We start from the raw sequence: 72089 nt of genomic DNA on the forward strand, positions 1-72089 counted from the left end.
GACATTTTCCAACAGATCTCGGCCATTTATGGACCGATCCTGAAATTCTTGGGTGGGTTCGACAGGGCTCCAGACACTCAGCTGCCCCGCACCGAAAATTCAGAAAAAAGTTGGTATTTGCCAAGAAACCCTCGATTCTTGTCGGTTCCGACCGTTCTGACCAAGTTGCGGATAAGACGTCAAATTGCAATGCGCGTTTGTCGGAATCGCAGACATTCAGGTCAGAACAGCAGAAGAATTGAGGAATCTTGATTTAGAGACAAGATAGCCAGAAATTCGACATTTTCCAACAGATCTCGGCCATTAATGGACCGATCCTGAAATTCTTGGGTGGGTTCGACAGGGCTCCAGACACTCAGCTGCCCCGCACCGAAAATTCAGAAAAAAGTTGGTATTTGGCCGAGAAACCCTTGATTCTTGTCGGTTCCGACCGTTCTGACCAAGTTGCGGATCAGACCTCAACTTGCAATGCGCGTTTGTCGAAATCGCAGACATTCAGGTCAGACCAGCAGAAAAATTGAGAAATCTTGATTTAGAGACAAGATAGCCAGAAATTTGACATTTTTCAACGGATCTCGGCTATTCATAAACCGATCCTGAAATTCTTGGGTGGGTTCGACAGGGCTCCAGACACTCAGCTGCCCCGCACCGAAAATCCAGAAAAAAGTAGGTATTTGGCCGAGACACCCTCGATTCTCGTCGGTTCTGACCGTTCTGACCAAGTTACGGATGAGATGTCGAATTGCAATGCGCGTTTGTCGGAATCGCAGACATTCAGGTCAGGTCAGCAGCAAAATTGAGGAATCTTGATTCAGAGACAAGATGACCGGAAATTCGACATTTTTCAACGAATCTCGGCTATTTATGAACTGATCCTGAAATTCATGGGTGGGTTCGACAGGGCTCCAGACACTCAGCCGCCCCGCACCGAAAATTCAGAAAAAAGTTGGTATTCGGCTGAGAAACCCTAGATTCCCGTCGGTTCTGACTGTTCTGACCAAGTGACGGATGAGACCTCAAATTGCACTGCGCGTTTAGCAGAATCGCAGACATTCAGGTCAGATTAGCAGCAAACTTGAAGACATCTCGATCTAGAGACAAGATAGCCAGGAATTCTACATTTTTTAACGGATCTTCGCTATTTCCGAACCGATCCTGAAATTCTAGGGTGGGTTTGACAGAGCTCTACACACCCAGCTGCCCCGCATCAGAAATCCAAAAAAAAGTTGGTCCTTGGCTGAGAAACCCTAGATTCTCGTCGGATCTGACCGTTCTGACCAAGTTACGGATGAGATCACGAATTGCAATGCGCGCTTGTCAGAATCGCAGAGATTCAGGTCAGACCAGCAGAAAAATTGAGGAATCTTGACTTAGAGACAAGATAGCCAGAAATTCGACATTTTTCAACAAATCTCGGCTGTTTATGAACCGATCCTGAAATTCTCGGGTGGGTTCGACAGAGCTCCAGACACTCAGCTTCCCCGCTTCGAAAATTCAGAAAAAAGTTGGTATTTGGCTGAGAAACCCTCGATTCTCGTCGGTTCTGACCGTTCTGACCAAGTTACGGATGAGACGTCGAATTGCAATGCGCGTTTGTCGGAATCGCAGACATTCAGGTCAGACCAGCAGAAAAATTGAAGATATCTTGATTCGGAGACGAGGTAGCCAGAAATTCTTCATTTTTCACCGGATTTCGGCTATTTAAAACCCGATCCCGAAATTCTTGGGTGGGTTCGACCGAGCTTCAGACACTCAGCTGCCCCGCACCGGAAATTCAGAAGAAATTTGGTATTTGGCTGAGAAACCCTAGATTCTCGTCGGTTCTGACCGTTCTGACGGAGTAACGGATAAGACGTTGAATCGTCATGCGCGTCTGTCAGAATCGCAGACATTCAGGTCGGACCAGCGGAAAAATTGAAGATATCCTGATTCGGAGACGAGGTAGCCAGAAATTCTAGGGTGGGTTCGACAGAGTTCCAGACACTCAGCCGCCCCGCACCACAAATTCAGAAAAAAGTTGGTATTTGGCTGAGAAACCCTAGATTCTCGCCGGTTCTGACCGTTCCGACGAAGTAACGGATAAGACGTCAAATTGTCATACGCGTTTGTCAGAATCGCAGACATTCAGGTCAGACCAGCAGAAAAATTAAGGATATCTCGATTCGGAGACGAGGTAGCCAGGAATTCCACATTTTTCAACGGATTCTGGCTATTTATCAACTGATTCTGAAGATCTCGGTCGGGTTCGACAGAGTCCCAGACACTCAGCTGCCCCGCACCGAAAATTCAGAAAAAAGTTGGTATTTGGCCGAGAAACCCTTGATTCTTGTCGGTTCCGACCGTTCTGACCAAGTTGCGGATGAGCCGTCAAATTGCAATGCGCGTTTGTCGGAATCGCAGACATTCAGGTCAGAACAGCAGAAGAATTGAGAAATCTTGATTCAGAGACAAGTTAGCCAGAAATTCGACATTTTCCAACGGATCTCGGCCATTTATGGACCGATCCTGAAATTCTTGGGTGGGTTCGACAGGGCTCCAGACACTCAGCTGCCCCGCACCGAAAATCCAGAAAAAAGTTGGTATTTGGCCGGGAAACCCTCGATTCTTGTCGGTTCTGACCGTTCTGACCAAGTTGCGGATGAGACCTCAAATTGCAATGCGCGTTTGTCGGAATCGCGTACATTCAGGTCAGAACAGCAGAAAAATTGAGGAATCTTGACTTGGAGACAAGATAGCCAGAAATTCGACATTTTTCAACGGATCTCGGCTATTTATGAACCGATCCTGAAATTCTTGGGTGGGTTCGACAGGGCTCCAGACACTCAGCTGCCCCGCACCGAAAATTCAGAAAAAAGTTGGTATTTGCCAAGAAACCCTCGATTCTTGTCGGTTCTGACCGTTCTGACCAAGTTGCAGATGAGACGTCAAATTGCAATGCGCGTCTGTCGGAATCGCAGACATTCAGGTCAGAACAGCAGAAAAATTGAGGAATCTTGATTTAGAGACAAGATAGCCAGAAATTCGACATTTTCCAACGGATCTCGGCCATTTATGGACCGATCCTGAAATTCTTGGGTGGGTTCGACAGGGCTCCAGACACTCAGCTGCCCCGCACCGAAAATTCAGAAAAAAGTTGGTATTCGGCCGAAAAACCCTCGATTCTTGTCGGTTCTGACCGTTCTGACCAAGTTGCGAATGAGACCTCAAATCGCAATGCGCGTTTGTCGTAATCGCGTACATTCAGGTCAGAACAGCAGAAAAATTGAGGAATCTTGACTTAGAGACAAGATAGCCAGAAATTCGACATTTTTCAACGGATCTCGGCCATTCATGAACCGATCCCGAAATTCTTGGGTGGGTTCGACAGGGCTCCAGACACTCAGCTGCCCCGCACCGAAAATTCAGAAAAAAGTTGGTATTTGCCAAGAAACCCTCGATTCTTGTCGGTTCCGACCGTTCTGACCAAGTTGCGGATGAGACCTCAAATTTCAATGCGCGTTTGTCGAAATCGCAGACATTCAGGTCAGACCAGCAGAAAAATTGAGAAATCTTGATTTAGAGACAAGATAGCCAGAAATTTGACATTTTTCAACGGATCTCGGCTATTTATAAACCGATCCCGAAATTCTTGGGTGGGTTCGACAGGGCTCCAGACACTCAGCCGCTCCGCACCGAAAATTCAGAAAAAAGTTGGTATTTGGCCGAGAAACCCTCGATTCTTGTCGGTTCTGACCGTTCTGACCAAGTTGCGGATGAGACGTCAAATTGCAATGCGCGTCTGTCGGAATCGCAGACATTCAGGTCAGAACAGCAGAAAAATTGAGGAATCTTGATTCAGAGACAAGATAGCCGGAAATTCGACATTTTCCAACGGATCTCGGCCATTTATGGACCGATCCTGAAATTCTTCGGTGGGTTTGACAGGGTTCCAGACACTCAGCTGCCCTGCACCGAAAATTCAGAAAAAAGTTGGTATTTGGCCGGGAAACCCTCGATTCTTGTCGGTTCCGACCGTTCTGACCAAGTTGCGGATGAGACGTCAAATTGCAATGCGCGTTTGTCGGAATCGCAGACATTCAGGTCAGAACAGCAGAAGAATTGAGGAATCTTGATTTAGAGACAAGATAGCCAGAAATTCGACATTTTCCAACAGATCTCGGCCATTTATGGACCGATCCTGAAATTCTTGGGTGGGTTCGACAGGGCTCCAGACACTCAGCTGCCCCGCACCGAAAATTCAGAAAAAAGTTGGTATTTGGCCGAGAAACCCTTGATTCTTGTCGGTTCCGACCGTTCTGACCAAGTTGCGGATCAGACCTCAACTTGCAATGCGCGTTTGTCGAAATCGCAGACATTCAGGTCAGACCAGAAGAAAAATTGAGAAATCTTGATTTAGAGACAAGATAGCCAGAAATTTGACATTTTTCAACGGATCTCGGCTATTCATAAACCGATCCTGAAATTCTTGGGTGGGTTCGACAGGGCTCCAGACACTCAGCTGCCCCGCACCGAAAATCCAGAAAAAAGTTGGTATTTGGCCGAGACACCCTCGATTCTCGTCGGTTCTGACCGTTCTGACCAAGTTACGGATGAGATGTCGAATTGCAATGCGCGTTTGTCGGAATCGCAGACATTCAGGTCAGGTCAGCAGCAAAATTGAGGAATCTTGATTCAGAGACAAGATGACCGAAAATTCGACATTTTTCAACGAATCTCGGCTATTTATGAACTGATCCTGAAATTCATGGGTGGGTTCGACAGGGCTCCAGACACTCAGCCGCCCCGCACCGAAAATTCAGAAAAAAGTTGGTATTCGGCTGAGAAACCCTAGATTCTCGTCGGTTCTGACTGTTCTGACCAAGTGACGGATGAGACCTCAAATTGCACTGCGCGTTTAGCAGAATCGCAGACATTCAGGTCAGATTAGCAGCAAACTTGAAGACATCTCGATCTAGAGACAAGATAGCCAGGAATTCTACATTTTTCAACGGATCTTCGCTATTTCCGAACCGATCCTGAAATTCTAGGGTGGGTTTGACAGAGCTCTACACACCCAGCTGCCCCGCATCAGAAATCCAAAAGAAAGTTGGTCCTTGGCTGAGAAACCCTAGATTCTCGTCGGATCTGACCGTTCTGACCAAGTTACGGATGAGACCACGAATTGCAATGCGCGCTTGTCAGAATCGCAGACATTCAGGTCAGACCAGCAGAAAAATTGAGGAATCTTGACTTAGAGACAAGATAGCCAGAAATTCGACATTTTTCAACGGATCTCGGCCATTTATGAACCGATCCTGAAATTCTTGGGTGGGTTCGACAGGGCTCCAGACACTCAGCTGCCCCGCACCGAAAATTCAGAAAAAAGTTGGTATTTGCCAAGAAACCCTCGATTCTTGTCGGTTCCGACCGTTCTGACCAAGTTGCGGATGAGACGTCAAATTGCAATGCGCGTTTGTCGGAATCGCAGACATTCAGGTCAGAACAGCAGAAGAATTGAGGAATCTTGATTTAGAGACAAGATAGCCAGAAATTCGACATTTTTCAACAAATCTCGGCTGTTTATGAACCGATCCTGAAATTCTCGGGTGGGTTCGACAGAGCTCCAGACACTCAGCTTCCCCGCTTCGAAAATTCAGAAAAAAGTTGGTATTTGGCTGAGAAACCCTCGATTCTCGTCGGTTCTGACCGTTCTGACCAAGTTACGGATGAGACGTCGAATTGCAATGCGCGTTTGTCGGAATCGCAGACATTCAGGTCAGACCAGCAGAAAAATTGAAGATATCTTGATTCGGAGACGAGGTAGCCAGAAATTCTTCATTTTTCACCGGATTTCGGCTATTTAAAACCCGATCCCGAAATTCTTGGGTGGGTTCGACCGAGCTTCAGACACTCAGCTGCCCCGCACCGAAAATTCAGAAGAAATTTGGTATTTGGCTGAGAAACCCTAGATTCTCGTCGGTTCTGACCGTTCTGACGGAGTAACGGATAAGACGTTGAATCGTCATGCGCGTCTGTCAGAATCGCAGACATTCAGGTCGGACCAGCGGAAAAATTGAAGATATCCTGATTCGGAGACGAGGTAGCCAGAAATTCTAGGGTGGGTTCGACAGAGTTCCAGACACTCAGCCGCCCCGCACCACAAATTCAGAAAAAAGTTGGTATTTGGCTGAGAAACCCTAGATTCTCGCCGGTTCTGACCGTTCCGACGAAGTAACGGATAAGACGTCAAATTGTCATACGCGTTTGTCAGAATCGCAGACATTCAGGTCAGACCAGCAGAAAAATTAAGGATATCTCGATTCGGAGACGAGGTAGCCAGGAATTCCACATTTTTCAACGGATTCTGGCTATTTATCAACTGATTCTGAAGATCTCGGTCGGGTTCGACAGAGTCCCAGACACTCAGCTGCCCCGCACCGAAAATTCAGAAAAAAGTTGGTATTTGGCCGAGAAACCCTTGATTCTTGTCGGTTCCGACCGTTCTGACCAAGTTGCGGATGAGCCGTCAAATTGCAATGCGCGTTTGTCGGAATCGCAGACATTCAGGTCAGAACAGCAGAAGAATTGAGAAATCTTGATTCAGAGACAAGTTAGCCAGAAATTCGACATTTTCCAACGGATCTCGGCCATTTATGGACCGATCCTGAAATTCTTGGGTGGGTTCGACAGGGCTCCAGACACTCAGCTGCCCCGCACCGAAAATCCAGAAAAAAGTTGGTATTTGGCCGGGAAACCCTCGATTCTTGTCGGTTCTGACCGTTCTGACCAAGTTGCGGATGAGACCTCAAATTGCAATGCGCGTTTGTCGGAATCGCGTACATTCAGGTCAGAACAGCAGAAAAATTGAGGAATCTTGACTTGGAGACAAGATAGCCAGAAATTCGACATTTTTCAACGGATCTCGGCTATTTATGAACCGATCCTGAAATTCTTGGGTGGGTTCGACAGGGCTCCAGACACTCAGCTGCCCCGCACCGAAAATTCAGAAAAAAGTTGGTATTTGCCAAGAAACCCTCGATTCTTGTCGGTTCTGACCGTTCTGACCAAGTTGCAGATGAGACGTCAAATTGCAATGCGCGTCTGTCGGAATCGCAGACATTCAGGTCAGAACAGCAGAAAAATTGAGGAATCTTGATTTAGAGACAAGATAGCCAGAAATTCGACATTTTCCAACGGATCTCGGCCATTTATGGACCGATCCTGAAATTCTTGGGTGGGTTCGACAGGGCTCCAGACACTCAGCTGCCCCGCACCGAAAATTCAGAAAAAAGTTGGTATTCGGCCGAAAAACCCTCGATTCTTGTCGGTTCTGACCGTTCTGACCAAGTTGCGAATGAGACCTCAAATCGCAATGCGCGTTTGTCGTAATCGCGTACATTCAGGTCAGAACAGCAGAAAAATTGAGGAATCTTGACTTAGAGACAAGATAGCCAGAAATTCGACATTTTTCAACGGATCTCGGCCATTCATGAACCGATCCCGAAATTCTTGGGTGGGTTCGACAGGGCTCCAGACACTCAGCTGCCCCGCACCGAAAATTCAGAAAAAAGTTGGTATTTGCCAAGAAACCCTCGATTCTTGTCGGTTCCGACCGTTCTGACCAAGTTGCGGATGAGACCTCAAATTTCAATGCGCGTTTGTCGAAATCGCAGACATTCAGGTCAGACCAGCAGAAAAATTGAGAAATCTTGATTTAGAGACAAGATAGCCAGAAATTTGACATTTTTCAACGGATCTCGGCTATTTATAAACCGATCCCGAAATTCTTGGGTGGGTTCGACAGGGCTCCAGACACTCAGCCGCTCCGCACCGAAAATTCAGAAAAAAGTTGGTATTTGGCCGAGAAACCCTCGATTCTTGTCGGTTCTGACCGTTCTGACCAAGTTGCGGATGAGACGTCAAATTGCAATGCGCGTCTGTCGGAATCGCAGACATTCAGGTCAGAACAGCAGAAAAATTGAGGAATCTTGATTCAGAGACAAGATAGCCGGAAATTCGACATTTTCCAACGGATCTCGGCCATTTATGGACCGATCCTGAAATTCTTCGGTGGGTTTGACAGGGTTCCAGACACTCAGCTGCCCTGCACCGAAAATTCAGAAAAAAGTTGGTATTTGGCCGGGAAACCCTCGATTCTTGTCGGTTCCGACCGTTCTGACCAAGTTGCGGATGAGACGTCAAATTGCAATGCGCGTTTGTCGGAATCGCAGACATTCAGGTCAGAACAGCAGAAGAATTGAGGAATCTTGATTTAGAGACAAGATAGCCAGAAATTCGACATTTTCCAACAGATCTCGGCCATTTATGGACCGATCCTGAAATTCTTGGGTGGGTTCGACAGGGCTCCAGACACTCAGCTGCCCCGCACCGAAAATTCAGAAAAAAGTTGGTATTTGGCCGAGAAACCCTTGATTCTTGTCGGTTCCGACCGTTCTGACCAAGTTGCGGATCAGACCTCAACTTGCAATGCGCGTTTGTCGAAATCGCAGACATTCAGGTCAGACCAGCAGAAAAATTGAGAAATCTTGATTTAGAGACAAGATAGCCAGAAATTTGACATTTTTCAACGGATCTCGGCTATTCATAAACCGATCCTGAAATTCTTGGGTGGGTTCGACAGGGCTCCAGACACTCAGCTGCCCCGCACCGAAAATCCAGAAAAAAGTTGGTATTTGGCCGAGACACCCTCGATTCTCGTCGGTTCTGACCGTTCTGACCAAGTTACGGATGAGATGTCGAATTGCAATGCGCGTTTGTCGGAATCGCAGACATTCAGGTCAGGTCAGCAGCAAAATTGAGGAATCTTGATTCAGAGACAAGATGACCGAAAATTCGACATTTTTCAACGAATCTCGGCTATTTATGAACTGATCCTGAAATTCATGGGTGGGTTCGACAGGGCTCCAGACACTCAGCCGCCCCGCACCGAAAATTCAGAAAAAAGTTGGTATTCGGCTGAGAAACCCTAGATTCTCGTCGGTTCTGACTGTTCTGACCAAGTGACGGATGAGACCTCAAATTGCACTGCGCGTTTAGCAGAATCGCAGACATTCAGGTCAGATTAGCAGCAAACTTGAAGACATCTCGATCTAGAGACAAGATAGCCAGGAATTCTACATTTTTCAACGGATCTTCGCTATTTCCGAACCGATCCTGAAATTCTAGGGTGGGTTTGACAGAGCTCTACACACCCAGCTGCCCCGCATCAGAAATCCAAAAAAAAGTTGGTCCTTGGCTGAGAAACCCTAGATTCTCGTCGGATCTGACCGTTCTGACCAAGTTACGGATGAGACCACGAATTGCAATGCGCGCTTGTCAGAATCGCAGACATTCAGGTCAGACCAGCAGAAAAATTGAGGAATCTTGACTTAGAGACAAGATAGCCAGAAATTCGACATTTTTCAACGGATCTCGGCCATTTATGAACCGATCCTGAAATTCTTGGGTGGGTTCGACAGGGCTCCAGACACTCAGCTGCCCCGCACCGAAAATTCAGAAAAAAGTTGGTATTTGCCAAGAAACCCTCGATTCTTGTCGGTTCCGACCGTTCTGACCAAGTTGCGGATGAGACGTCAAATTGCAATGCGCGTTTGTCGGAATCGCAGACATTCAGGTCAGAACAGCAGAAGAATTGAGGAATCTTGATTTAGAGACAAGATAGCCAGAAATTCGACATTTTTCAACAAATCTCGGCTGTTTATGAACCGATCCTGAAATTCTCGGGTGGGTTCGACAGAGCTCCAGACACTCAGCTTCCCCGCTTCGAAAATTCAGAAAAAAGTTGGTATTTGGCTGAGAAACCCTCGATTCTCGTCGGTTCTGACCGTTCTGACCAAGTTACGGATGAGACGTCGAATTGCAATGCGCGTTTGTCGGAATCGCAGACATTCAGGTCAGACCAGCAGAAAAATTGAAGATATCTTGATTCGGAGACGAGGTAGCCAGAAATTCTTCATTTTTCACCGGATTTCGGCTATTTAAAACCCGATCCCGAAATTCTTGGGTGGGTTCGACCGAGCTTCAGACACTCAGCTGCCCCGCACCGAAAATTCAGAAGAAATTTGGTATTTGGCTGAGAAACCCTAGATTCTCGTCGGTTCTGACCGTTCTGACGGAGTAACGGATAAGACGTTGAATCGTCATGCGCGTCTGTCAGAATCGCAGACATTCAGGTCGGACCAGCGGAAAAATTGAAGATATCCTGATTCGGAGACGAGGTAGCCAGAAATTCTAGGGTGGGTTCGACAGAGTTCCAGACACTCAGCCGCCCCGCACCACAAATTCAGAAAAAAGTTGGTATTTGGCTGAGAAACCCTAGATTCTCGCCGGTTCTGACCGTTCCGACGAAGTAACGGATAAGACGTCAAATTGTCATACGCGTTTGTCAGAATCGCAGACATTCAGGTCAGACCAGCAGAAAAATTAAGGATATCTCGATTCGGAGACGAGGTAGCCAGGAATTCCACATTTTTCAACGGATTCTGGCTATTTATCAACTGATTCTGAAGATCTCGGTCGGGTTCGACAGAGTCCCAGACACTCAGCTGCCCCGCACCGAAAATTCAGAAAAAAGTTGGTATTTGGCCGAGAAACCCTTGATTCTTGTCGGTTCCGACCGTTCTGACCAAGTTGCGGATGAGCCGTCAAATTGCAATGCGCGTTTGTCGGAATCGCAGACATTCAGGTCAGAACAGCAGAAGAATTGAGAAATCTTGATTCAGAGACAAGTTAGCCAGAAATTCGACATTTTCCAACGGATCTCGGCCATTTATGGACCGATCCTGAAATTCTTGGGTGGGTTCGACAGGGCTCCAGACACTCAGCTGCCCCGCACCGAAAATCCAGAAAAAAGTTGGTATTTGGCCGGGAAACCCTCGATTCTTGTCGGTTCTGACCGTTCTGACCAAGTTGCGGATGAGACCTCAAATTGCAATGCGCGTTTGTCGGAATCGCGTACATTCAGGTCAGAACAGCAGAAAAATTGAGGAATCTTGACTTGGAGACAAGATAGCCAGAAATTCGACATTTTTCAACGGATCTCGGCTATTTATGAACCGATCCTGAAATTCTTGGGTGGGTTCGACAGGGCTCCAGACACTCAGCTGCCCCGCACCGAAAATTCAGAAAAAAGTTGGTATTTGCCAAGAAACCCTCGATTCTTGTCGGTTCTGACCGTTCTGACCAAGTTGCAGATGAGACGTCAAATTGCAATGCGCGTCTGTCGGAATCGCAGACATTCAGGTCAGAACAGCAGAAAAATTGAGGAATCTTGATTTAGAGACAAGATAGCCAGAAATTCGACATTTTCCAACGGATCTCGGCCATTTATGGACCGATCCTGAAATTCTTGGGTGGGTTCGACAGGGCTCCAGACACTCAGCTGCCCCGCACCGAAAATTCAGAAAAAAGTTGGTATTCGGCCGAAAAACCCTCGATTCTTGTCGGTTCTGACCGTTCTGACCAAGTTGCGAATGAGACCTCAAATCGCAATGCGCGTTTGTCGTAATCGCGTACATTCAGGTCAGAACAGCAGAAAAATTGAGGAATCTTGACTTAGAGACAAGATAGCCAGAAATTCGACATTTTTCAACGGATCTCGGCCATTCATGAACCGATCCCGAAATTCTTGGGTGGGTTCGACAGGGCTCCAGACACTCAGCTGCCCCGCACCGAAAATTCAGAAAAAAGTTGGTATTTGCCAAGAAACCCTCGATTCTTGTCGGTTCCGACCGTTCTGACCAAGTTGCGGATGAGACCTCAAATTTCAATGCGCGTTTGTCGAAATCGCAGACATTCAGGTCAGACCAGCAGAAAAATTGAGAAATCTTGATTTAGAGACAAGATAGCCAGAAATTTGACATTTTTCAACGGATCTCGGCTATTTATAAACCGATCCCGAAATTCTTGGGTGGGTTCGACAGGGCTCCAGACACTCAGCCGCTCCGCACCGAAAATTCAGAAAAAAGTTGGTATTTGGCCGAGAAACCCTCGATTCTTGTCGGTTCTGACCGTTCTGACCAAGTTGCGGATGAGACGTCAAATTGCAATGCGCGTCTGTCGGAATCGCAGACATTCAGGTCAGAACAGCAGAAAAATTGAGGAATCTTGATTCAGAGACAAGATAGCCGGAAATTCGACATTTTCCAACGGATCTCGGCCATTTATGGACCGATCCTGAAATTCTTCGGTGGGTTTGACAGGGTTCCAGACACTCAGCTGCCCTGCACCGAAAATTCAGAAAAAAGTTGGTATTTGGCCGGGAAACCCTCGATTCTTGTCGGTTCCGACCGTTCTGACCAAGTTGCGGATGAGACGTCAAATTGCAATGCGCGTTTGTCGGAATCGCAGACATTCAGGTCAGAACAGCAGAAGAATTGAGGAATCTTGATTTAGAGACAAGATAGCCAGAAATTCGACATTTTCCAACAGATCTCGGCCATTTATGGACCGATCCTGAAATTCTTGGGTGGGTTCGACAGGGCTCCAGACACTCAGCTGCCCCGCACCGAAAATTCAGAAAAAAGTTGGTATTTGGCCGAGAAACCCTTGATTCTTGTCGGTTCCGACCGTTCTGACCAAGTTGCGGATCAGACCTCAACTTGCAATGCGCGTTTGTCGAAATCGCAGACATTCAGGTCAGACCAGAAGAAAAATTGAGAAATCTTGATTTAGAGACAAGATAGCCAGAAATTTGACATTTTTCAACGGATCTCGGCTATTCATAAACCGATCCTGAAATTCTTGGGTGGGTTCGACAGGGCTCCAGACACTCAGCTGCCCCGCACCGAAAATCCAGAAAAAAGTTGGTATTTGGCCGAGACACCCTCGATTCTCGTCGGTTCTGACCGTTCTGACCAAGTTACGGATGAGATGTCGAATTGCAATGCGCGTTTGTCGGAATCGCAGACATTCAGGTCAGGTCAGCAGCAAAATTGAGGAATCTTGATTCAGAGACAAGATGACCGAAAATTCGACATTTTTCAACGAATCTCGGCTATTTATGAACTGATCCTGAAATTCATGGGTGGGTTCGACAGGGCTCCAGACACTCAGCCGCCCCGCACCGAAAATTCAGAAAAAAGTTGGTATTCGGCTGAGAAACCCTAGATTCTCGTCGGTTCTGACTGTTCTGACCAAGTGACGGATGAGACCTCAAATTGCACTGCGCGTTTAGCAGAATCGCAGACATTCAGGTCAGATTAGCAGCAAACTTGAAGACATCTCGATCTAGAGACAAGATAGCCAGGAATTCTACATTTTTCAACGGATCTTCGCTATTTCCGAACCGATCCTGAAATTCTAGGGTGGGTTTGACAGAGCTCTACACACCCAGCTGCCCCGCATCAGAAATCCAAAAGAAAGTTGGTCCTTGGCTGAGAAACCCTAGATTCTCGTCGGATCTGACCGTTCTGACCAAGTTACGGATGAGACCACGAATTGCAATGCGCGCTTGTCAGAATCGCAGACATTCAGGTCAGACCAGCAGAAAAATTGAGGAATCTTGACTTAGAGACAAGATAGCCAGAAATTCGACATTTTTCAACGGATCTCGGCCATTTATGAACCGATCCTGAAATTCTTGGGTGGGTTCGACAGGGCTCCAGACACTCAGCTGCCCCGCACCGAAAATTCAGAAAAAAGTTGGTATTTGCCAAGAAACCCTCGATTCTTGTCGGTTCCGACCGTTCTGACCAAGTTGCGGATGAGACGTCAAATTGCAATGCGCGTTTGTCGGAATCGCAGACATTCAGGTCAGAACAGCAGAAGAATTGAGGAATCTTGATTTAGAGACAAGATAGCCAGAAATTCGACATTTTTCAACAAATCTCGGCTGTTTATGAACCGATCCTGAAATTCTCGGGTGGGTTCGACAGAGCTCCAGACACTCAGCTTCCCCGCTTCGAAAATTCAGAAAAAAGTTGGTATTTGGCTGAGAAACCCTCGATTCTCGTCGGTTCTGACCGTTCTGACCAAGTTACGGATGAGACGTCGAATTGCAATGCGCGTTTGTCGGAATCGCAGACATTCAGGTCAGACCAGCAGAAAAATTGAAGATATCTTGATTCGGAGACGAGGTAGCCAGAAATTCTTCATTTTTCACCGGATTTCGGCTATTTAAAACCCGATCCCGAAATTCTTGGGTGGGTTCGACCGAGCTTCAGACACTCAGCTGCCCCGCACCGGAAATTCAGAAGAAATTTGGTATTTGGCTGAGAAACCCTAGATTCTCGTCGGTTCTGACCGTTCTGACGGAGTAACGGATAAGACGTTGAATCGTCATGCGCGTCTGTCAGAATCGCAGACATTCAGGTCGGACCAGCGGAAAAATTGAAGATATCCTGATTCGGAGACGAGGTAGCCAGAAATTCTAGGGTGGGTTCGACAGAGTTCCAGACACTCAGCCGCCCCGCACCACAAATTCAGAAAAAAGTTGGTATTTGGCTGAGAAACCCTAGATTCTCGCCGGTTCTGACCGTTCCGACGAAGTAACGGATAAGACGTCAAATTGTCATACGCGTTTGTCAGAATCGCAGACATTCAGGTCAGACCAGCAGAAAAATTAAGGATATCTCGATTCGGAGACGAGGTAGCCAGGAATTCCACATTTTTCAACGGATTCTGGCTATTTATCAACTGATTCTGAAGATCTCGGTCGGGTTCGACAGAGTCCCAGACACTCAGCTGCCCCGCACCGAAAATTCAGAAAAAAGTTGGTATTTGGCCGAGAAACCCTTGATTCTTGTCGGTTCCGACCGTTCTGACCAAGTTGCGGATGAGCCGTCAAATTGCAATGCGCGTTTGTCGGAATCGCAGACATTCAGGTCAGAACAGCAGAAGAATTGAGAAATCTTGATTCAGAGACAAGTTAGCCAGAAATTCGACATTTTCCAACGGATCTCGGCCATTTATGGACCGATCCTGAAATTCTTGGGTGGGTTCGACAGGGCTCCAGACACTCAGCTGCCCCGCACCGAAAATCCAGAAAAAAGTTGGTATTTGGCCGGGAAACCCTCGATTCTTGTCGGTTCTGACCGTTCTGACCAAGTTGCGGATGAGACCTCAAATTGCAATGCGCGTTTGTCGGAATCGCGTACATTCAGGTCAGAACAGCAGAAAAATTGAGGAATCTTGACTTGGAGACAAGATAGCCAGAAATTCGACATTTTTCAACGGATCTCGGCTATTTATGAACCGATCCTGAAATTCTTGGGTGGGTTCGACAGGGCTCCAGACACTCAGCTGCCCCGCACCGAAAATTCAGAAAAAAGTTGGTATTTGCCAAGAAACCCTCGATTCTTGTCGGTTCTGACCGTTCTGACCAAGTTGCAGATAAGACGTCAAATTGCAATGCGCGTCTGTCGGAATCGCAGACATTCAGGTCAGAACAGCAGAAAAATTGAGGAATCTTGATTTAGAGACAAGATAGCCAGAAATTCGACATTTTCCAACGGATCTCGGCCATTTATGGACCGATCCTGAAATTCTTGGGTGGGTTCGACAGGGCTCCAGACACTCAGCTGCCCCGCACCGAAAATTCAGAAAAAAGTTGGTATTCGGCCGAAAAACCCTCGATTCTTGTCGGTTCTGACCGTTCTGACCAAGTTGCGAATGAGACCTCAAATCGCAATGCGCGTTTGTCGTAATCGCGTACATTCAGGTCAGAACAGCAGAAAAATTGAGGAATCTTGACTTAGAGACAAGATAGCCAGAAATTCGACATTTTTCAACGGATCTCGGCCATTCATGAACCGATCCCGAAATTCTTGGGTGGGTTCGACAGGGCTCCAGACACTCAGCTGCCCCGCACCGAAAATTCAGAAAAAAGTTGGTATTTGCCAAGAAACCCTCGATTCTTGTCGGTTCCGACCGTTCTGACCAAGTTGCGGATGAGACCTCAAATTTCAATGCGCGTTTGTCGAAATCGCAGACATTCAGGTCAGACCAGCAGAAAAATTGAGAAATCTTGATTTAGAGACAAGATAGCCAGAAATTTGACATTTTTCAACGGATCTCGGCTATTTATAAACCGATCCCGAAATTCTTGGGTGGGTTCGACAGGGCTCCAGACACTCAGCCGCTCCGCACCGAAAATTCAGAAAAAAGTTGGTATTTGGCCGAGAAACCCTCGATTCTTGTCGGTTCTGACCGTTCTGACCAAGTTGCGGATGAGACGTCAAATTGCAATGCGCGTCTGTCGGAATCGCAGACATTCAGGTCAGAACAGCAGAAAAATTGAGGAATCTTGATTCAGAGACAAGATAGCCGGAAATTCGACATTTTCCAACGGATCTCGGCCATTTATGGACCGATCCTGAAATTCTTCGGTGGGTTTGACAGGGTTCCAGACACTCAGCTGCCCTGCACCGAAAATTCAGAAAAAAGTTGGTATTTGGCCGGGAAACCCTCGATTCTTGTCGGTTCCGACCGTTCTGACCAAGTTGCGGATGAGACGTCAAATTGCAATGCGCGTTTGTCGGAATCGCAGACATTCAGGTCAGAACAGCAGAAGAATTGAGGAATCTTGATTTAGAGACAAGATAGCCAGAAATTCGACATTTTCCAACAGATCTCGGCCATTTATGGACCGATCCTGAAATTCTTGGGTGGGTTCGACAGGGCTCCAGACACTCAGCTGCCCCGCACCGAAAATTCAGAAAAAAGTTGGTATTTGGCCGAGAAACCCTTGATTCTTGTCGGTTCCGACCGTTCTGACCAAGTTGCGGATCAGACCTCAACTTGCAATGCGCGTTTGTCGAAATCGCAGACATTCAGGTCAGACCAGAAGAAAAATTGAGAAATCTTGATTTAGAGACAAGATAGCCAGAAATTTGACATTTTTCAACGGATCTCGGCTATTCATAAACCGATCCTGAAATTCTTGGGTGGGTTCGACAGGGCTCCAGACACTCAGCTGCCCCGCACCGAAAATCCAGAAAAAAGTTGGTATTTGGCCGAGACACCCTCGATTCTCGTCGGTTCTGACCGTTCTGACCAAGTTACGGATGAGATGTCGAATTGCAATGCGCGTTTGTCGGAATCGCAGACATTCAGGTCAGGTCAGCAGCAAAATTGAGGAATCTTGATTCAGAGACAAGATGACCGAAAATTCGACATTTTTCAACGAATCTCGGCTATTTATGAACTGATCCTGAAATTCATGGGTGGGTTCGACAGGGCTCCAGACACTCAGCCGCCCCGCACCGAAAATTCAGAAAAAAGTTGGTATTCGGCTGAGAAACCCTAGATTCTCGTCGGTTCTGACTGTTCTGACCAAGTGACGGATGAGACCTCAAATTGCACTGCGCGTTTAGCAGAATCGCAGACATTCAGGTCAGATTAGCAGCAAACTTGAAGACATCTCGATCTAGAGACAAGATAGCCAGGAATTCTACATTTTTCAACGGATCTTCGCTATTTCCGAACCGATCCTGAAATTCTAGGGTGGGTTTGACAGAGCTCTACACACCCAGCTGCCCCGCATCAGAAATCCAAAAGAAAGTTGGTCCTTGGCTGAGAAACCCTAGATTCTCGTCGGATCTGACCGTTCTGACCAAGTTACGGATGAGACCACGAATTGCAATGCGCGCTTGTCAGAATCGCAGACATTCAGGTCAGACCAGCAGAAAAATTGAGGAATCTTGACTTAGAGACAAGATAGCCAGAAATTCGACATTTTTCAACGGATCTCGGCCATTTATGAACCGATCCTGAAATTCTTGGGTGGGTTCGACAGGGCTCCAGACACTCAGCTGCCCCGCACCGAAAATTCAGAAAAAAGTTGGTATTTGCCAAGAAACCCTCGATTCTTGTCGGTTCCGACCGTTCTGACCAAGTTGCGGATGAGACGTCAAATTGCAATGCGCGTTTGTCGGAATCGCAGACATTCAGGTCAGAACAGCAGAAGAATTGAGGAATCTTGATTTAGAGACAAGATAGCCAGAAATTCGACATTTTTCAACAAATCTCGGCTGTTTATGAACCGATCCTGAAATTCTCGGGTGGGTTCGACAGAGCTCCAGACACTCAGCTTCCCCGCTTCGAAAATTCAGAAAAAAGTTGGTATTTGGCTGAGAAACCCTCGATTCTCGTCGGTTCTGACCGTTCTGACCAAGTTACGGATGAGACGTCGAATTGCAATGCGCGTTTGTCGGAATCGCAGACATTCAGGTCAGACCAGCAGAAAAATTGAAGATATCTTGATTCGGAGACGAGGTAGCCAGAAATTCTTCATTTTTCACCGGATTTCGGCTATTTAAAACCCGATCCCGAAATTCTTGGGTGGGTTCGACCGAGCTTCAGACACTCAGCTGCCCCGCACCGGAAATTCAGAAGAAATTTGGTATTTGGCTGAGAAACCCTAGATTCTCGTCGGTTCTGACCGTTCTGACGGAGTAACGGATAAGACGTTGAATCGTCATGCGCGTCTGTCAGAATCGCAGACATTCAGGTCGGACCAGCGGAAAAATTGAAGATATCCTGATTCGGAGACGAGGTAGCCAGAAATTCTAGGGTGGGTTCGACAGAGTTCCAGACACTCAGCCGCCCCGCACCACAAATTCAGAAAAAAGTTGGTATTTGGCTGAGAAACCCTAGATTCTCGCCGGTTCTGACCGTTCCGACGAAGTAACGGATAAGACGTCAAATTGTCATACGCGTTTGTCAGAATCGCAGACATTCAGGTCAGACCAGCAGAAAAATTAAGGATATCTCGATTCGGAGACGAGGTAGCCAGGAATTCCACATTTTTCAACGGATTCTGGCTATTTATCAACTGATTCTGAAGATCTCGGTCGGGTTCGACAGAGTCCCAGACACTCAGCTGCCCCGCACCGAAAATTCAGAAAAAAGTTGGTATTTGGCCGAGAAACCCTTGATTCTTGTCGGTTCCGACCGTTCTGACCAAGTTGCGGATGAGCCGTCAAATTGCAATGCGCGTTTGTCGGAATCGCAGACATTCAGGTCAGAACAGCAGAAGAATTGAGAAATCTTGATTCAGAGACAAGTTAGCCAGAAATTCGACATTTTCCAACGGATCTCGGCTATTTATGAACCGATCCTGAAATTCTTGGGTGGGTTCGACAGGGCTCCAGACACTCAGCTGCCCCGCACCGAAAATTCAGAAAAAAGTTGGTATTTGCCAAGAAACCCTCGATTCTTGTCGGTTCTGACCGTTCTGACCAAGTTGCAGATGAGACGTCAAATTGCAATGCGCGTCTGTCGGAATCGCAGACATTCAGGTCAGAACAGCAGAAAAATTGAGGAATCTTGATTTAGAGACAAGATAGCCAGAAATTCGACATTTTCCAACGGATCTCGGCCATTCATGAACCGATCCCGAAATTCTTGGGTGGGTTCGACAGGGCTCCAGACACTCAGCTGCCCCGCACCGAAAATTCAGAAAAAAGTTGGTATTTGCCAAGAAACCCTCGATTCTTGTCGGTTCCGACCGTTCTGACCAAGTTGCGGATGAGACCTCAAATTTCAATGCGCGTTTGTCGAAATCGCAGACATTCAGGTCAGACCAGCAGAAAAATTGAGAAATCTTGATTTAGAGACAAGATAGCCAGAAATTTGACATTTTTCAACGGATCTCGGCTATTTATAAACCGATCCCGAAATTCTTGGGTGGGTTCGACAGGGCTCCAGACACTCAGCCGCTCCGCACCGAAAATTCAGAAAAAAGTTGGTATTTGGCCGAGAAACCCTCGATTCTTGTCGGTTCTGACCGTTCTGACCAAGTTGCGGATGAGACGTCAAATTGCAATGCGCGTCTGTCGGAATCGCAGACATTCAGGTCAGAACAGCAGAAAAATTGAGGAATCTTGATTCAGAGACAAGATAGCCGGAAATTCGACATTTTCCAACGGATCTCGGCCATTTATGGACCGATCCTGAAATTCTTCGGTGGGTTTGACAGGGTTCCAGACACTCAGCTGCCCTGCACCGAAAATTCAGAAAAAAGTTGGTATTTGGCCGGGAAACCCTCGATTCTTGTCGGTTCCGACCGTTCTGACCAAGTTGCGGATGAGACGTCAAATTGCAATGCGCGTTTGTCGGAATCGCAGACATTCAGGTCAGAACAGCAGAAGAATTGAGGAATCTTGATTTAGAGACAAGATAGCCAGAAATTCGACATTTTCCAACAGATCTCGGCCATTTATGGACCGATCCTGAAATTCTTGGGTGGGTTCGACAGGGCTCCAGACACTCAGCTGCCCCGCACCGAAAATTCAGAAAAAAGTTGGTATTTGGCCGAGAAACCCTTGATTCTTGTCGGTTCCGACCGTTCTGACCAAGTTGCGGATCAGACCTCAACTTGCAATGCGCGTTTGTCGAAATCGCAGACATTCAGGTCAGACCAGCAGAAAAATTGAGAAATCTTGATTGAGAGACAAGATAGCCAGAAATTTGACATTTTTCAACGGATCTCGGCTATTCATAAACCGATCCTGAAATTCTTGGGTGGGTTCGACAGGGCTCCAGACACTCAGCTGCCCCGCACCGAAAATCCAGAAAAAAGTTGGTATTTGGCCGAGACACCCTCGATTCTCGTCGGTTCTGACCGTTCTGACCAAGTTACGGATGAGATGTCGAATTGCAATGCGCGTTTGTCGGAATCGCAGACATTCAGGTCAGGTCAGCAGCAAAATTGAGGAATCTTGATTCAGAGACAAGATGACCGAAAATTCGACATTTTTCAACGAATCTCGGCTATTTATGAACTGATCCTGAAATTCATGGGTGGGTTCGACAGGGCTCCAGACACTCAGCCGCCCCGCACCGAAAATTCAGAAAAAAGTTGGTATTCGGCTGAGAAACCCTAGATTCTCGTCGGTTCTGACTGTTCTGACCAAGTGACGGATGAGACCTCAAATTGCACTGCGCGTTTAGCAGAATCGCAGACATTCAGGTCAGATTAGCAGCAAACTTGAAGACATCTCGATCTAGAGACAAGATAGCCAGGAATTCTACATTTTTCAACGGATCTTCGCTATTTCCGAACCGATCCTGAAATTCTAGGGTGGGTTTGACAGAGCTCTACACACCCAGCTGCCCCGCATCAGAAATCCAAAAAAAAGTTGGTCCTTGGCTGAGAAACCCTAGATTCTCGTCGGATCTGACCGTTCTGACCAAGTTACGGATGAGACCACGAATTGCAATGCGCGCTTGTCAGAATCGCAGACATTCAGGTCAGACCAGCAGAAAAATTGAGGAATCTTGACTTAGAGACAAGATAGCCAGAAATTCGACATTTTTCAACGGATCTCGGCCATTTATGAACCGATCCTGAAATTCTTGGGTGGGTTCGACAGGGCTCCAGACACTCAGCTGCCCCGCACCGAAAATTCAGAAAAAAGTTGGTATTTGCCAAGAAACCCTCGATTCTTGTCGGTTCCGACCGTTCTGACCAAGTTGCGGATGAGACGTCAAATTGCAATGCGCGTTTGTCGGAATCGCAGACATTCAGGTCAGAACAGCAGAAGAATTGAGGAATCTTGATTTAGAGACAAGATAGCCAGAAATTCGACATTTTTCAACAAATCTCGGCTGTTTATGAACCGATCCTGAAATTCTCGGGTGGGTTCGACAGAGCTCCAGACACTCAGCTTCCCCGCTTCGAAAATTCAGAAAAAAGTTGGTATTTGGCTGAGAAACCCTCGATTCTCGTCGGTTCTGACCGTTCTGACCAAGTTACGGATGAGACGTCGAATTGCAATGCGCGTTTGTCGGAATCGCAGACATTCAGGTCAGACCAGCAGAAAAATTGAAGATATCTTGATTCGGAGACGAGGTAGCCAGAAATTCTTCATTTTTCACCGGATTTCGGCTATTTAAAACCCGATCCCGAAATTCTTGGGTGGGTTCGACCGAGCTTCAGACACTCAGCTGCCCCGCACCGAAAATTCAGAAGAAATTTGGTATTTGGCTGAGAAACCCTAGATTCTCGTCGGTTCTGACCGTTCTGACGGAGTAACGGATAAGACGTTGAATCGTCATGCGCGTCTGTCAGAATCGCAGACATTCAGGTCGGACCAGCGGAAAAATTGAAGATATCCTGATTCGGAGACGAGGTAGCCAGAAATTCTAGGGTGGGTTCGACAGAGTTCCAGACACTCAGCCGCCCCGCACCACAAATTCAGAAAAAAGTTGGTATTTGGCTGAGAAACCCTAGATTCTCGCCGGTTCTGACCGTTCCGACGAAGTAACGGATAAGACGTCAAATTGTCATACGCGTTTGTCAGAATCGCAGACATTCAGGTCAGACCAGCAGAAAAATTAAGGATATCTCGATTCGGAGACGAGGTAGCCAGGAATTCCACATTTTTCAACGGATTCTGGCTATTTATCAACTGATTCTGAAGATCTCGGTCGGGTTCGACAGAGTCCCAGACACTCAGCTGCCCCGCACCGAAAATTCAGAAAAAAGTTGGTATTTGGCCGAGAAACCCTTGATTCTTGTCGGTTCCGACCGTTCTGACCAAGTTGCGGATGAGCCGTCAAATTGCAATGCGCGTTTGTCGGAATCGCAGACATTCAGGTCAGAACAGCAGAAGAATTGAGAAATCTTGATTCAGAGACAAGTTAGCCAGAAATTCGACATTTTCCAACGGATCTCGGCCATTTATGGACCGATCCTGAAATTCTTGGGTGGGTTCGACAGGGCTCCAGACACTCAGCTGCCCCGCACCGAAAATCCAGGAAAAAGTTGGTATTTGGCCGGGAAACCCTCGATTCTTGTCGGTTCTGACCGTTCTGACCAAGTTGCGGATGAGACCTCAAATTGCAATGCGCGTTTGTCGGAATCGCGTACATTCAGGTCAGAACAGCAGAAAAATTGAGGAATCTTGACTTGGAGACAAGATAGCCAGAAATTCGACATTTTTCAACGGATCTCGGCTATTTATGAACCGATCCTGAAATTCTTGGGTGGGTTCGACAGGGCTCCAGACACTCAGCTGCCCCGCACCGAAAATTCAGAAAAAAGTTGGTATTTGCCAAGAAACCCTCGATTCTTGTCGGTTCTGACCGTTCTGACCAAGTTGCAGATGAGACGTCAAATTGCAATGCGCGTCTGTCGGAATCGCAGACATTCAGGTCAGAACAGCAGAAAAATTGAGGAATCTTGATTTAGAGACAAGATAGCCAGAAATTCGACATTTTCCAACGGATCTCGGCCATTTATGGACCGATCCTGAAATTCTTGGGTGGGTTCGACAGGGCTCCAGACACTCAGCTGCCCCGCACCGAAAATTCAGAAAAAAGTTGGTATTCGGCCGAAAAACCCTCGATTCTTGTCGGTTCTGACCGTTCTGACCAAGTTGCGAATGAGACCTCAAATCGCAATGCGCGTTTGTCGGAATCGCGTACATTCAGGTCAGAACAGCAGAAAAATTGAGGAATCTTGACTTAGAGACAAGATAGCCAGAAATTCGACATTTTTCAACGGATCTCGGCCATTCATGAACCGATCCCGAAATTCTTGGGTGGGTTCGACAGGGCTCCAGACACTCAGCTGCCCCGCACCGAAAATTCAGAAAAAAGTTGGTATTTGGCCGAGAAACCCTTGATTCTTGTCGGTTCCGACCGTTCTGACCAAGTTGCGGATCAGACCTCAACTTGCAATGCGCGTTTGTCGAAATCGCAGACATTCAGGTCAGACCAGCAGAAAAATTGAGAAATCTTGATTTAGAGACAAGATAGCCAGAAATTTGACATTTTTCAACGGATCTCGGCTATTCATAAACCGATCCTGAAATTCTTGGGTGGGTTCGACAGGGCTCCAGACACTCAGCTGCCCCGCACCGAAAATCCAGAAAAAAGTAGGTATTTGGCCGAGACACCCTCGATTCTCGTCGGTTCTGACCGTTCTGACCAAGTTACGGATGAGATGTCGAATTGCAATGCGCGTTTGTCGGAATCGCAGACATTCAGGTCAGGTCAGCAGCAAAATTGAGGAATCTTGATTCAGAGACAAGATGACCGGAAATTCGACATTTTTCAACGAATCTCGGCTATTTATGAACTGATCCTGAAATTCATGGGTGGGTTCGACAGGGCTCCAGACACTCAGCCGCCCCGCACCGAAAATTCAGAAAAAAGTTGGTATTCGGCTGAGAAACCCTAGATTCCCGTCGGTTCTGACTGTTCTGACCAAGTGACGGATGAGACCTCAAATTGCACTGCGCGTTTAGCAGAATCGCAGACATTCAGGTCAGATTAGCAGCAAACTTGAAGACATCTCGATCTAGAGACAAGATAGCCAGGAATTCTACATTTTTCAACGGATCTTCGCTATTTCCGAACCGATGCTGAAATTCTAGGGTGGGTTTGACAGAGCTCTACACACCCAGCTGCCCCGCATCAGAAATCCAAAAAAAAGTTGGTCCTTGGCTGAGAAACCCTAGATTCTCGTCGGATCTGACCGTTCTGACCAAGTTACGGATGAGATCACGAATTGCAATGCGCGCTTGTCAGAATCGCAGACATTCAGGTCAGACCAGCAGAAAAATTGAGGAATCTTGACTTAGAGACAAGATAGCCAGAAATTCGACATTTTTCAACAAATCTCGGCTGTTTATGAACCGATCCTGAAATTCTCGGGTGGGTTCGACAGAGCTCCAGACACTCAGCTTCCCCGCTTCGAAAATTCAGAAAAAAGTTGGTATTTGGCTGAGAAACCCTCGATTCTCGTCGGTTCTGACCGTTCTGACCAAGTTACGGATGAGATGTCGAATTGCAATGCGCGTTTGTCGGAATCGCAGACATTCAGGTCAGACCAGCAGAAAAATTGAAGATATCTTGATTCGGAGACGAGGTAGCCAGAAATTCTTCATTTTTCACCGGATTTCGGCTATTTAAAACCCGATCCCGAAATTCTTGGGTGGGTTCGACCGAGCTTCAGACACTCAGCTGCCCCGCACCGGAAATTCAGAAGAAATTTGGTATTTGGCTGAGAAACCCTAGATTCTCGTCGGTTCTGACCGTTCTGACGGAGTAACGGATAAGACGTTGAATCGTCATGCGCGTCTGTCAGAATCGCAGACATTCAGGTCGGACCAGCGGAAAAATTGAAGATATCCTGATTCGGAGACGAGGTAGCCAGAAATTCTAGGGTGGGTTCGACAGAGTTCCAGACACTCAGCCGCCCCGCACCACAAATTCAGAAAAAAGTTGGTATTTGGCTGAGAAACCCTAGATTCTCGCCGGTTCTGACCGTTCCGACGAAGTAACGGATAAGACGTCAAATTGTCATACGCGTTTGTCAGAATCGCAGACATTCAGGTCAGACCAGCAGAAAAATTAAGGATATCTCGATTCGGAGACGAGGTAGCCAGGAATTCCACATTTTTCAACGGATTCTGGCTATTTATCAACTGATTCTGAAGATCTCGGTCGGGTTCGACAGAGTCCCAGACACTCAGCTGCCCCGCACCGAAAATTCAGAAAAAAGTTGGTATTTGGCCGAGAAACCCTTGATTCTTGTCGGTTCCGACCGTTCTGACCAAGTTGCGGATGAGCCGTCAAATTGCAATGCGCGTTTGTCGGAATCGCAGACATTCAGGTCAGAACAGCAGAAGAATTGAGAAATCTTGATTCAGAGACAAGTTAGCCAGAAATTCGACATTTTCCAACGGATCTCGGCCATTTATGGACCGATCCTGAAATTCTTGGGTGGGTTCGACAGGGCTCCAGACACTCAGCTGCCCCGCACCGAAAATCCAGAAAAAAGTTGGTATTTGGCCGGGAAACCCTCGATTCTTGTCGGTTCTGACCGTTCTGACCAAGTTGCGGATGAGACCTCAAATTGCAATGCGCGTTTGTCGGAATCGCGTACATTCAGGTCAGAACAGCAGAAAAATTGAGGAATCTTGACTTGGAGACAAGATAGCCAGAAATTCGACATTTTTCAACGGATCTCGGCTATTTATGAACCGATCCTGAAATTCTTGGGTGGGTTCGACAGGGCTCCAGACACTCAGCTGCCCCGCACCGAAAATTCAGAAAAAAGTTGGTTTTTGCCAAGAAACCCTCGATTCTTGTCGGTTCTGACCGTTCTGACCAAGTTGCAGATGAGACGTCAAATTGCAATGCGCGTCTGTCGGAATCGCAGACATTCAGGTCAGAACAGCAGAAAAATTGAGGAATCTTGATTTAGAGACAAGATAGCCAGAAATTCGACATTTTCCAACGGATCTCGGCCATTTATGGACCGATCCTGAAATTCTTGGGTGGGTTCGACAGGGCTCCAGACACTCAGCTGCCCCGCACCGAAAATTCAGAAAAAAGTTGGTATTCGGCCGAAAAACCCTCGATTCTTGTCGGTTCTGACCGTTCTGACCAAGTTGCGAATGAGACCTCAAATCGCAATGCGCGTTTGTCGGAATCGCGTACATTCAGGTCAGAACAGCAGAAAAATTGAGGAATCTTGACTTAGAGACAAGATAGCCAGAAATTCGACATTTTTCAACGGATCTCGGCCATTCATGAACCGATCCCGAAATTCTTGGGTGGGTTCGACAGGGCTCCAGACACTCAGCTGCCCCGCACCGAAAATTCAGAAAAAAGTTGGTATTTGGCCGAGAAACCCTTGATTCTTGTCGGTTCCGACCGTTCTGACCAAGTTGCGGATCAGACCTCAACTTGCAATGCGCGTTTGTCGAAATCGCAGACATTCAGGTCAGACCAGCAGAAAAATTGAGAAATCTTGATTTAGAGACAAGATAGCCAGAAATTTGACATTTTTCAACGGATCTCGGCTATTCATAAACCGATCCTGAAATTCTTGGGTGGGTTCGACAGGGCTCCAGACACTCAGCTGCCCCGCACCGAAAATCCAGAAAAAAGTAGGTATTTGGCCGAGACACCCTCGATTCTCGTCGGTTCTGACCGTTCTGACCAAGTTACGGATGAGATGTCGAATTGCAATGCGCGTTTGTCGGAATCGCAGACATTCAGGTCAGGTCAGCAGCAAAATTGAGGAATCTTGATTCAGAGACAAGATGACCGGAAATTCGACATTTTTCAACGAATCTCGGCTATTTATGAACTGATCCTGAAATTCATGGGTGGGTTCGACAGGGCTCCAGACACTCAGCCGCCCCGCACCGAAAATTCAGAAAAAAGTTGGTATTCGGCTGAGAAACCCTAGATTCCCGTCGGTTCTGACTGTTCTGACCAAGTGACGGATGAGACCTCAAATTGCACTGCGCGTTTAGCAGAATCGCAGACATTCAGGTCAGATTAGCAGCAAACTTGAAGACATCTCGATCTAGAGACAAGATAGCCAGGAATTCTACATTTTTCAACGGATCTTCGCTATTTCCGAACCGATGCTGAAATTCTAGGGTGGGTTTGACAGAGCTCTACACACCCAGCTGCCCCGCATCAGAAATCCAAAAAAAAGTTGGTCCTTGGCTGAGAAACCCTAGATTCTCGTCGGATCTGACCGTTCTGACCAAGTTACGGATGAGATCACGAATTGCAATGCGCGCTTGTCAGAATCGCAGACATTCAGGTCAGACCAGCAGAAAAATTGAGGAATCTTGACTTAGAGACAAGATAGCCAGAAATTCGACATTTTTCAACAAATCTCGGCTGTTTATGAACCGATCCTGAAATTCTCGGGTGGGTTCGACAGAGCTCCAGACACTCAGCTTCCCCGCTTCGAAAATTCAGAAAAAAGTTGGTATTTGGCTGAGAAACCCTCGATTCTCGTCGGTTCTGACCGTTCTGACCAAGTTACGGATGAGATGTCGAATTGCAATGCGCGTTTGTCGGAATCGCAGACATTCAGGTCAGACCAGCAGAAAAATTGAAGATATCTTGATTCGGAGACGAGGTAGCCAGAAATTCTTCATTTTTCACCGGATTTCGGCTATTTAAAACCCGATCCCGAAATTCTTGGGTGGGTTCGACCGAGCTTCAGACACTCAGCTGCCCCGCACCGGAAATTCAGAAGAAATTTGGTATTTGGCTGAGAAACCCTAGATTCTCGTCGGTTCTGACCGTTCTGACGGAGTAACGGATAAGACGTTGAATCGTCATGCGCGTCTGTCAGAATCGCAGACATTCAGGTCGGACCAGCGGAAAAATTGAAGATATCCTGATTCGGAGACGAGGTAGCCAGAAATTCTAGGGTGGGTTCGACAGAGTTCCAGACACTCAGCCGCCCCGCACCACAAATTCAGAAAAAAGTTGGTATTTGGCTGAGAAACCCTAGATTCTCGCCGGTTCTGACCGTTCCGACGAAGTAACGGATAAGACGTCAAATTGTCATACGCGTTTGTCAGAATCGCAGACATTCAGGTCAGACCAGCAGAAAAATTAAGGATATCTCGATTCGGAGACGAGGTAGCCAGGAATTCCACATTTTTCAACGGATTCTGGCTATTTATCAACTGATTCTGAAGATCTCGGTCGGGTTCGACAGAGTCCCAGACACTCAGCTGCCCCGCACCGAAAATTCAGAAAAAAGTTGGTATTTGGCCGAGAAACCCTTGATTCTTGTCGGTTCCGACCGTTCTGACCAAGTTGCGGATGAGCCGTCAAATTGCAATGCGCGTTTGTCGGAATCGCAGACATTCAGGTCAGAACAGCAGAAGAATTGAGAAATCTTGATTCAGAGACAAGTTAGCCAGAAATTCGACATTTTCCAACGGATCTCGGCCATTTATGGACCGATCCTGAAATTCTTGGGTGGGTTCGACAGGGCTCCAGACACTCAGCTGCCCCGCACCGAAAATCCAGAAAAAAGTTGGTATTTGGCCGGGAAACCCTCGATTCTTGTCGGTTCTGACCGTTCTGACCAAGTTGCGGATGAGACCTCAAATTGCAATGCGCGTTTGTCGGAATCGCGTACATTCAGGTCAGAACAGCAGAAAAATTGAGGAATCTTGACTTGGAGACAAGATAGCCAGAAATTCGACATTTTTCAACGGATCTCGGCTATTTATGAACCGATCCTGAAATTCTTGGGTGGGTTCGACAGGGCTCCAGACACTCAGCTGCCCCGCACCGAAAATTCAGAAAAAAGTTGGTATTTGCCAAGAAACCCTCGATTCTTGTCGGTTCTGACCGTTCTGACCAAGTTGCAGATGAGACGTCAAATTGCAATGCGCGTCTGTCGGAATCGCAGACATTCAGGTCAGAACAGCAGAAAAATTGAGGAATCTTGATTTAGAGACAAGATAGCCAGAAATTCGACATTTTCCAACGGATCTCGGCCATTTATGGACCGATCCTGAAATTCTTGGGTGGGTTCGACAGGGCTCCAGACACTCAGCTGCCCCGCACCGAAAATTCAGAAAAAAGTTGGTATTCGGCCGAAAAACCCTCGATTCTTGTCGGTTCTGACCGTTCTGACCAAGTTGCGAATGAGACCTCAAATCGCAATGCGCGTTTGTCGTAATCGCGTACATTCAGGTCAGAACAGCAGAAAAATTGAGGAATCTTGACTTAGAGACAAGATAGCCAGAAATTCGACATTTTTCAACGGATCTCGGCCATTCATGAACCGATCCCGAAATTCTTGGGTGGGTTCGACAGGGCTCCAGACACTCAGCTGCCCCGCACCGAAAATTCAGAAAAAAGTTGGTATTTGCCAAGAAACCCTCGATTCTTGTCGGTTCCGACCGTTCTGACCAAGTTGCGGATGAGACCTCAAATTTCAATGCGCGTTTGTCGAAATCGCAGACATTCAGGTCAGACCAGCAGAAAAATTGAGAAATCTTGATTTAGAGACAAGATAGCCAGAAATTTGACATTTTTCAACGGATCTCGGCTATTTATAAACCGATCCCGAAATTCTTGGGTGGGTTCGACAGGGCTCCAGACACTCAGCCGCTCCGCACCGAAAATTCAGAAAAAAGTTGGTATTTGGCCGAGAAACCCTCGATTCTTGTCGGTTCTGACCGTTCTGACCAAGTTGCGGATGAGACGTCAAATTGCAATGCGCGTCTGTCGGAATCGCAGACATTCAGGTCAGAACAGCAGAAAAATTGAGGAATCTTGATTCAGAGACAAGATAGCCGGAAATTCGACATTTTCCAACGGATCTCGGCCATTTATGGACCGATCCTGAAATTCTTCGGTGGGTTTGACAGGGTTCCAGACACTCAGCTGCCCTGCACCGAAAATTCAGAAAAAAGTTGGTATTTGGCCGGGAAACCCTCGATTCTTGTCGGTTCCGACCGTTCTGACCAAGTTGCGGATGAGACGTCAAATTGCAATGCGCGTTTGTCGGAATCGCAGACATTCAGGTCAGAACAGCAGAAGAATTGAGGAATCTTGATTTAGAGACAAGATAGCCAGAAATTCGACATTTTCCAACAGATCTCGGCCATTTATGGACCGATCCTGAAATTCTTGGGTGGGTTCGACAGGGCTCCAGACACTCAGCTGCCCCGCACCGAAAATTCAGAAAAAAGTTGGTATTTGGCCGAGAAACCCTTGATTCTTGTCGGTTCCGACCGTTCTGACCAAGTTGCGGATCAGACCTCAACTTGCAATGCGCGTTTGTCGAAATCGCAGACATTCAGGTCAGACCAGCAGAAAAATTGAGAAATCTTGATTTAGAGACAAGATAGCCAGAAATTTGACATTTTTCAACGGATCTCGGCTATTCATAAACCGATCCTGAAATTCTTGGGTGGGTTCGACAGGGCTCCAGACACTCAGCTGCCCCGCACCGAAAATCCAGAAAAAAGTTGGTATTTGGCCGAGACACCCTCGATTCTCGTCGGTTCTGACCGTTCTGACCAAGTTACGGATGAGATGTCGAATTGCAATGCGCGTTTGTCGGAATCGCAGACATTCAGGTCAGGTCAGCAGCAAAATTGAGGAATCTTGATTCAGAGACAAGATGACCGAAAATTCGACATTTTTCAACGAATCTCGGCTATTTATGAACTGATCCTGAAATTCATGGGTGGGTTCGACAGGGCTCCAGACACTCAGCCGCCCCGCACCGAAAATTCAGAAAAAAGTTGGTATTCGGCTGAGAAACCCTAGATTCTCGTCGGTTCTGACTGTTCTGACCAAGTGACGGATGAGACCTCAAATTGCACTGCGCGTTTAGCAGAATCGCAGACATTCAGGTCAGATTAGCAGCAAACTTGAAGACATCTCGATCTAGAGACAAGATAGCCAGGAATTCTACATTTTTCAACGGATCTTCGCTATTTCCGAACCGATCCTGAAATTCTAGGGTGGGTTTGACAGAGCTCTACACACCCAGCTGCCCCGCATCAGAAATCCAAAAGAAAGTTGGTCCTTGGCTGAGAAACCCTAGATTCTCGTCGGATCTGACCGTTCTGACCAAGTTACGGATGAGACCACGAATTGCAATGCGCGCTTGTCAGAATCGCAGACATTCAGGTCAGACCAGCAGAAAAATTGAGGAATCTTGACTTAGAGACAAGATAGCCAGAAATTCGACATTTTCCAACGGATCTCGGCCATTTATGAACCGATCCTGAAATTCTTGGGTGGGTTCGACAGGGCTCCAGACACTCAGCTGCCCCGCACCGAAAATTCAGAAAAAAGTTGGTATTTGCCAAGAAACCCTCGATTCTTGTCGGTTCCGACCGTTCTGACCAAGTTGCGGATGAGACGTCAAATTGCAATGCGCGTTTGTCGGAATCGCAGACATTCAGGTCAGAACAGCAGAAGAATTGAGGAATCTTGATTTAGAGACAAGATAGCCAGAAATTCGACATTTTTCAACAAATCTCGGCTGTTTATGAACCGATCCTGAAATTCTCGGGTGGGTTCGACAGAGCTCCAGACACTCAGCTTCCCCGCTTCGAAAATTCAGAAAAAAGTTGGTATTTGGCTGAGAAACCCTCGATTCTCGTCGGTTCTGACCGTTCTGACCAAGTTACGGATGAGACGTCGAATTGCAATGCGCGTTTGTCGGAATCGCAGACATTCAGGTCAGACCAGCAGAAAAATTGAAGATATCTTGATTCGGAGACGAGGTAGCCAGAAATTCTTCATTTTTCACCGGATTTCGGCTATTTAAAACCCGATCCCGAAATTCTTGGGTGGGTTCGACCGAGCTTCAGACACTCAGCTGCCCCGCACCGAAAATTCAGAAGAAATTTGGTATTTGGCTGAGAAACCCTAGATTCTCGTCGGTTCTGACCGTTCTGACGGAGTAACGGATAAGACGTTGAATCGTCATGCGCGTCTGTCAGAATCGCAGACATTCAGGTCGGACCAGCGGAAAAATTGAAGATATCCTGATTCGGAGACGAGGTAGCCAGAAATTCTAGGGTGGGTTCGACAGAGTTCCAGACACTCAGCCGCCCCGCACCACAAATTCAGAAAAAAGTTGGTATTTGGCTGAGAAACCCTAGATTCTCGCCGGTTCTGACCGTTCCGACGAAGTAACGGATAAGACGTCAAATTGTCATACGCGTTTGTCAGAATCGCAGACATTCAGGTCAGACCAGCAGAAAAATTAAGGATATCTCGATTCGGAGACGAGGTAGCCAGGAATTCCACATTTTTCAACGGATTCTGGCTATTTATCAACTGATTCTGAAGATCTCGGTCGGGTTCGACAGAGTCCCAGACACTCAGCTGCCCCGCACCGAAAATTCAGAAAAAAGTTGGTATTTGGCCGAGAAACCCTTGATTCTTGTCGGTTCCGACCGTTCTGACCAAGTTGCGGATCAGACCTCAACTTGCAATGCGCGTTTGTCGAAATCGCAGACATTCAGGTCAGACCAGCAGAAAAATTGAGAAATCTTGATTTAGAGACAAGATAGCCAGAAATTTGACATTTTTCAACGGATCTCGGCTATTCATAAACCGATCCTGAAATTCTTGGGTGGGTTCGACAGGGCTCCAGACACTCAGCTGCCCCGCACCGAAAATCCAGAAAAAAGTAGGTATTTGGCCGAGACACCCTCGATTCTCGTCGGTTCTGACCGTTCTGACCAAGTTACGGATGAGATGTCGAATTGCAATGCGCGTTTGTCGGAATCGCAGACATTCAGGTCAGGTCAGCAGCAAAATTGAGGAATCTTGATTCAGAGACAAGATGACCGGAAATTCGACATTTTTCAACGAATCTCGGCTATTTATGAACTGATCCTGAAATTCATGGGTGGGTTCGACAGGGCTCCAGACACTCAGCCGCCCCGCACCGAAAATTCAGAAAAAAGTTGGTATTCGGCTGAGAAACCCTAGATTCCCGTCGGTTCTGACTGTTCTGACCAAGTGACGGATGAGACCTCAAATTGCACTGCGCGTTTAGCAGAATCGCAGACATTCAGGTCAGATTAGCAGCAAACTTGAAGACATCTCGATCTAGAGACAAGATAGCCAGGAATTCTACATTTTTCAACGGATCTTCGCTATTTCCGAACCGATCCTGAAATTCTAGGGTGGGTTTGACAGAGCTCTACACACCCAGCTGCCCCGCATCAGAAATCCAAAAAAAAGTTGGTCCTTGGCTGAGAAACCCTAGATTCTCGTCGGATCTGACCGTTCTGACCAAGTTACGGATGAGATCACGAATTGCAATGCGCGCTTGTCAGAATCGCAGACATTCAGGTCAGACCAGCAGAAAAATTGAGGAATCTTGACTTAGAGACAAGATAGCCAGAAATTCGACATTTTTCAACAAATCTCGGCTGTTTATGAACCGATCCTGAAATTCTCGGGTGGGTTCGACAGAGCTCCAGACACTCAGCTTCCCCGCTTCGAAAATTCAGAAAAAAGTTGGTATTTGGCTGAGAAACCCTCGATTCTCGTCGGTTCTGACCGTTCTGACCAAGTTACGGATGAGATGTCGAATTGCAATGCGCGTTTGTCGGAATCGCAGACATTCAGGTCAGACCAGCAGAAAAATTGAAGATATCTTGATTCGGAGACGAGGTAGCCAGAAATTCTTCATTTTTCACCGGATTTCGGCTATTTAAAACCCGATCCCGAAATTCTTGGGTGGGTTCGACCGAGCTTCAGACACTCAGCTGCCCCGCACCGGAAATTCAGAAGAAATTTGGTATTTGGCTGAGAAACCCTAGATTCTCGTCGGTTCTGACCGTTCTGACGGAGTAACGGATAAGACGTTGAATCGTCATGCGCGTCTGTCAGAATCGCAGACATTCAGGTCGGACCAGCGGAAAAATTGAAGATATCCTGATTCGGAGACGAGGTAGCCAGAAATTCTAGGGTGGGTTCGACAGAGTTCCAGACACTCAGCCGCCCCGCACCACAAATTCAGAAAAAAGTTGGTATTTGGCTGAGAAACCCTAGATTCTCGCCGGTTCTGACCGTTCCGACGAAGTAACGGATAAGACGTCAAATTGTCATACGCGTTTGTCAGAATCGCAGACATTCAGGTCAGACCAGCAGAAAAATTAAGGATATCTCGATTCGGAGACGAGGTAGCCAGGAATTCCACATTTTTCAACGGATTCTGGCTATTTATCAACTGATTCTGAAGATCTCGGTCGGGTTCGACAGAGTCCCAGACACTCAGCTGCCCCGCACCGAAAATTCAGAAAAAAGTTGGTATTTGGCCGAGAAACCCTTGATTCTTGTCGGTTCCGACCGTTCTGACCAAGTTGCGGATGAGCCGTCAAATTGCAATGCGCGTTTGTCGGAATCGCAGACATTCAGGTCAGAACAGCAGAAGAATTGAGAAATCTTGATTCAGAGACAAGTTAGCCAGAAATTCGACATTTTCCAACGGATCTCGGCCATTTATGGACCGATCCTGAAATTCTTGGGTGGGTTCGACAGGGCTCCAGACACTCAGCTGCCCCGCACCGAAAATCCAGAAAAAAGTTGGTATTTGGCCGGGAAACCCTCGATTCTTGTCGGTTCTGACCGTTCTGACCAAGTTGCGGATGAGACCTCAAATTGCAATGCGCGTTTGTCGGAATCGCGTACATTCAGGTCAGAACAGCAGAAAAATTGAGGAATCTTGACTTGGAGACAAGATAGCCAGAAATTCGACATTTTTCAACGGATCTCGGCTATTTATGAACCGATCCTGAAATTCTTGGGTGGGTTCGACAGGGCTCCAGACACTCAGCTGCCCCGCACCGAAAATTCAGAAAAAAGTTGGTATTTGCCAAGAAACCCTCGATTCTTGTCGGTTCTGACCGTTCTGACCAAGTTGCAGATGAGACGTCAAATTGCAATGCGCGTCTGTCGGAATCGCAGACATTCAGGTCAGAACAGCAGAAAAATTGAGGAATCTTGATTTAGAGACAAGATAGCCAGAAATTCGACATTTTCCAACGGATCTCGGCCATTTATGGACCGATCCTGAAATTCTTGGGTGGGTTCGACAGGGCTCCAGACACTCAGCTGCCCCGCACCGAAAATTCAGAAAAAAGTTGGTATTCGGCCGAAAAACCCTCGATTCTTGTCGGTTCTGACCGTTCTGACCAAGTTGCGAATGAGACCTCAAATCGCAATGCGCGTTTGTCGTAATCGCGTACATTCAGGTCAGAACAGCAGAAAAATTGAGGAATCTTGACTTAGAGACAAGATAGCCAGAAATTCGACATTTTTCAACGGATCTCGGCCATTCATGAACCGATCCCGAAATTCTTGGGTGGGTTCGACAGGGCTCCAGACACTCAGCTGCCCCGCACCGAAAATTCAGAAAAAAGTTGGTATTTGCCAAGAAACCCTCGATTCTTGTCGGTTCCGACCGTTCTGACCAAGTTGCGGATGAGACCTCAAATTTCAATGCGCGTTTGTCGAAATCGCAGACATTCAGGTCAGACCAGCAGAAAAATTGAGAAATCTTGATTTAGAGACAAGATAGCCAGAAATTTGACATTTTTCAACGGATCTCGGCTATTTATAAACCGATCCCGAAATTCTTGGGTGGGTTCGACAGGGCTCCAGACACTCAGCCGCTCCGCACCGAAAATTCAGAAAAAAGTTGGTATTTGGCCGAGAAACCCTCGATTCTTGTCGGTTCTGACCGTTCTGACCAAGTTGCGGATGAGACGTCAAATTGCAATGCGCGTCTGTCGGAATCGCAGACATTCAGGTCAGAACAGCAGAAAAATTGAGGAATCTTGATTCAGAGACAAGATAGCCGGAAATTCGACATTTTCCAACGGATCTCGGCCATTTATGGACCGATCCTGAAATTCTTCGGTGGGTTTGACAGGGTTCCAGACACTCAGCTGCCCTGCACCGAAAATTCAGAAAAAAGTTGGTATTTGGCCGGGAAACCCTCGATTCTTGTCGGTTCCGACCGTTCTGACCAAGTTGCGGATGAGACGTCAAATTGCAATGCGCGTTTGTCGGAATCGCAGACATTCAGGTCAGAACAGCAGAAGAATTGAGGAATCTTGATTTAGAGACAAGATAGCCAGAAATTCGACATTTTCCAACAGATCTCGGCCATTTATGGACCGATCCTGAAATTCTTGGGTGGGTTCGACAGGGCTCCAGACACTCAGCTGCCCCGCACCGAAAATTCAGAAAAAAGTTGGTATTTGGCCGAGAAACCCTTGATTCTTGTCGGTTCCGACCGTTCTGACCAAGTTGCGGATCAGACCTCAACTTGCAATGCGCGTTTGTCGAAATCGCAGACATTCAGGTCAGACCAGCAGAAAAATTGAGAAATCTTGATTTAGAGACAAGATAGCCAGAAATTTGACATTTTTCAACGGATCTCGGCTATTCATAAACCGATCCTGAAATTCTTGGGTGGGTTCGACAGGGCTCCAGACACTCAGCTGCCCCGCACCGAAAATCCAGAAAAAAGTTGGTATTTGGCCGAGACACCCTCGATTCTCGTCGGTTCTGACCGTTCTGACCAAGTTACGGATGAGATGTCGAATTGCAATGCGCGTTTGTCGGAATCGCAGACATTCAGGTCAGGTCAGCAGCAAAATTGAGGAATCTTGATTCAGAGACAAGATGACCGAAAATTCGACATTTTTCAACGAATCTCGGCTATTTATGAACTGATCCTGAAATTCATGGGTGGGTTCGACAGGGCTCCAGACACTCAGCCGCCCCGCACCGAAAATTCAGAAAAAAGTTGGTATTCGGCTGAGAAACCCTAGATTCTCGTCGGTTCTGACTGTTCTGACCAAGTGACGGATGAGACCTCAAATTGCACTGCGCGTTTAGCAGAATCGCAGACATTCAGGTCAGATTAGCAGCAAACTTGAAGACATCTCGATCTAGAGACAAGATAGCCAGGAATTCTACATTTTTCAACGGATCTTCGCTATTTCCGAACCGATCCTGAAATTCTAGGGTGGGTTTGACAGAGCTCTACACACCCAGCTGCCCCGCATCAGAAATCCAAAAGAAAGTTGGTCCTTGGCTGAGAAACCCTAGATTCTCGTCGGATCTGACCGTTCTGACCAAGTTACGGATGAGACCACGAATTGCAATGCGCGCTTGTCAGAATCGCAGACATTCAGGTCAGACCAGCAGAAAAATTGAGGAATCTTGACTTAGAGACAAGATAGCCAGAAATTCGACATTTTCCAACGGATCTCGGCCATTTATGAACCGATCCTGAAATTCTTGGGTGGGTTCGACAGGGCTCCAGACACTCAGCTGCCCCGCACCGAAAATTCAGAAAAAAGTTGGTATTTGCCAAGAAACCCTCGATTCTTGTCGGTTCCGACCGTTCTGACCAAGTTGCGGATGAGACGTCAAATTGCAATGCGCGTTTGTCGGAATCGCAGACATTCAGGTCAGAACAGCAGAAGAATTGAGGAATCTTGATTTAGAGACAAGATAGCCAGAAATTCGACATTTTTCAACAAATCTCGGCTGTTTATGAACCGATCCTGAAATTCTCGGGTGGGTTCGACAGAGCTCCAGACACTCAGCTTCCCCGCTTCGAAAATTCAGAAAAAAGTTGGTATTTGGCTGAGAAACCCTCGATTCTCGTCGGTTCTGACCGTTCTGACCAAGTTACGGATGAGACGTCGAATTGCAATGCGCGTTTGTCGGAATCGCAGACATTCAGGTCAGACCAGCAGAAAAATTGAAGATATCTTGATTCGGAGACGAGGTAGCCAGAAATTCTTCATTTTTCACCGGATTTCGGCTATTTAAAACCCGATCCCGAAATTCTTGGGTGGGTTCGACCGAGCTTCAGACACTCAGCTGCCCCGCACCGAAAATTCAGAAGAAATTTGGTATTTGGCTGAGAAACCCTAGATTCTCGTCGGTTCTGACCGTTCTGACGGAGTAACGGATAAGACGTTGAATCGTCATGCGCGTCTGTCAGAATCGCAGACATTCAGGTCGGACCAGCGGAAAAATTGAAGATATCCTGATTCGGAGACGAGGTAGCCAGAAATTCTAGGGTGGGTTCGACAGAGTTCCAGACACTCAGCCGCCCCGCACCACAAATTCAGAAAAAAGTTGGTATTTGGCTGAGAAACCCTAGATTCTCGCCGGTTCTGACCGTTCCGACGAAGTAACGGATAAGACGTCAAATTGTCATACGCGTTTGTCAGAATCGCAGACATTCAGGTCAGACCAGCAGAAAAATTAAGGATATCTCGATTCGGAGACGAGGTAGCCAGGAATTCCACATTTTTCAACGGATTCTGGCTATTTATCAACTGATTCTGAAGATCTCGGTCGGGTTCGACAGAGTCCCAGACACTCAGCTGCCCCGCACCGAAAATTCAGAAAAAAGTTGGTATTTGGCCGAGAAACCCTTGATTCTTGTCGGTTCCGACCGTTCTGACCAAGTTGCGGATCAGACCTCAACTTGCAATGCGCGTTTGTCGAAATCGCAGACATTCAGGTCAGACCAGCAGAAAAATTGAGAAATCTTGATTTAGAGACAAGATAGCCAGAAATTTGACATTTTTCAACGGATCTCGGCTATTCATAAACCGATCCTGAAATTCTTGGGTGGGTTCGACAGGGCTCCAGACACTCAGCTGCCCCGCACCGAAAATCCAGAAAAAAGTAGGTATTTGGCCGAGACACCCTCGATTCTCGTCGGTTCTGACCGTTCTGACCAAGTTACGGATGAGATGTCGAATTGCAATGCGCGTTTGTCGGAATCGCAGACATTCAGGTCAGGTCAGCAGCAAAATTGAGGAATCTTGATTCAGAGACAAGATGACCGGAAATTCGACATTTTTCAACGAATCTCGGCTATTTATGAACTGATCCTGAAATTCATGGGTGGGTTCGACAGGGCTCCAGACACTCAGCCGCCCCGCACCGAAAATTCAGAAAAAAGTTGGTATTCGGCTGAGAAACCCTAGATTCCCGTCGGTTCTGACTGTTCTGACCAAGTGACGGATGAGACCTCAAATTGCACTGCGCGTTTAGCAGAATTGCAGACATTCAGGTCAGATTAGCAGCAAACTTGAAGACATCTCGATCTAGAGACAAGATAGCCAGGAATTCTACATTTTTCAACGGATCTTCGCTATTTCCGAACCGATCCTGAAATTCTAGGGTGGGTTTGACAGAGCTCTACACACCCAGCTGCCCCGCATCAGAAATCCAAAAAAAAGTTGGTCCTTGGCTGAGAAACCCTAGATTCTCGTCGGATCTGACCGTTCTGACCAAGTTACGGATGAGATCACGAATTGCAATGCGCGCTTGTCAGAATCGCAGACATTCAGGTCAGACCAGCAGAAAAATTGAGGAATCTTGACTTAGAGACAAGATAGCCAGAAATTCGACATTTTTCAACAAATCTCGGCTGTTTATGAACCGATCCTGAAATTCTCGGGTGGGTTCGACAGAGCTCCAGACACTCAGCTTCCCCGCTTCGAAAATTCAGAAAAAAGTTGGTATTTGGCTGAGAAACCCTCGATTCTCGTCGGTTCTGACCGTTCTGACCAAGTTACGGATGAGATGTCGAATTGCAATGCGCGTTTGTCGGAATCGCAGACATTCAGGTCAGACCAGCAGAAAAATTGAAGATATCTTGATTCGGAGACGAGGTAGCCAGAAATTCTTCATTTTTCACCGGATTTCGGCTATTTAAAACCCGATCCCGAAATTCTTGGGTGGGTTCGACCGAGCTTCAGACACTCAGCTGCCCCGCACCGGAAATTCAGAAGAAATTTGGTATTTGGCTGAGAAACCCTAGATTCTCGTCGGTTCTGACCGTTCTGACGGAGTAACGGATAAGACGTTGAATCGTCATGCGCGTCTGTCAGAATCGCAGACATTCAGGTCGGACCAGCGGAAAAATTGAAGATATCCTGATTCGGAGACGAGGTAGCCAGAAATTCTAGGGTGGGTTCGACAGAGTTCCAGACACTCAGCCGCCCCGCACCACAAATTCAGAAAAAAGTTGGTATTTGGCTGAGAAACCCTAGATTCTCGCCGGTTCTGACCGTTCCGACGAAGTAACGGATAAGACGTCAAATTGTCATACGCGTTTGTCAGAATCGCAGACATTCAGGTCAGACCAGCAGAAAAATTAAGGATATCTCGATTCGGAGACGAGGTAGCCAGGAATTCCACATTTTTCAACGGATTCTGGCTATTTATCAACTGATTCTGAAGATCTCGGTCGGGTTCGACAGAGTCCCAGACACTCAGCTGCCCCGCACCGAAAATTCAGAAAAAAGTTGGTATTTGGCCGAGAAACCCTTGATTCTTGTCGGTTCCGACCGTTCTGACCAAGTTGCGGATGAGCCGTCAAATTGCAATGCGCGTTTGTCGGAATCGCAGACATTCAGGTCAGAACAGCAGAAGAATTGAGAAATCTTGATTCAGAGACAAGTTAGCCAGAAATTCGACATTTTCCAACGGATCTCGGCCATTTATGGACCGATCCTGAAATTCTTGGGTGGGTTCGACAGGGCTCCAGACACTCAGCTGCCCCGCACCGAAAATCCAGAAAAAAGTTGGTATTTGGCCGGGAAACCCTCGATTCTTGTCGGTTCTGACCGTTCTGACCAAGTTGCGGATGAGACCTCAAATTGCAATGCGCGTTTGTCGGAATCGCGTACATTCAGGTCAGAACAGCAGAAAAATTGAGGAATCTTGACTTGGAGACAAGATAGCCAGAAATTCGACATTTTTCAACGGATCTCGGCTATTTATGAACCGATCCTGAAATTCTTGGGTGGGTTCGACAGGGCTCCAGACACTCAGCTGCCCCGCACCGAAAATTCAGAAAAAAGTTGGTATTTGCCAAGAAACCCTCGATTCTTGTCGGTTCTGACCGTTCTGACCAAGTTGCAGATGAGACGTCAAATTGCAATGCGCGTCTGTCGGAATCGCAGACATTCAGGTCAGAACAGCAGAAAAATTGAGGAATCTTGATTTAGAGACAAGATAGCCAGAAATTCGACATTTTCCAACGGATCTCGGCCATTTATGGACCGATCCTGAAATTCTTGGGTGGGTTCGACAGGGCTCCAGACACTCAGCTGCCCCGCACCGAAAATTCAGAAAAAAGTTGGTATTCGGCCGAAAAACCCTCGATTCTTGTCGGTTCTGACCGTTCTGACCAAGTTGCGAATGAGACCTCAAATCGCAATGCGCGTTTGTCGTAATCGCGTACATTCAGGTCAGAACAGCAGAAAAATTGAGGAATCTTGACTTAGAGACAAGATAGCCAGAAATTCGACATTTTTCAACGGATCTCGGCCATTCATGAACCGATCCCGAAATTCTTGGGTGGGTTCGACAGGGCTCCAGACACTCAGCTGCCCCGCACCGAAAATTCAGAAAAAAGTTGGTATTTGCCAAGAAACCCTCGATTCTTGTCGGTTCCGACCGTTCTGACCAAGTTGCGGATGAGACCTCAAATTTCAATGCGCGTTTGTCGAAATCGCAGACATTCAGGTCAGACCAGCAGAAAAATTGAGAAATCTTGATTTAGAGACAAGATAGCCAGAAATTTGACATTTTTCAACGGATCTCGGCTATTTATAAACCGATCCCGAAATTCTTGGGTGGGTTCGACAGGGCTCCAGACACTCAGCCGCTCCGCACCGAAAATTCAGAAAAAAGTTGGTATTTGGCCGAGAAACCCTCGATTCTTGTCGGTTCTGACCGTTCTGACCAAGTTGCGGATGAGACGTCAAATTGCAATGCGCGTCTGTCGGAATCGCAGACATTCAGGTCAGAACAGCAGAAAAATTGAGGAATCTTGATTCAGAGACAAGATAGCCGGAAATTCGACATTTTCCAACGGATCTCGGCCATTTATGGACCGATCCTGAAATTCTTCGGTGGGTTTGACAGGGTTCCAGACACTCAGCTGCCCTGCACCGAAAATTCAGAAAAAAGTTGGTATTTGGCCGGGAAACCCTCGATTCTTGTCGGTTCCGACCGTTCTGACCAAGTTGCGGATGAGACGTCAAATTGCAATGCGCGTTTGTCGGAATCGCAGACATTCAGGTCAGAACAGCAGAAGAATTGAGGAATCTTGATTTAGAGACAAGATAGCCAGAAATTCGACATTTTCCAACAGATCTCGGCCATTTATGGACCGATCCTGAAATTCTTGGGTGGGTTCGACAGGGCTCCAGACACTCAGCTGCCCCGCACCGAAAATTCAGAAAAAAGTTGGTATTTGGCCGAGAAACCCTTGATTCTTGTCGGTTCCGACCGTTCTGACCAAGTTGCGGATCAGACCTCAACTTGCAATGCGCGTTTGTCGAAATCGCAGACATTCAGGTCAGACCAGCAGAAAAATTGAGAAATCTTGATTTAGAGACAAGATAGCCAGAAATTTGACATTTTTCAACGGATCTCGGCTATTCATAAACCGATCCTGAAATTCTTGGGTGGGTTCGACAGGGCTCCAGACACTCAGCTGCCCCGCACCGAAAATCCAGAAAAAAGTTGGTATTTGGCCGAGACACCCTCGATTCTCGTCGGTTCTGACCGTTCTGACCAAGTTACGGATGAGATGTCGAATTGCAATGCGCGTTTGTCGGAATCGCAGACATTCAGGTCAGGTCAGCAGCAAAATTGAGGAATCTTGATTCAGAGACAAGATGACCGAAAATTCGACATTTTTCAACGAATCTCGGCTATTTATGAACTGATCCTGAAATTCATGGGTGGGTTCGACAGGGCTCCAGACACTCAGCCGCCCCGCACCGAAAATTCAGAAAAAAGTTGGTATTCGGCTGAGAAACCCTAGATTCTCGTCGGTTCTGACTGTTCTGACCAAGTGACGGATGAGACCTCAAATTGCACTGCGCGTTTAGCAGAATCGCAGACATTCAGGTCAGATTAGCAGCAAACTTGAAGACATCTCGATCTAGAGACAAGATAGCCAGGAATTCTACATTTTTCAACGGATCTTCGCTATTTCCGAACCGATCCTGAAATTCTAGGGTGGGTTTGACAGAGCTCTACACACCCAGCTGCCCCGCATCAGAAATCCAAAAGAAAGTTGGTCCTTGGCTGAGAAACCCTAGATTCTCGTCGGATCTGACCGTTCTGACCAAGTTACGGATGAGACCACGAATTGCAATGCGCGCTTGTCAGAATCGCAGACATTCAGGTCAGACCAGCAGAAAAATTGAGGAATCTTGACTTAGAGACAAGATAGCCAGAAATTCGACATTTTCCAACGGATCTCGGCCATTTATGAACCGATCCTGAAATTCTTGGGTGGGTTCGACAGGGCTCCAGACACTCAGCTGCCCCGCACCGAAAATTCAGAAAAAAGTTGGTATTTGCCAAGAAACCCTCGATTCTTGTCGGTTCCGACCGTTCTGACCAAGTTGCGGATGAGACGTCAAATTGCAATGCGCGTTTGTCGGAATCGCAGACATTCAGGTCAGAACAGCAGAAGAATTGAGGAATCTTGATTTAGAGACAAGATAGCCAGAAATTCGACATTTTTCAACAAATCTCGGCTGTTTATGAACCGATCCTGAAATTCTCGGGTGGGTTCGACAGAGCTCCAGACACTCAGCTTCCCCGCTTCGAAAATTCAGAAAAAAGTTGGTATTTGGCTGAGAAACCCTCGATTCTCGTCGGTTCTGACCGTTCTGACCAAGTTACGGATGAGACGTCGAATTGCAATGCGCGTTTGTCGGAATCGCAGACATTCAGGTCAGACCAGCAGAAAAATTGAAGATATCTTGATTCGGAGACGAGGTAGCCAGAAATTCTTCATTTTTCACCGGATTTCGGCTATTTAAAACCCGATCCCGAAATTCTTGGGTGGGTTCGACCGAGCTTCAGACACTCAGCTGCCCCGCACCGAAAATTCAGAAGAAATTTGGTATTTGGCTGAGAAACCCTAGATTCTCGTCGGTTCTGACCGTTCTGACGGAGTAACGGATAAGACGTTGAATCGTCATGCGCGTCTGTCAGAATCGCAGACATTCAGGTCGGACCAGCGGAAAAATTGAAGATATCCTGATTCGGAGACGAGGTAGCCAGAAATTCTAGGGTGGGTTCGACAGAGTTCCAGACACTCAGCCGCCCCGCACCACAAATTCAGAAAAAAGTTGGTATTTGGCTGAGAAACCCTAGATTCTCGCCGGTTCTGACCGTTCCGACGAAGTAACGGATAAGACGTCAAATTGTCATACGCGTTTGTCAGAATCGCAGACATTCAGGTCAGACCAGCAGAAAAATTAAGGATATCTCGATTCGGAGACGAGGTAGCCAGGAATTCCACATTTTTCAACGGATTCTGGCTATTTATCAACTGATTCTGAAGATCTCGGTCGGGTTCGACAGAGTCCCAGACACTCAGCTGCCCCGCACCGAAAATTCAGAAAAAAGTTGGTATTTGGCCGAGAAACCCTTGATTCTTGTCGGTTCCGACCGTTCTGACCAAGTTGCGGATGAGCCGTCAAATTGCAATGCGCGTTTGTCGGAATCGCAGACATTCAGGTCAGAACAGCAGAAGAATTGAGAAATCTTGATTCAGAGACAAGTTAGCCAGAAATTCGACATTTTCCAACGGATCTCGGCCATTTATGGACCGATCCTGAAATTCTTGGGTGGGTTCGACAGGGCTCCAGACACTCAGCTGCCCCGCACCGAAAATCCAGAAAAAAGTTGGTATTTGGCCGGGAAACCCTCGATTCTTGTCGGTTCTGACCGTTCTGACCAAGTTGCGGATGAGACCTCAAATTGCAATGCGCGTTTGTCGGAATCGCGTACATTCAGGTCAGAACAGCAGAAAAATTGAGGAATCTTGACTTGGAGACAAGATAGCCAGAAATTCGACATTTTTCAACGGATCTCGGCTATTTATGAACCGATCCTGAAATTCTTGGGTGGGTTCGACAGGGCTCCAGACACTCAGCTGCCCCGCACCGAAAATTCAGAAAAAAGTTGGTATTTGCCAAGAAACCCTCGATTCTTGTCGGTTCTGACCGTTCTGACCAAGTTGCAGATGAGACGTCAAATTGCAATGCGCGTCTGTCGGAATCGCAGACATTCAGGTCAGAACAGCAGAAAAATTGAGGAATCTTGATTTAGAGACAAGATAGCCAGAAATTCGACATTTTCCAACGGATCTCGGCCATTTATGGACCGATCCTGAAATTCTTGGGTGGGTTCGACAGGGCTCCAGACACTCAGCTGCCCCGCACCGAAAATTCAGAAAAAAGTTGGTATTCGGCCGAAAAACCCTCGATTCTTGTCGGTTCTGACCGTTCTGACCAAGTTGCGAATGAGACCTCAAATCGCAATGCGCGTTTGTCGGAATCGCGTACATTCAGGTCAGAACAGCAGAAAAATTGAGGAATCTTGACTTAGAGACAAGATAGCCAGAAATTCGACATTTTTCAACGGATCTCGGCCATTCATGAACCGATCCCGAAATTCTTGGGTGGGTTCGACAGGGCTCCAGACACTCAGCTGCCCCGCACCGAAAATTCAGAAAAAAGTTGGTATTTGCCAAGAAACCCTCGATTCTTGTCGGTTCCGACCGTTCTGACCAAGTTGCGGATGAGACCTCAAATTTCAATGCGCGTTTGTCGAAATCGCAGACATTCAGGTCAGACCAGCAGAAAAATTGAGAAATCTTGATTTAGAGACAAGATAGCCAGAAATTTGACATTTTTCAACGGATCTCGGCTATTTATAAACCGATCCCGAAATTCTTGGGTGGGTTCGACAGGGCTCCAGACACTCAGCCGCTCCGCACCGAAAATTCAGAAAAAAGTTGGTATTTGGCCGAGAAACCCTCGATTCTTGTCGGTTCTGACCGTTCTGACCAAGTTGCGGATGAGACGTCAAATTGCAATGCGCGTCTGTCGGAATCGCAGACATTCAGGTCAGAACAGCAGAAAAATTGAGGAATCTTGATTCAGAGACAAGATAGCCGGAAATTCGACATTTTCCAACAGATCTCGGCCATTTATGGACCGATCCTGAAATTCTTGGGTGGGTTCGACAGGGCTCCAGACACTCAGCTGCCCCGCACCGAAAATTCAGAAAAAAGTTGGTATTTGGCCGAGAAACCCTTGATTCTTGTCGGTTCCGACCGTTCTGACCAAGTTGCGGATCAGACCTCAACTTGCAATGCGCGTTTGTCGAAATCGCAGACATTCAGGTCAGACCAGCAGAAAAATTGAGAAATCTTGATTTAGAGACAAGATAGCCAGAAATTTGACATTTTTCAACGGATCTCGGCTATTCATAAACCGATCCTGAAATTCTTGGGTGGGTTCGACAGGGCTCCAGACACTCAGCTGCCCCGCACCGAAAATCCAGAAAAAAGTTGGTATTTGGCCGAGACACCCTCGATTCTCGTCGGTTCTGACCGTTCTGACCAAGTTACGGATGAGATGTCGAATTGCAATGCGCGTTTGTCGGAATCGCAGACATTCAGGTCAGGTCAGCAGCAAAATTGAGGAATCTTGATTCAGAGACAAGATGACCGGAAATTCGACATTTTTCAACGAATCTCGGCTATTTATGAACTGATCCTGAATTTCATGGGTGGGTTCGACAGGGCTCCAGACACTCAGCTGCCCCGCACCGAAAATTCAGAAAAAAGTTGGTATTCGGCTGAGAAACCCTAGATTCTCGTCGGTTCTGACTGTTCTGACCAAGTGACGGATGAGACCTCAAATTGCACTGCGCGTTTAGCAGAATCGCAGACATTCAGGTCAGATTAGCAGCAAACTTGAAGACATCTCGATCTAGAGACAAGATAGCCAGGAATTCTACATTTTTCAACGGATCTTCGCTATTTCCGAACCGATCCTGAAATTCTAGGGTGGGTTTGACAGAGCTCTACACACCCAGCTGCCCCGCATCAGAAATCCAAAAAAAAGTTGGTCCTTGGCTGAGAAACCCTAGATTCTCGTCGGATCTGACCGTTCTGACCAAGTTACGGATGAGACCTCGAATTGCAATGCGCGCTTGTCAGAATCGCAGACATTCAGGTCAGACCAGCAGCAAAATTGAAGATATCTCGATTTAGAGACAAGATAGCCAGGAATTCTACATTTTTCAACAAATCTCGGCTACTTATGAACCGATCCTGAAATTCTTGGGTGGGTTCGTCAGAGCTCCAGACTTTCAGCTGCCCCGCACCGAAAATTCAGGAAAAAGTTGGTATCTGGCTGGGAAACCCTAGTTTCTCGTCGGTTCTGACCGTTCTCACTAAGTTACGGATGAGACCTCAAATTGCAATGCCCGTTTGTCAGAATTGCAGACATTCAGGTCAGACCAGCAGAAAAATTGAGGAATCTTGATTTAGAGACAAGATAGCCAGAAATTCGACATTTTTCAACAAATCTCGGCTGTTTATGAACCGATCCTGAAATTCTCGGGTGGGTTCGACAGAGCTCCAGACACTCAGCTTCCCCGCTTCGAAAATTCAGAAAAAAGTTGGTATTTGGCTGAGAAACCCTCGATTCTCGTCGGTTCTGACCGTTCTGACCAAGTTACGGATGAGACGTCGAATTGCAATGCGCGTTTGTCGGAATCGCAGACATTCAGGTCAGACCAGCAGAAAAATTGAAGATATCTTGATTCGGAGACGAGGTAGCCAGAAATTCTTCATTTTTCACCGGATTTCGGCTATTTAAAACCCGATCCCGAAATTCTTGGGTGGGTTCGACCGAGCTCCAGACACTCAGCTGCCCCGCACCGAAAATTCAGAAGAAATTTGGTATTTGGCTGAGAAACCCTAGATTCTCGTCGGTTCTGACCGTTCTGACGGAGTAACGGATAAGACGTTGAATCGTCATGCGCGTCTGTCAGAATCGCAGACATTCAGGTCGGACCAGCGGAAAAATTGAAGATATCCTGATTCGGAGACGAGGTAGCCAGAAATTCTAGGGTGGGTTCGACAGAGTTCCAGACACTCAGCCGCCCCGCACCACAAATTCAGAAAAAAGTTGGTATTTGGCTGAGAAACCCTAGATTCTCGCCGGTTCTGACCGTTCCGACGAAGTAACGGATAAGACGTCAAATTGTCATACGCGTTTGTCAGAATCGCAGACATTCAGGTCAGACCAGCAGAAAAATTAAGGATATCTCGATTCGGAGACGAGGTAGCCAGGAATTCCACATTTTTCAACGGATTCTGGCTATTTATCAACTGATTCTGAAGATCTCGGTCGGGTTCGACAGAGTCCCAGACACTCATTTGCCCTGCACCAAAAATTCAGAAAAAAGTTGGTAATTGGCTGAGAAACCCTCGATTCTAGTCGGTTTCGACTGTTCTGACCAAGTTACGAATTAAATCCGAAATTGTTGGGTGCGTTCGTCAGAATCGCAGACACTTAGGCCAGCCCAGCAGAAAAATTGAAGATATCTCGATTTGGAGACGAGATAGTGTGACGTCCCCAGGTAACGTCTTATATATATATTCTTCACAACTATATACATCATAATACTCATGCTCTCTTTCTCACCCTTTGTGGAAATATTGTGTAATAACTAAGGTACACAGAATATATTTTGCTTATATATTTTATTCATTATAAATAAGACGAAATAACATAGGAGAGAAATGACATTAATTATAATGCATACGAATATGGCTCGCCTCATGGGATTGTCAGCGACCATCTTGTTCTGTATTTACTCCGCATCACACATACGTATATTAGATTTGTAATACTGCTAAGAAGAAAAAGTATATAATCATTAGAATTGTAACTTACTTGCGAGTAACAATATTTGATATTCACACAATAACGGATATCATTATATTAACTAAGAAAATGCATTAAGAATAATATCAGTCAATATCTAAGGAGACGAGTATATCTCGCGTTGAACAAAAGCCACATCTAAGAGCGTGGGTGTACACCGAATAAATAATTATATTTCAAATATACAATTGACCACACGACTCGTAAACGTTTATATTCAAATATACATTTGGTCACGATTTTTGAACGTTTATATTAAAATAAACTTTTGGTTATGATTCATAAACGTTTATAGTAGAATAAACTCGCGGCCACGATTTATAAATGTTCATACTAAGATAAACAAGTATTGAGTAACTATCAATAAGGCGATAGCCCGACGCCCGGGAACCGAGTCGAATAAACATTCTCAGGCTCTCGGACCACCGCCATTTTGGAGTGGGAATGCCACGCGGGAACCCCCGGACTGGAGAAAGGGAAGCGGCCATTTGCAAAAGCACCTCCCACCACACGGCCGAGGCGGTCGACTGCGGAGCGCGGACTTCTTACTTCTTCGCCGAGTTCTGATCTGTCCAGACGTATAAAACTTGTTCTCTTAAATCTTAAATCCTAATTCTAAAATGTCACTTCTTCGCCGAGTTCTGATCTGTCTAGACGTATAAAACTTGTTCTCTTAAATCTTAAATCTTAACTCTAAAATGTCACTTGTTCGCCGAGTTCTGATCTGTCTAGACGTATAAAACTTGTTCTCTTAAATCTTAAATCTTAACTTTGAAATGTCACTTCTTCGCCGAGTTTTGTTCTGTCTACACGCTTCAAGATTTGTTCTCTTGAATATTAATCTTAAATATTAACTTCAACGTGTAACTTCTTCATCACTTGTACATTTATTCATAAGATTTAATTGAAAGAGTTTGTAACAATACATGGGTTACAGACCCAAAGTTAAACAAAGTTCATTCATTTCTTAGAAAGTATTTAAAAACTAAAGTCAGTGAAATACCCAAATTCGAAGTTATCCAATTCACAATCAAGAGTCTCCTCCACGGGCAGACCCAGGCCCTAGTTCAACACAGTCCGACGACGGAGTAGTCCACGACGTCACCCAGTAGGTGATCAGAATACCTGAGGTTATCACGATTGATTAAAAAGTAAGTAAAAACATTCCACGTTACTATATTCCAGAAAGTCTTATTCTTCCAAAGAAAACCCGTATTATACCGGGACCATCTCTAGAAACTAAACAGGAACTGCGCATGCGCGAATTTAAATCCGCCGTCCGTGCAGTCTGGCCACCCCGAGACCCTGCTGTCAAACTCTGTTTCTGTCGGCGATGTAGTTCACATGCATTTTTGAGGTTAGAATCTCAAGTCATTGAGATAGTCACTCGGAAAGGCTTGGGAAGCATTTGTTATTGAAAATTGATTGTTCAAAGAACGGTCGGAATTTAATGCTGATGCTCTTTGAAAATTCGTCCTATTCGATTGAAACAAGAAATCTGTTCAAATGTTGGGTGCTTGGAAGAAACGAAGCAGGTAGGTGGGGACAATTTATTCAATCATTTTCATTACTTCATACATTATGAATAACAATGAAATTTTTTTCTTTCAACAGAAAATACAGCCAAAATAATAGCATCTCTGCTGTTAGCTGATGTCTTCTCTTCCCATTCAATTCGTGACACATGCAGAGATCATCGGCCACTTTTGTTGGTTGGAAAAGGAAGTTGTAGATCTTACGGTTTCTTTCAATTTCAAATCTAATCTAAAGAAATCTAATCCGAAGAGTAAAACTCAGAAACATTCTGTGACACAAGTTAAAAATCAACATTTTCAAAATGTGCCTCAGTAATTAACTTTAAGGATAATCATGTTTTAGAGTAATGTTCAGAACATTCATATGAAAATATTGACTTATCGGATTCAACATTGTACCCCTTGTTCCTTTGAAACAAATGAATATCTAATTTTCACTGAAGTTCATGAAAATATTTACTTAAACCTAAATCCAATACAATATCTTGTTCATAGTGCTCCGAACATCATCCAGTAACATGAATATCCGGAAGGAATCCCTCTGTCGCAGAAACCGTTATAAGGTTCTTTGTTTTTAACTTGTGCCACTAGATAACTTTTGCATTGCAGATTCCATTTCCAATCTTAGGATGAGATTTTTTGTTTCGAACAGTGTTAACATGGGATGCAGAATTAATTGTAATAAATGGAGATTCACAAACTCTCAGTTTCAATGAAGGACCATTGTAAGAGTATAAAATTGAATCTGGTTTCAAGCTTTCAATAAGTTACCGGATGACTCCCTGATAAAGATTCATCATAAAAAAGTTAGCCAGCAAGTAAGTCCTATTGTAGAGAAAGTGATCATTTGTAACGTGTACTAGTAAGTGAATGCATTCCTTAGACCTTGCTGGGGTTGAACGAGGCTCAAGCACGGATGTTAGCTGCAACTAGCTAGTCAGATGATACTGTCGATTAATATTGATTTTAAAGACATTTTCAACTGAAGTTATCCAACATTTTTAGATTGAGATTGGTTCAGTTTACACATCAAAATTCATCCTTGGAATATGATTTAACACTTGAAACACTATTCATCTGAATTGAATACCAAGAGAGTGAAAAATAAAATATCAAAACTGCCGAAAATAAAATTTGAAAAATAATGCGGGCCAATAATACTGCTTGGATTACAATGGTGCACGGAATGATTGCTCTGTAAAATTAGTTAGCAGCAATTGTTGAATAACAAACTTATTACTATTGGCTCGATAGATCTAAAATGATGGAATATTCAAACACCATGATCTGTAGTGTGTCGTGCTCTTCAATTTTGCCACGACTGATGTTCAGAAGGTGGCGATGACCAGAAGAAATTCCTTCGGATACCTGTTGTCTAATGGAACAACGGAACAACCAGGTTCGATGGTTGGAACGGTGGCACCAATCGAGAAACTAGGGTCCTAGCCACCAAAACGTTTCGACCATCAGGTAAGGTATGATTTTCATCCTATTATCCAAACTTGAAACTTCAAGTCTGTCAGAACAAACGAATTTTATCATTGAATACATGTGAAAATATTGTAATATGCAAATATCATAGTATCAGAAATTTACTTACACGCTTCAACGCCTGACAACTTTAGTCTCGCTTCGATGATGTTTGTTTCCCACATGAAAATATTAAAAGATATTATCATCAGACAAGAGCTTCTAATTGTTTTGAATACCACTAATTTTCAATAAATTGCGACAGAAAAACGAATTGCTACTTTTTGTACTCCTAAGCTTTGTGTTTCAAGATACACTATTTCTTTTATTCCTAGTTACTGATTTTATTTTAATATTTCATGTTCATTGGCACTGATTACTGGCTTCCGGAGCACTGCACTGTAACAAATTTACTCTGGAGCAACCCTCTACTGGGTTTCAACAATCCATTTATTTTTAATTTTATGTAAATAAAGAATCTGTTTGAAATAAACAATATTTTTACTTACCTGCCTCAGTTTGTCTAGACTCCCACTCGTTGATGACGTTCCACATTTAATTTCAGTTTTCTTCTTTCAATAAATAACTGATCCAATTTCTGTAGCTTTTGATATTTGTTTCTCCATTGACGCCTTTATTGTGTCGATTAAATATCTGCTAATATCAACTACGGTATTGCTGAATGACACTTTTCTTAGAAAATTCACGATAAGTAGGAATAAATAACAACCTAACCTCAATACGCTACTTTACGCGCGAGATATTCAGAGCCTTGTCACATTTCGTGTACGTTGGTCGCCTTGGTTAGCTGACGAAAATTACTCCGCGGGGCAATTTCGCTGGCCAATGAAATTGAATCATTTGGCGCATGCGCAGTTCCTGTTTAGTTTCTAGAGATGGTCCCGGTATAGTCCAGTCACTGGAGACATAAAAGGGGGCTTTCACTGCAAAAGGTCAAGGAGAGTTCGAATTTGGCAGATTTGTAAAGTTCGGTGTCCTAATTAATATTCTGAGTTTGCGACCTTGAGCGACCGCCGCTCGCGCCGCCATATTGGAAAAATGGTACCAAAAACCAGTTTTTTGAGAATATCTTCTCTCCAGTGCTACCTAGGTCAAAAATAGTTATTAGAAAAATCATAGAGCATCCAATTTTCTGCAACTTTTGTATGAAATATTTTTTAATCAGATGAGTAGTTCACGAGTTACAGTGGAGTCAAACTCAGCACATTTCTACAATTCGCAAAATCGCTACAGTTTTTCTCGAAATTTCAGTAAATACCGATTACTTAATACGTACTACCGTTTTTTTCATTTATTTCAAACAAATTGACGATATTTACAAAACTTTGAGATTACATTGCTATGATTTTCTTTCAGGACTAAACGAATATTAGCGAAGACATGAGTAAATAATGAATCGTGGATTAGGCCTACTGGGGATACCACATTAAAAAAAACGCGCCTCTCACTCTACCTCATGGTAGAGTTTGGTAATGCTAGGGTGATGAATCAGCTGGAGTTGATATCTTTCCCGTCCATTGAGGTTGAGGGGATAGCCGTTCCCTTTGTAACTACTGTACGTAATCTCGGTGTCCTTTTGAACTGCAAGCTCAACTGGAATGAGCACATCACAGCTATTTCTAAAAAAGTTAACATGACACTTCACCAGCTGAAAGTTAACAGGGACCTGCTATCACCTCAGCTCCGTAAGAGTTCGTCACATCACTTGTATTCCCACATATCGATTATTGCTCTGGTGTGTATAATGACCTCACAGGTACTCTTGACCTGCGGCTCCAACGCCTTGTAAATTCTTGTGTGCGTTTTGTAACTGGTGCTGGGCGCATGGAGCACATCACGCCGTATCGTCTTAAATTAGGCTGGCTTACACTTAAGAATCGCCGCCTTTACCTTTTAGGCTGCCTCCTCTATTGCATACTCAATAGTGGTAGGCCAAGTTACCTGTCACAATTTTTTCAATCATCCCAGCATGAGCGTGATCATAGTACACGATCCTCGATGCGGATACACCAGCTTGTTGTTCCCCATTGCCAGAGCTCAGTTTACCAGAACTCTTTCGCGGTTACTGCGATTTACCTCTGGAATTCTCTTCCTCCAGATATTACCTCATGTAAAATATTGCCAACCTTCAGATCCAAACTGCACTCACACCTGATTGCACACGAACGTCGCATTATTGGCCAACTATGTTAAATTATTTATGTAATCGTAATTCATGATGATTAACCGTATCTCCTACAAACACTAGATTTATTGATTAGCTGTACTTCTACGATAAGATATTCCCGTTGTAGGTGATCATTATCTCTATATACTACAGTTGGGTACATCTGTACGTCTAATTTATTCTATCTATTACGCGTTGATTATTTTTGTGATATTCTTTGTTAAATAATTTTCTGTATTGCAATTATTTTCTCATTTTCTATGTTTCTGTACTGACCTAAGTTACGCCTCCTAGGGGACATGTCCCATGGAAATAAATTCTATTCTATTCATGGTGGTGCGGAAATGAGTGAAAAACGATAGTACGTATTGAATAATCGGTATTCACTGAAAGTTCGAGAAAAAATGTAGCGATTTTGCGAATTGTAGAAATGTGCTGAGTTTGACTCCGCTGTAACTCGTAAACTATTCATCTGATTAAAAAATATTTCATACAAAAGTTGCAGAAAATTGCATGCTCTATGATTTTTCTAATAACTATTTTTGACCTAGGTGGCACTGGAGAGAAGATATTCTCGAAAAACTGGTTTTTGGTACCATTTTTCCAATATGGCGGCGCAAGCGGCGGTCGCTCAAGGTCGCAAACTCGGAACATTAATAAGGGCACCAAACTTTACAAATCTACCAAATTAGAACTCTCCTTGACCTTTTGCAAGTCAGAACCTACCCATTGCCTGGACTAATAGAATAATGAAAGAATAACCGATTCATCCACAGATAGCGAAACATTAGATGACGTACCTTGGTCCAAACGAGCCCCTACTTACGCTAAGACTGCTCTACCTATGACGACGGACGATAACGATAGTTTCAATACAACAGATACATTCAATACAACTACAGATAGTTTTCCAATCATTAACGCCAAAATAAAAAAGAAACACTACTACCTGTCCACGAAAGCCTCTTTTAATTCCAAACAACACAAGAATACCGAGAAATACGATCTCACTCACCAATAAATAAGTCATGTACTTCCTATATCTCAAGACGATACTATAGCGAGCACTAGTCGCACACGATCTCATTCCTACGATCTTCGGCCGAGAAAGACTGAACCACAGGTCGCCTCAGCTGATCCTCGCTCCCCCTCAAATAACCGCCACGTTTACGAAGTAGGTTCGTCTGACTCTAAGTCTGAATCTGACCACAACAGATACCATCAACAACAGAAATCGACAAAACATAAATTCAGCGACAATTCAACCTCAGCAATAGAGTAGAAAAAATCAAAAACGAAAACCCCTTTTGCTGTTACTGCGTTAGGAACAAAACCTATCATTACTACACCTCGCCCTATCGAAACTATCCAATCATTCGAACAAGTCGTAATCGAGCGTGACACGACTGTAACACACAAACCACAAAACATTAGTGAAACAAAAGAAGACATATTTACACGAGCTGACAACATGGCGCATTGTATTCCAGCCGACTGTTTGATAGGATGCGGAATTGCTCAAGAAATGATACGGCGCACCATCATAAATCGTGACATGATCAAATCACATTCCCCTAACATCGGAGACGTAATAGTAACACGGTACAACGATGTCAAGATTTTTAATATGATAACCAAACAACTTTATTTTCAAAAACCTACGCACCCCTCTACGAACTCTACCATTAAAATTAAATTCAGAAAACTGCCAGACACTCTCAATATCAAAATTAGGCTGCGGACTAGATAGCTCAGCACATTTTCCGACAGTCAGATGTTCAACTCAATATTTGCTTATTCGAAAGAAACCAAAACGCCGTACCCGACTCGAACAATGACATTATAGACTTACCAGAACAAACGACAAGTAACGCGCAGCCGAAACGATACAAATCAAACGAACCGACACACAACACATTCGAGTGTGCTACAGGCCCACTTGATGCCGACGTCATAGCTGATAACCGGAATCATGCTGCACTCACACCCGCCTGCTCTCATTCTCAGGCTCAACGACATGATCCCGTCAACGCACCACTACAGCTGACAAACATATTCGAAACAAACGACGACATCTTAATGATGCAAGATAATTACGGACACTGTATGTTCACAGTTCGCATTTTAAAAAAGGGTTTTGGTAAACAATTACTAGACATTGGATACTTGAACTCAGAAACGCTACGAGCACAGAAACCAGAAGTAAAATCAGTTTTTCACCAATAAAGAAAAGATTTGTTGTCAGCCTCATTACAACAGAGAAGTATTACAATCACACGACGTTACAGACATTACGCGCGACATTACTCACTCTGCGAGAAATACTATTCACAAAAGATATCAAATCATTCTCGATTTCAAAAATAGACAACGGCTCCGATAAATTAGACTGGCTAACAATCAAAAATGTGATTCAAGATATATTCAATAAATCAGAAATTATAGTAACAATATGCCTTGGCGAGATTGACACACCTCCACCTGAACAGCGCGAAGAGATCATTCAGGAGAATCACAGCTCCGTAATACGAGGTCACGAAAGCGTAACAAAAACTTTCAAAAGAATCCGTAACCTTTATTTTTGGCCCAACATGAAACTGGATATTAACCGATTCATAAGAGAGTGCGACAGCTGCCAACGGAAAAAGCTTGTTAGAAATAAGACTAAATTGCCAATGCTCATCACCGACATACCGACGATAGCCTTTGAAAAAATTTCTTCAGACATAGTAGGGCCCTTACCAACAATAGGCTCTGGAAATAAATACCTGTTGACGATCCAAGATAACTTGACAATATATTCTACAGTCATACCCCTGAAAGAAACGTCTTTGGAAACTATTGCGAAGGCTCTGGCAGAAAAATTCATCTGCAGATTCGGAGCTCCACTTTCAATTCTGACCACTAGGCTCCTAATTTCGTGATCCTAGTTATATAAAGAACCAAACAAATGAAGACGGAGGCATACCACCCACAGTCCAAAGGCTTCCTCGAACGGAGTCATCACGTTCTCATCGAATATTTAAAACATTTTATTCGGAACAAAAGCGACTGGGACAAGTGGGTCATATTCGCGATGCTATCCCACAATACCTCTGTCCACGAAAGCACTGGATTTACCCTACATGAATTGATCTTCGGTTCCGTGGCCAGACTGCCCTCTAACATTAACAGACGTCAGACCGAGACCGTGGCATACGAAGACTATTTACGCGAAATCGACACAAAACTAGGAGAAACCAGGAACGACGCGATAAATAATAGTAAAAACGCTAAAAGTAAATCTAAAAAATAGTATGACAAAAATATAAACGAGCGTTCTTTTCAAGCCGGTGACTACGTGTATCTAATAAACGAGACGAGGACAAAACTCGACGATCACTACCACGGGCCGTACGAAGTCATCGATATTATTAATAATATTAACGCCAAACTGCAGATTAACGACAAGGTGGTGCACATTTACATAATAAAATTAGCAAATGGATAAGAAATAAGAATAAACACACCGCCTCGTCCACTAAAACCAACTTGAACATATCTTTCAGAATCGGACAGTTCATACAATGTGCACCGGTACTTCCTACACTATCACACTACTAACTAACAACTACTACAGTTGAATACAAACGCACTCATTTTCGCTGAAATTTAATATAAATATATTGTCACATCCTCGATACCCTCTGCCCCTACTCATTAGTTTTATTTCAGTTTTCGATTAAATTCATTTATATCTCATATTTTTGAGTCTCCGTATGCATTGTATGCATACGGCTTTCTTTATCACTTTTTTACGGCACTGGGAAATAACCACCCTCAGCTTATAATAATCTTACTCATTAAATAATGTTACGGGATAATCCTTACCCAAACAGACTAGAATATACAAACTCTCTAAGAGTAACCAGATGACCGGAAATCGCTTCTCGATATTTCCAGGTATGCAGAATCTGGCACGCACGTGCAACGGATTAAAATCCATACAGCCATCTTTGAAGTGTCTGTTTGGACAGGGTCATCCCGAACATACAGTAGAATATTTTTTATCATGTACCAAAACAAGCACGGCAATTCCCACCCGCACTCATGGAAGAGGCGGGATTAGTTAAGGGGTTACATGGGTTTCGTGAATTCAAAAAATCGATTTTTTTTTTTTTGCTTAATAATTTCGATAACATCTCAAGAATATTCTCCTAAATTTTCAAGTCGATCCGAATAATAGTTTCAGAGATACAGCCTTTGGAAGGTGTGCGCGTCTATTGTTTGTCTGTCATTGTTGTATATAACTTTCACTTTCCAAGGACAACTATTTTGAAATATTTTATTTGGTGAATACTCATTGAAGAACGAGGTTCATTTGAGGTTATCCCAAGTTTCTATCGTAAAATTTATTAAAAACGTGGTATTATTAGTGGTTATCTAGTGTCAGTTGTGAAGTTGATAAACAATGCATAAAGTTACAAGAAAACAGTTAACCCTTGGAGCTCGTAGAAAAGATAGACCGAAAAAAAGGAGAAAGTCCTTTAATGGTAATAATCCGGAAACTGATGATAGTTCCTTCACGAGTACCTCAGCAAAAAAATTAAAAGGTGATGATAAAGAGCACGTGCCAGAAGAGTACACGCTCCAATATTCAATCATAGATTTTGCCTTGGTTTTCTCAACTCTCTCATCGTTTGTGCGGTGTTCTAACATTATTAAAAATGAAGATGATGATCAATTGTGTAATGGTAAAGTACAGGTAAGTTACAAAAAACATTTTTTTTCCACTTTTATTGTTACTCAAAACTTTAAATGCGTTTTTCTCGAAACTGTGTTTTCAAAGTCGGTTGTCAAAAGTTCTCAGAAACTACTCAACCGATCTTGATGAAATTTTACACAGGTGTTCGAGATACAATTTACTCGTGCTTGTATGGAGGATTTTTTTTTTTTTTCAATTAAAACTATCTGAAAAAAAAAAAATGTCGAGCAAATTTGACCGAAATTATTATTTTTTTGGAAAAAGGTCTGCCAAAATTCCAATTTTTACTTTTTTTTTTTTTTCTTCATTTAAGCACGAGTTTATGGTCTTAACTAAAACACGTATTTTTTTTTTTTCATTTTAGATGATCCTGTCAGGAGTTATGCTGACAACGCGGACGCACCTTTTTTTCGAAGGGTCACCGGAAATGACGTCACAATGGTGGAGTTTTAATTTTTTTTTTTGAAAATCTCAGAAATTATTCTTTAAATGTGTATCTTTAAGATAGAAAAAAGTTTGAATTAAATAAATCATTTTTTATATAGAAAAAAAATTATTGAAAATAGGCCTTTTTTTCCCCTACGAAACCCATGTAACCCCTTAAGATAGTTTTTCATGCTACACCGTACCCAAAGGGCGGGGGTAGTTAATGGCGAATGGGAAACTCAAAATCTTATCAATACTTCCTTATTGGGCAGCTCTCTCAAAGATGCTGGGAACCAATCAGGAAGTAGTTTCTCTCAATTCTCAGTTTTTTTGAACAGTCAGTCCTGGGATAGTCGTGACATAGTCGTGGGATAGTCGTCAAGCAGTTGTTACCGTTTCGTCAAGTAGTTGTTACACAGACGTCAAGCAGTCGTTGCATTTTTTTTCGTCAAGCAGTCGTTACATAGTTGTCAGCCAGTCTTCAACAGAAATCGTTCTCTCAGTTTTAGGCAGATCAATCAGACCAGAGAATCTGTTAGAAATTCAAAAGGTCTTTTATTTTATTTTATTTAACAAACTAAAGCGCTAAAAGGGAATTCCGTGACTTTACATTTAAACCTTCCATCTTTTATAATTAAAATCATTATAAGAATTTTCTTTAACTTAATTTGAATAAACAAATGTTCGTGTGTTAAACTTACATCGCGAGTTGAACAATTAATTACCTTTAACGCCTAATATAAGTTAAGCGATCAGTAACTTTAACCAATCTCACCACCGGCCGAACACGCAGAGCCGCCCACGTAGCCCGAATCAACGGTCACCACCAAAAGGTAAGTGACCATTTTAATATCAAAGTCGGTTCAACCAAGAGGGAAAACGACATCAAAATTCAAATAATTCACCATCCGGGAGAACTAGTCCGAGCCAAGCGTTATATTTTTGGGAGTGGTTTGGTCATCAACCAATCCAGACCATAACAATATCCACAATTTACAATGTCATTGTACCAAAAGACTCTACTAACATTTCCAAAATTACACTAACCAATTTTCACAGAAACCCCCTCCTTAAATCCGAAGACTTATCCTACAACGGGTTCACCTTCGACGATATTATCGAACAGGCCAACGAAATCAGAAAACACAAACGGTCCAAAAATTCTTTCGACCAACTGCAAACATCCTTCAATCATGGTTACTTTATTGTCAGCGGACTGTTGCTTCTATATGTCATAAACAAAGTATCACTGTTGAGCAAAATTCTCGTTACACTCTTGGCAGTAGTACACTGCCTACGCAAAAAGAAACCCGCCACCCTTTCAGTAGAACGTGATACCGAAATCACAAACGCTATAGAATTCACAGCACTTCCAACACCTAACACAAGATCTCCGATTAAAAATCAAAACATGAATACCACTCTTGCGCCGACCAGACCCAATCGTAGCCACAGACCACGTCATTCTACGAAAAATCATAACCTCTTTTCATCCAATACTATGTTATATACTTTATATTACTAATCAACGAAATATGCAACTACCTCCGTTATACGAATTCCACTAATTACTGTTATTAGAATTAAGCTTACAATAAAGACTGCAGACTATTAATTAACAGATACCTGTACCTACCAGAATCATATACGATGTCTTTGAGCTATGTATAAAACTGAGTATAAAACACTCAAACCAAACTCAATATGATTGCGAATGACATCGCATCAGATTCATTCATTCATACCAAAATAACTAACGTAATGTAAAACATTTATAACTAAGGCTATTATCGCGAATAAGTGACACTATATACTCAACACTTATGTCCTAGTATGTTCGAATAGCTGAAATTATACTTCATATTATTGTATTTACTTATACCATTGACAATAAGGCAATGCACACCATAATTCTATGAAATGTTTACGACTACGAAGTACTGCGTACTTCCTACTTATCCTAAGTATTCACGTACTTTTAAAACCTTCATAACTAACCTTTCAACTACATTTATACTACAAAAATCTTGATTTCATTACGCTCAACCAAAATTTTCTTTCTGGGGAATGGGCCTGTTACGTGCTCAGCCCCTCTTCACACTTGCTACTCATTCTTCGTCCCTCTTATTTATAAACCTCTCCATTCCACCAGACTATACCGTCTCCCATACATCCTGTCCACATCGGACTATCTTCTATCGTTCCCAGAACCCTGACCATGCACCCTGCTTTTTGCACTGATTTTCCTTACGCTCTGCTACTCGGACACTTCTGATCCACCATCCAAACAAGACACTTCGCTCCAAATCAAAACACTCTTAATAAAGATAAACATATTGACGATTGACGATTGACGATTCTGTATATGTTTATCTTTATTAAGAGTGTTTTGATTTGGAGCGAAGTGTCTTGTTTGGATGGTGGATCAGAAGTGTCCGAGTAGCAGAGCGTAAGGAAAATCAGTGCAAAAAGCAGGGTGCATGGTCAGGGTTCTGGGAACGATAGAAGATAGTCCGATGTGTACAGGATGTATGGGAGACGGTATAGTCTGGTGGAATGGAGAGGTTTATAAATAAGAGGGACGAAGAATGAGTAGCAAGTGTGAAGAGGGGCTGAGCACGTAACAGGCCCATTCCCCAGAAAGAAAATTTTGGTTGAGCGTAATGAAATCAAGATTTTTGTAGTATAAATGTAGTTGAAAGGTTAGTTATGAAGGTTTTAAAAGTACGTGAATACTTAGGATAAGTAGGAAGTACGCAGTACTTCGTAGTCGTAAACATTTCATAGAATTATGGTGTGCATTGCCTCATTATCCACTTCCCCGGTTACTGCAAAGTGTAAAAGCGGAGTCGGACCAAACCAACATATTCCTACTGCTCGGGAATAAACGGCTCTCGAGTCGTTACGCAATTTTCGTTAAGTTGTTTTAAACAACTGTTTTGAACATTGTTGAGAAACAAACTTTTCCCGGCGTGAAAATGATTCTGCGAGCTTGGAAGAAACAACGAACATGAAATGGTTTTCAAATCAGATACAAAAACACATAAAATTCAATGCGAATAGGAAAAAAATTTAACAACTTTGTATAGCGCAGTCGATAATAATCTTTAACCTTCTAGTCCAGTCCTTCGGTGAATCTGATTTTGTTGCCAGTGATGTTCGATAAAGGGTTGTATTCTCAGCATAAAGCCAGATTTACGGGGTCCGCAAAGTGTCGGGGGCGCCACTATCGCGAGAAATGCGTTTGATCCGATATCTCGAGAACGGTGCATCTTGGACAAAAAACTGTAGATAACTTTTTTCTTTTAAATAAAATTTTCTTACTTTTTTATTGAAAATTTTTTTTTCTTGCATCGATACCTTCCGAGTTATTTCATCTGACATGCTTAAACTTTCCTATTTTTCTCCACATCTTTTGTCTAACAATAAGACTTTTTCTCTTAGTACCAATAGTTTTAAAGTTATTGCACAGTTTATCGATAGAACTCCGCGCTATCAACGTAATTTATGACACCAGTGTGTATTCTGTGGTAGTGGAAAAAAAATAAAGTACTCGACGAGAAGACTGATCATTTATCAGTCTACTCACCTGTATAAAACAGTAATTCGAATGAATAACTCGATCCTAGACAGCCATTTTTTCGTAACAATTGTTTAAATTTGATACTTTGCTGATTTTGGTATTTTTTATTGTATTCAACTTAATTATAATGTGATTGAGGATCAGAAAAGAAAGAAAATTAACGATTAAAATTGTTCCACACACTCATACATGAAAAATTATACCGGGACCATCTCTAGAAACTAAACAGGAACTGCGCATGCGCCAAATGATTCAATTTCATTGGCCAGCGAAATTGCCCCGCGGAGTAATTTTCGTCAGCTAACCAAGGCGACCAACGTACACGAAATGTGACAAGGCTCTGAATATCTCGCGCGTAAAGTAGCGTATTGAGGTTAGGTTGTTATTTATTCCTACTTATCGTGAATTTTCTAAGAAAAGTGTCATTCAGCAATACCGTAGTTGATATTAGCAGATATTTAATCGACACAATAAAGGCGTCAATGGAGAAACAAATATCAAAAGCTACAGAAATTGGATCAGTTATTTATTGAAAGAAGAAAACTGAAATTAAATGTGGAACGTCATCAACGAGTGGGAGTCTAGACAAACTGAGGCAGGTAAGTAAAAATATTGTTTATTTCAAACAGATTCTTTATTTACATAAAATTAAAAATAAATGGATTGTTGAAACCCAGTAGAGGGTTGCTCCAGAGTAAATTTGTTACAGTGCAGTGCTCCGGAAGCCAGTAATCAGTGCCAATGAACATGAAATATTAAAATAAAATCAGTAACTAGGAATAAAAGAAATAGTGTATCTTGAAACACAAAGCTTAGGAGTACAAAAAGTAGCAATTCGTTTTTCTGTCGCAATTTATTGAAAATTAGTGGTATTCAAAACAATTAGAAGCTCTTGTCTGATGATAATATCTTTTAATATTTTCATGTGGGAAACAAACATCATCGAAGCGAGACTAAAGTTGTCAGGCGTTGAAGCGTGTAAGTAAATTTCTGATACTATGATATTTGCATATTACAATATTTTCACATGTATTCAATGATAAAATTCGTTTGTTCTGACAGACTTGAAGTTTCAAGTTTGGATAATAGGATGAAAATCATACCTTACCTGATGGTCGAAACGTTTTGGTGGCTAGGACCCTAGTTTCTCGATTGGTGCCACCGTTCCAACCATCGAACCTGGTTGTTCCGTTGTTCCATTAGACAACAGGTATCCGAAGGAATTTCTTCTGGTCATCGCCACCTTCTGAACATCAGTCGTGGCAAAATTGAAGAGCACGACACACTACAGATCATGGTGTTTGAATATTCCATCATTTTAGATCTATCGAGCCAATAGTAATAAGTTTGTTATTCAACAATTGCTGCTAACTAATTTTACAGAGCAATCATTCCGTGCACCATTGTAATCCAAGCAGTATTATTGGCCCGCATTATTTTTCAAATTTTATTTTCGGCAGTTTTGATATTTTATTTTTCACTCTCTTGGTATTCAATTCAGATGAATAGTGTTTCAAGTGTTAAATCATATTCCAAGGATGAATTTTGATGTGTAAACTGAACCAATCTCAATCTAAAAATGTTGGATAACTTCAGTTGAAAATGTCTTTAAAATCAATATTAATCGACAGTATCATCTGACTAGCTAGTTGCAGCTAACATCCGTGCTTGAGCCTCGTTCAACCCCAGCAAGGTCTAAGGAATGCATTCACTTACTAGTACACGTTACAAATGATCACTTTCTCTACAATAGGACTTACTTGCTGGCTAACTTTTTTATGATGAATCTTTATCAGGGAGTCATCCGGTAACTTATTGAAAGCTTGAAACCAGATTCAATTTTATACTCTTACAATGGTCCTTCATTGAAACTGAGAGTTTGTGAATCTCCATTTATTACAATTAATTCTGCATCCCATGTTAACACTGTTCGAAACAAAAAATCTCATCCTAAGATTGGAAATGGAATCTGCAATGCAAAAGTTATCTAGTGGCACAAGTTAAAAACAAAGAACCTTATAACGGTTTCTGCGACAGAGGGATTCCTTCCGGATATTCATGTTACTGGATGATGTTCGGAGCACTATGAACAAGATATTGTATTGGATTTAGGTTTAAGTAAATATTTTCATGAACTTCAGTGAAAATTAGATATTCATTTGTTTCAAAGGAACAAGGGGTACAATGTTGAATCCGATAAGTCAATATTTTCATATGAATGTTCTGAACATTACTCTAAAACATGATTATCCTTAAAGTTAATTACTGAGGCACATTTTGAAAATGTTGATTTTTAACTTGTGTCACAGAATGTTTCTGAGTTTTACTCTTCGGATTAGATTTCTTTAGATTAGATTTGAAATTGAAAGAAACCGTAAGATCTACAACTTCCTTTTCCAACCAACAAAAGTGGCCGATGATCTCTGCATGTGTCACGAATTGAATGGGAAGAGAAGACATCAGCTAACAGCAGAGATGCTATTATTTTGGCTGTATTTTCTGTTGAAAGAAAAAAATTTCATTGTTATTCATAATGTATGAAGTAATGAAAATGATTGAATAAATTGTCCCCACCTACCTGCTTCGTTTCTTCCAAGCACCCAACATTTGAACAGATTTCTTGTTTCAATCGAATAGGACGAATTTTCAAAGAGCATCAGCATTAAATTCCGACCGTTCTTTGAACAATCAATTTTCAATAACAAATGCTTCCCAAGCCTTTCCGAGTGACTATCTCAATGACTTGAGATTCTAACCTCAAAAATGCATGTGAACTACATCGCCGACAGAAACAGAGTTTGACAGCAGGGTCTCGGGGTGGCCAGACTGCACGGACGGCGGATTTAAATTCGCGCATGCGCAGTTCCTGTTTAGTTTCTAGAGATGGTCCCGGTATATATATATATATATACATTCCGGTATACTGTATACCGGTATATTGTATAAACCCTAAGAATAAAACTGAAAGGTAATCACCGAGAGTGTTGATTCAGTCAATCACACAAGTTGGATCATAAAGATACTACGATGCACCCTCAGATATGAAACAACAATTGTAGATTTCCCAAACCTATAACCATCATCATTCAGAATAAATCAAAAAACCATACCTGAAACGCCGTATTGTAGGCAACACAAAAGCGTTCGAACGTTACAAATTCCTGTTGCGGTATCCTGCAACCGATTACCCGAGAAGCACATACCGACCGCACAGTAACAGACCGCCGTAGGTAAGCTAACTCGCGGAATAATCTTGTAAGGTAAGGCAATAAGAATACCGAGCGAAAACATTATTATAACCACGTGATATTGAATAACAATCTATATGGGCTTTCAAATAAACTTAATCAATGGTAATAAGTAATCTGAATTTGACCACGACATAACCCAAGCTCACATAAGTTGCATGTAAAACATCGACGGAATAGCCCCAAATGATAGGCAACCCACACACAGTAGTTTATACTCACATCGTTGACTGAGGATACATATCCTCAGTCGTTGACTGAAGAAGTCAACGCCTCAGTCAACGCTCACATCACACTCTCAACGAGACCCTCCTCAGTAAAACACTCAAGGATGCGCACGTAGATCAACCAACACTACACGGATATGGCAAAATTCTAGAAATGCCATTGTTAATACTGAAATACTTGAATTACCAACCAGAATGCCATACCACCGACCTTAGGGAGCCCTAGTTGAAGCAACTTACAGCAATGATTGTAATAATATTGTAACGCTAACTCAACAAAGATCATACTCTGTACATCAGGTTATCAACCCTACGTAAAAGCACAATATATATATATATATATATACATAAATGCCTTAATATAATATGCGCCAATATATTAAGCAACATAAGCTTACTAAAATAAGTGATTTGTTGGAAATAATTCTCTAGATATCAGGAAAAGAATGACGGCGTTGAATAACCAATGTGATCAGAGTTCTCCGACATAGCTATCATCGAAGACGCCAAAACGGCGCTAACCCAATTCCTATCACGCCGTATATAGCATTAGAGATTGCACCGAAACCATTCACGAAAGTACAGATATTCGGGGCGGAAGCGGCTAGAAAACAATGGAGGAGATCAAAAAACAATGGAGGGGACCGAAAAACAATGGCTACTGGACCCTGTAAATAAGACTACTGTTACGTGCCAGCCGGTATCCACGAGGGCACCCTCTCTGTATCCTACATTACCGATGTGCAGTTACCATAGGAGAGCTTAGCAGCTCTTACCCGTAGTTCTTAGACTAATACCGACATGCACAATTATAATCATAACGTGCAATATTCACCTATGTGAAGCTGGCCTGCAACTTAAGATTTTTGAAATAATTAATATACCAAAAAATTGCTCCCGATTTGCTCTTAATTGCTCCGTACTTTTTATTAATTGCTCCCGCATGGATCCAGAGAAAAACTAAAAAAATGAAAACCGAAAAAAAAACTGAAATCTAGGGAAATTCTTTAAACGCGGTTTTTGGCTAAACGGAAGGGATTTAAAGGATCTTCTGTGCGGCAAAAAATTGCTCCCCGTATGCACTTAATTGCTCCACCGTCAGATTTAATGAATTCGCATTCGTTATCGAAAAAAAAAGGAAAAATGCAATGTGACCATAAAGTAGTGGGGGGTGGGCTAACTTCACAACCGGCTTGAAACAAGCCTGACGAACAAAAATTAAAAAATAATTATACTAATTAATTGCTCCTGATTTGCTCCTAATTGCTCCGTAGTTTCCATTATTTGCTCCCGCATAGAGCCGGAGAAAAACTAAAAACAAAAAACCGAAAAGAAGAAGAATCTAGGGGAAAATGGCTGGAACGGAGTAGGAAATAGATATTTGCGTCTATATGAATGAAATACATCAGAAAACAATTGCATTTGTATTGCTTTAATTTGCTCTACCTTTATTTCTAATTGCTCCCTCGTAATTGCAGAGTTATGAAATGATTAAGCAAGCTAGATGACGACATAACCCTACTTTTGATCGGACTCCGTTATACGGAATAAAAAAGGGACAATTGGGCTTATATGCATAAAATGAATCGAAAACGATTGCTTTGCTATTGCTTTAATTTGCTCTATCTTTATTTGTAATTGCTCCCTCGTATTCACAGAGTTATAAGATGATTAACAAGCTCGATGACGACATAACCTCTCCGTTATACGGAGTAAAAAAGGGATAATTGGGCATATATGCATAAAATAAATCGAAAACGATTGCTTTTTTGTTGCTTCAATTTGCTCCACCTTGATTTTTAATTGCTCCCTCGTAATCGCAGAGTTTTAACATGATAAACAGGCTTGATGACAACATAACCCTACTTTTTGGTCAGCCTTCGTCATTAGTTAATCATCTTAAAAATCCCGATTACGAGGGAGCAATTCAAAATAAAAGTGGAGCAAATTGGAGCAACAAAAAATCAATCGTTTTCTGATTTATTTCGTCCATATATTCCCAATTATCCTTCGCTTTTACTCCGTATAACGGAGTCCGATCAAAAGTAGGGTTATGTTGTCACCGAGTTTGGTAATCATATTATAACTCAGCGAATACGAGGAAGCAATTAAATATAAAGGTAGAGCAAACTGAAGCAACAGAAGAGCAATCGTGTTTTGATTTATTTTATGCATACATACCTAAATATCCATCACCTTCATCGTAAAACGGAGTCCGATCGAAAGTATGGTTATATTGTCATCGAGCTTGCTAATCATCTTAAAACTCCACGAATACGAGGGAGCAATTAGAAATAAAGATGGAGATAATTAAAGCTTCACAAATTCAGTCGTTTCCTGATTTATTTCATCTATATAAACGCAAATATCTATTTCCTACTCCGAATGACGACGGCCGATCTAAAGTTTATGTTGTCGTCGAGCTTATTGTTAATCATCTTGTAACTCCGCAATTACGAGGGAGCAATTAAAAATAAAGACGGAGCAAATTGAAACCGCAGGAAAGCAATCGTTTGCCAATTTATTTCATCCATATATGCCCAATCATCCCTCTTTTACTCCGTATAACGGAGTAGATCAAAAGCAGGGTTATGTTGTCGTCGAGCTTGTTAATCACTTAAAAATAAAGATGGAGCAAATTGAAGAAACAGAAGAGCAATCGTTTTAGGATTTATTTTATGTATATATACCTAAATATCCATCACCTTCATCGTTGAACGAAGTCCGATCAAAAGTATGGTTATGTCGTCATCAAGCTTATGTTAATCATCTTGTAACTCCGCGAATACGAGGGGAGCAATTAAAAATAAAGATGGAGCAAATTGAAGCAACTGTAAAGCAATCGTTTTCTGATTTATTTTATCCATAAAGACTCAATTATTCATTTCCTACTCCGTATGGTGGATTCCGATCAAAAGGAGGTTATGTTGTCATCAAGCTTGTTAATCATTTTGTAACTCCACGAATACGAGGGGAGCAATTAAAAATGAAGATGGAGCAAATTGAAGCAACAGAAAAGCAATCGTTTGCCAAATTATTTCATCGATATATGCCCAATTATCCCTCTTTTATTCAGTATAACGGTGCGCACAATCAAAAGTAGGGTTATGTTGTCATCGTGCTTGAGAATCATCTTCAAACTCCGCGATTATGAGGGAGCAGTTATATATAAAAGTGGAGTAAATTAAAGCTACACGAATTCGGTCGTTTCCTGATTTATTTCATCTATATATAGACGCAAATATCTATTTCCTACTCCTAATGACGAAGGCTGATCAAAAAGTAGGGTTATGTTGTCATCGAGCCTGTTTATCATATTAAAACTCTGCGATTACGAGGGAGCAATTAAAAATCAAGGTGGAGCAAATTGAAGCAACAGAAAAGCAATCGTTTTCTGATTTATTTTATCCATGAAGGCTCAATTATTCATTTCCTACTCCGTATGATGGATTCCGATCAAAAGGAGGTTATGTTGTCATCAAGCTTGTTAATCATCTTGTAACACCGCGAATACGAGGGGAGCAATTAAAAATAAAGATGGAGCAAATTGAAGCAACAGAAAAACTATCGTTTGCCAATTTATTTCATCCATATATGCCCACTTATCCCTCTTTTATTCCGTATAACGGAGTCAATCAAAAGTAGGGTTATGTTGTCATCGTGCTTGAGAATCATCTTAAAACTCCGCGATTACGAGGGAGCAATTAGAAATAAAGGTGGAGCAAATTAAAACTACACAAATTCAGTCATTTCCTGATTTATTTTATCTATACATAGATGCGAATATCTATTTTCTACTCCTAATGACGAAGGCTGACCAAAAAGTAGGGTTATGTTGTCATCGAGCCTGTTTATCATGTTAAAACTCTGCGATTACGAGGGAGCAATTAAAAATCAAGGTGGAGCAAATTGAAGCAACAAAAAAGCAATCGTTTTCGATTTATTTTATGCATATATGCCCAATTATCCCTTTTTTACTCCGTATAACGGAGTCCAATCAAAAGTAGGGTTATGTCGTCATCGAGCTTGTTAATCATCTTATAACTCTGTGAATACGAGGGAGCAATTACAAATAAAGATAGAGCAAATTGAAGCAATAGCAAAGCAATCGTTTTCGATTCATTTTATGCATATAAGCCCAATTGTCCCTTTTTTATTCCGTATAACGGAGTCCGATCAAAAGGAGGTTATGTCGTCATCTAGCTTGCTTAATCATTTCATAACTCTGCAATTACGAAGGAGCAATTAGAAATAAAGGTAGAGCAAATTAAAGCAATACAAATGCAATTGTTTTCTGATGTATTTCATTCATATAGATGCAAATATCTATTTCCTACTCCGTTCAAGCCATTTTCCCTAGATTCTTGTTCTTTTCGGTTTTTTGTTTTTAGTTTTTCTCCGGCTCTATGCGGGAGCAAATAATGGAAAGTACGGAGCAATTAGGAGCAAATCAGGAGCAATTAATTAGTATTATTATTTTTTAATTTTCGTTTGTCAGACTTGTTTCAAGTTGGTTGTGAAGTTGGCCCACCCCCCACTACTTTATGGTCACATCACATTTTTCCTTTTTCTTTTCGATAAAGAGTGCGAATTCATTAAATCTGATGGTGGAGCAATTAAGTGTATACGGGGAGCAATTTTTTGCCGCACAGAAGATCCTTTAAATCCCTTCCGTTTAGCCAAAAACCGCGTTCAAAGAATATCCCTAGATTTCAGTTTTTTGTCGGTTTTCTTTTTTTCAGTTTTTCTCCGAATCTATTCGGGAGCAATTAATAAAAAGTACGGAGCAATTAGGAGCAAATCGGGAGCAATTTTTTGGTACATTAATTATTTAAAAAATCTTAAGTTGCAGGCCAGCTTCACATAGGTGCAATATTCTTATATCGATAGTTCTCTACGCTGTATTAACCGTTATTTCACCAGCTAAACTTATATACATATATAGTACTTATATTTTTCTCACATTTGTCCGTTATATTTTTCAACATTAGCTTTCAAATAAATCCCTTAATTTACGATCGCAGCTGCAATGCTTCAAAGTAATAAACACTTGCAATGCTTCAAAGTAATAAACACTTGCAATAACTCAAAGTAATAAACACCTGCAATAATTCAAGTCAATAATCACTTGCAATTATCACTCAATAAAGATAGTCGAGTAGACTAAACAGAGGAAACGTGGGAAGAGAAGTCATGAATAGCTCTCAGATAAAGAAGCCTTATTCTCAGAATTAGGAATAGCGCCCTTATTTAATGATCACGCGGCCAATTAGCGTATCGCCGCTTGCTTTCTAAACCAACCACCTCACGCTAATTCCCCGCCAAGATCCTACGCACTAATCAGAAACTTTACCCCCATACTAATTAATATCCTCATCCAATCATCCTAGACCCGCGAGAAATTGTAACCCTTTCGAACTCCTCCTACTTTTTCCACCTCTTTTCTCAACCCTAATTCAAATTAGATCAGAATAAATCCAGACATCACAGAGAACAGTTTTAGACGTCATAGAAAACAGAACAACCTTAGAAAAGAGTTTAATCCAGAAATCATAGAAAAGTTTAGACTCAGTGAATAAAGTCAAACTCAGAACCTCGAAGATTTAATAACAGTTG

This window comes from Diprion similis, chromosome 8 (assembly GCF_021155765.1).
Source record: "Diprion similis isolate iyDipSimi1 chromosome 8, iyDipSimi1.1, whole genome shotgun sequence".
In the NCBI taxonomy this organism is placed as follows: domain Eukaryota; kingdom Metazoa; phylum Arthropoda; class Insecta; order Hymenoptera; family Diprionidae; genus Diprion; species Diprion similis.